This window comes from Elaeis guineensis, chromosome 2 (assembly GCF_000442705.2).
Source record: "Elaeis guineensis isolate ETL-2024a chromosome 2, EG11, whole genome shotgun sequence".
Classification (NCBI taxonomy): Eukaryota; Viridiplantae; Streptophyta; class Magnoliopsida; order Arecales; family Arecaceae; genus Elaeis; species Elaeis guineensis.
Window position 1 is genome coordinate 125600190 of NC_025994.2, and position 72089 is coordinate 125672278.

The 72089-nt window shown below is 38.4% G+C and overlaps 5 protein-coding genes across 7 annotated transcripts; 2 read left to right on the forward strand and 3 right to left on the reverse strand.

Moving 5' to 3' along the window:
* Positions 1-3982: 3982 nt before the first annotated feature.
* Positions 3983-8777, reverse strand: LOC105049690 (brassinosteroid LRR receptor kinase BRI1). Its single transcript, XM_010929461.4, has one exon. The coding sequence runs from the start codon at positions 7689-7691 to the stop codon at positions 4302-4304; it is 3390 nt and encodes a 1129-aa protein (XP_010927763.1). The 5' UTR covers positions 7692-8777; the 3' UTR covers positions 3983-4301.
* A 6909-nt stretch (positions 8778-15686) lies between these two features.
* HCS (holocarboxylase synthetase) lies at positions 15687-29977 on the reverse strand (the record flags this gene model as incomplete). The annotated part of the gene is given in 3 exon segments (NM_001304427.1): positions 15687-16443; positions 17099-17179; positions 29708-29977. Coding segments are annotated over 3 exon segments (651 nt in total). The 3' UTR covers positions 15687-16032.
* Positions 29978-36928: 6951 nt separating this feature from the next.
* LOC105049488 (uncharacterized) lies at positions 36929-41499 on the forward strand. Of its 2 annotated transcripts, none has more exons than XM_010929178.4 (3): positions 36929-37079; positions 38165-38806; positions 41036-41499. In XM_010929178.4, exons 2-3 carry the CDS (start codon positions 38244-38246, stop codon positions 41103-41105), a joined length of 633 nt encoding a protein of 210 aa, XP_010927480.1. In that variant the 5' UTR covers positions 36929-37079; positions 38165-38243; the 3' UTR covers positions 41106-41499. The 2 variants fall into 2 exon arrangements, with proteins under 2 accessions (XP_010927480.1, XP_010927562.1); XM_010929260.4 differs by having other exon boundaries at positions 36945-37079; positions 38168-38806.
* A 10526-nt stretch (positions 41500-52025) lies between these two features.
* Positions 52026-53322, forward strand: LOC105049232 (light-harvesting complex-like protein OHP2, chloroplastic). Its single transcript, XM_010928850.3, has 2 exons — positions 52026-52482; positions 53079-53322. The coding sequence occupies exons 1-2, from the start codon at positions 52094-52096 to the stop codon at positions 53191-53193; spliced, it is 504 nt and encodes a 167-aa protein (XP_010927152.1). The 5' UTR covers positions 52026-52093; the 3' UTR covers positions 53194-53322.
* A 2094-nt stretch (positions 53323-55416) lies between these two features.
* On the reverse strand, positions 55417-59989 carry LOC105049115 (putative pentatricopeptide repeat-containing protein At5g09950). 2 transcript variants are annotated; one of them, XM_073251004.1, is made up of 3 exons: positions 56193-59989; positions 56036-56101; positions 55417-55941 (listed from the first exon to the last, which is right to left on the reverse strand). In XM_073251004.1, exon 1 carries the CDS (start codon positions 59914-59916, stop codon positions 56695-56697), a length of 3222 nt encoding a protein of 1073 aa, XP_073107105.1. In that variant the 5' UTR covers positions 59917-59989; the 3' UTR covers positions 55417-55941; positions 56036-56101; positions 56193-56694. The 2 variants fall into 2 exon arrangements, with proteins under 2 accessions (XP_073107105.1, XP_073107106.1); XM_073251005.1 differs by lacking the exon at positions 55417-55941 and having other exon boundaries at positions 56092-56336; positions 56474-59989.
* Positions 59990-72089: the final 12100 nt, after the last annotated feature.

Genomic DNA, 72089 nt, shown 5'->3' on the forward strand with positions numbered 1-72089 from the left:
AAGTTCAAATAATGCGCGAAGGGTCGTTCCACAAGTACCTGCTAAACTATATATATAAGCTGCCATGACGCAAAGCTTTTTTACAGCATTGATAAGATTCGGGTTGTATCTTCCGCAAGAAAGATGAATCCACCTTCCTTCACGTGAATCTATCATCAGATCATTCACTCTCAAAGCAATCCGAATCCTATCATTCATCTAGTTGCATATATTTCAGGTAACTAATGGATGATACAATGGTGTGTAAGATGAATCCTTCTATCAAGCGAAAGACATCCACAACCCTCCAACGTATACATGTACATCAACTTTTGTCATGTTGGGTGCTCATAAGCCAAAAACAGGACATGCATCACTAGCGACACGTTCAGACACGTACGCTGCATTATATTGCACTGTTTGAGAGCAGCTTGTCATGACAGAGATATATGGCAAGAGCTTCTTCAAGGTAATTAATACAACCAATTAAATGTCCCTACCTTTCCTCATTCCATGAACTTGTTTTTTTTTTTTTTTTGTTTGGTAAAAGATTCCATGAACTTGTTAAAGATATGCCTCCGGAAACTAGCTGGCCTGAAGACTGAAGTGACAGATATGGCCATATAGAAGAGCTTACATGCTCCACACGATCTAAAAGATAACAGATGACAGATGTAGGTTACTTACCCGGGTGTTTGACTCAAATAGATATTTTCAATTGCAGATCTTTTCCAACGTTTGGATGCATCATCTTCATACCAGGATAGCTTGTCATCGTGTGAATACAAGTCGTACATACCGGCTAGCCAGTCATTTGCCTAGAACAAGGTCAGATCATCCATCTCCATCGATCCATGGTATGATACATAACCCTGATAAAATTGTAGAGCGATTTCATAATATCCAAATTTTCCTTTCGGTTATCCTGTGTCTCCTCTTCTCAACCGCATATAGTATTGCCAATTATTTTCCAGTTCATGTTAATACCGATCTTGCATTTAAGCTGTGTCGTGTAACATGATACCCATTAAACTCGATCCAAATAAACTAACTGCTAGTGCAAGTTATCAATCTAAGGGAGTGGCTCCCTTTTTCTTTTCTTTTTTCCTTCAATTTTTGTGCAGCACCACAAACATGCGAAATGCATTACATGAAAAGGATTGAATGCAAACAGCCAGGTGGAAGCAATTTTTGACTGATCTCTCTCTCTCTCTATGTATATACTGCTTCCATGAGGAAATTAAAGGGAAAGATCCAAGAACGGCTGGAAACAGTATTCTACGTGAAGACGACGCTGAAGGGAAGGGCGGGGGCAAACCCCTGCTGTCATGAGGCCCATGTGCCTCCCCCACTGGGGACGCCGAAAGCTATGGATGGGTGTATGCTAACTATAATCTTTCTGCATCTTGTGTTCATGTTCAAAGAATGCATTAGTACCCAGAGTAATAAAAATAACTAGTAGTTTATCAAGATTAGTTCCTGGTTCGTTCAACTTGCTCCTGTTTGGTCCCCACTAGCTACGCACATTATTACTTGCTGCTTGCCTCCAATTAATCTCTGCTTCCGAGACTTCGAGCCACACGACTCTTATCGTTCATTGAACGTTTTCTTAGGTTGTCTGGAGCCAAAACATGAATGCCTAAAAATGAAGATTAATATTTGACTGTTTTAAGAGATTGAGACTTGCTACTTTTAATGGTGTTTCATTTAAATGAGTTCAACTTCTTAGCATCCCATGGAATGGAACAGCATATTGATGGTGTATAAATTTAAAACCACAGCAAGCTATAATAGATTTTAAGCATTTTATTAATTTTTCTTGATCTTTGTAGGTCTAGACTCTAGAGACCAAAATTAAGGCAAGCTACATCATTTCTTCCAACAATGCCTACATCAACAAGCAGACAAAGTGTAATCTCCATAGGACCATATTATTTGTTTGCTCCCGGCCTAACGTTTACGCATGTGGCCGGGTTACCTGCATGCTTTCCCTTATTTAATTGCTACCGTGGCCCTGCAACATCAAATAGTCTTAACGACAAATTGTTCCAGAAGCAAAATGGCCCCTTCAAATGTAGTGCAAATGTCCAGCTCAAGCCTTCATGCCTTTCCGGTCTGGTATGAATGATTCCAAGCTTCTCAATTGAAAGAGAAGGCGAAGAGCCTAGCATAATAAGGAGCTCATCATGGTTATGTAGATTTGCATCATTATAATGTCTCGAGAGAAACATATGCGAGCAAAATCCTTGTGAAGAGGATCTGATGGAATCTCTATATTCTATGGTCTAAAGAAGCACTCTATATATGGCTTTTCCCAGAGCTACTTTTGGTGATGTTGCACATCAAAACATATTATTATCACCCAATGTATTATTGAGGCCATCTAGTGGGGGCACAGTAAATTGTCCCAAAATGACCTTTATGTCCCCTTTCTCAATGGACAAGGGAGGGCTCTGAGGGTCCACGACATGATGGCACTATTTTGAATAGCAGGTGGCTATTCATTATTCAGTGGCCTCCCGTGGTGCCATTTTTTTATATAACGATTCCCAAAAATGTCTCGAGAAAGTAGAAACTGTTTCAATTGCAAGCTACCAACTTTCCTGATGGTCCTCAATTATGGGACTATAGTCCCCATAACTATCAAGATTTCTATCTGTAAGACCAGCTTCAGCTAGCAATGCGTGTTCACTACCTCTAACCTGTATGTTCAATTTCTTCGCAACTTTTGTTCCTTAAAAGGGAGGAACAAAACAAAACGTTTCCATCAAAAATATATTCACAACTTTCATGGAGATAACTTTAGGCCTCGCTGCACCAACATTTGGACACCAGCAGAAGAAATTTGCCCATTCTTTGTCGAGGATTTCCCTGATGTGCCCATATCAATCTTTGGAGAGTAAATCTTGAGTGTTTCTTCTAACTGCTCTTATGCAATCCAATACATCGATCCATCGCTGTTTTGGAATCTATGCCACTTTTTTTTTTTGTGCACAAAAACCACAATGTATTGCTTAATATCCGCATGCACGCAACTACAGTACGAAAGGCAAATGGTGATTAAACAACTCCAGAGGCACTTACTTTAAGGTGATCCGCCCATTGTAATATGATGACAAGTCTCTTTGAATGCTTCTCCATTCTTTGTATAATGGACTACAGATTTGCTAAGAGGAACACAAATCTCGATTTTTTAACATCCAGTTAAATATTCAAAATGCCAGAAGGTCATGCACAACATCAAACCATGCATGAGAAGATGGAGCATGGCTTGCTTTGATTTGAAAACTGTGCATAAGCTTTGGAACCACGTTACATATAAGAAATTTGACAAGATGACAAAAATAATGAGAGAACATTTGACCCGTTCGGGTTGAATAAAGACGAGCCAGCCACGAGTGGGAGCAGACTAGCTATTCTGCATCAAATGGAAAAAAGTGTGCGTCCCCACCTGACCAAGATGATGATGCCAGGCCCTGAATGGACCTTGCCAGTTTTGCTGTTGGTTTTCCTACAAGAGTTCTGAAACGTATCATCATCCCTGATGGTTTCTGGCATTTGAATTGAAGTTGTTGGAGTTTAGACAAAAGCTAGAAGCTTGTTTTCTGATGGGAAGGACCCATGGGTGGAGTAGTCAAATGGCAAAAGGCGCGGCTTCATATATAAGGTATTGCAGCATAAGAAAAAGGCTGTGCAAATTAAGGATGGCCAGCAGAGCACTCGTTGTAAATGAAAATGCTTCAAGTGACAAAGTCTTGAGTAATGTATCATATAAATCACAAAGCTTCTAAGCAATTTCGTAGCACTACCATACCATGCATGGACTTCTTCGTCATCGGCGGTATATTGAATTGAATTGAGTTTATAAGAACGAATTATATATACCTTGCTTAACAAGAAAGGAATAAGCAACAAATGAGAGGCAATTCAGAAGCATACATATCTTAAGCACCCAATCCACATTAAGAGGTATGCTTCGGTTTTTTTACACACACAAGGAGGATTTCAGAAATTTGGTTTGGAGTCATCGCGGAGCATTCAATTATTCCTAAACATGGAATTGGAATTCGAAGAAAATTGACTTTCTATGTACAACACATGATAACTATAACCGACGTATGAGAAAGGGGCAAAAAAAAAACCGAAAACATGGGTTTTATAGTTGATATAATACATTCACCGATGACGCTACAGGAAAAATTTTTCTCATACCACTGAAATGGTGAGGATTGATGGCTGAAAAGCAGATGTGGGAGGCTTAATTGATTCCATTGCCTCCCTTCTCTGAAAAAGAATTCTGCCAATGTTATTCCTCCCCCTCTTTAATCCTTGTCCTCTTTGCCTTCCTTGAGGCTCATATCGACCACCCCAAAACTCCCATCAACCGAAGCTGGAGGAGCTGAGGTTGTGGAATCCACTGTCGATCCTGCTTGAATCTCCTTGAACATCGCCATCACTTTAAGCATCGTGGGGCGCCGTAATGGCCTGTCATCCAAGCAGGCACAAGCAATCTTAAGGTGCTCCAACAGCTCCAGCTCCAGATTGGGGTCCTCCTTCAATAGCTCTGGATCAAAGACATCGGTGATTCTCAGCTTCGTGTGCTGCTTCACCCACCCGACCAAGTTATTATCCCCAAAGTCCGATGAGTCTGTCGGCTGCCTCCCTGTGAGTAGCTCAAGCAAGACCACACCATAGCTATATACATCCCCTTTGGTGGTGCACCGGAAGCTCTGGTAGTACTCCGGTGGGACGTATCCTGGTGTGCCTGCAAGGGTGGACACGCTCAAATGAGTGTCCATTGCGCTCATAAGTCTCGCCATCCCGAAATCCGAGACCCTGGCTTCCAAGTTCTCGTCAAGAAGGACGTTGCTGGACTTCATATCCCTGTGAATTATGTGGGGGATGCAGTTGTGGTGGAGGAATGCTAGACCTCTCGCCGCCCCGACTGCAATCTTTCTCCTTGCTGCCCAATTTAGCTTGATCCCGGCCTTCTTCCGGTCGTGCAAGACATCTTCTAGACTTCCATACTTCATGTATTCATAGACCAAAAGCCGCTCTTCTCCAACCTTGCAGTAGCCCAGCAAAGGAACCAGGTTGCGGTGCTTGATCTTTCCAATGGTCTCCATCTCGGCCATGAACTCCCGGTCGCCTTGCCCACTGACATGAATCAGTTTCTTGATGGCAACAACACTGCCATCCTTAAGCTGGGCTTTGTAGACATCCCCAAATCCACCGGAGCCAATTAGGCTGTCGTCATGGAAGTCATTGGTCGCCTCGAGGAGATCGGCAAATGTAAGCTTCCGAAGAGGCTTCTCGAATGTGGCAAGGTTGATGCTCATGGCCTCCGTGCCCGTCAGCTTCCAGTTGGAGTTGGCAGTGCCGGAATGAGATCGACTATCACCGATGTAGAAATCTCGTGAGCTGTTATTGTTTTCTTTCTTCCTCTTCCTCTTCCTGGTCTCCACCGCAATAATGATCGCACCAAAAATGCAGAAGAGGGAGAAGAGTAATCCCATCGCCACACTCCCAGCAAGGGAGCCCCGCCAACCGCGAGACCTCCGGTGGTCGCTGCTTGCAGTGCCATTAGCACTCTGTCCACAAGATGGGAGGGGGAAGCCACAGAGGCCGGAATTGTTCTCATACCGGTACCGTGGGAATGTGGCCAGTTGTCCCAACTCGGGGATGGTCCCATTAAGCTTGTTATTGGAGAGATCGATCTCGGACAGCATGGAGAGGCCGGAGAAGGAAGCTGGGATCGGACCTTCGAGAGCATTATGAGAAAGATCCAAGACACCAACATAGTGCAAGCCACCCAGGTCCGATGGGATCGGACCGGAGAGCATATTGTGGCCCAGGTTCAAGATCATGAGATAGTACATGCTCCCGAGCTCCCTCGGGATGTCGCCGACCAGCTGGTTGTAAGAGAGATCGAGGAAGATCATCGAGCCATTGTTGTTGAAAGTGTACCGAGTGCTCCCCATGTAAGGCCTGGTGAAGTTGCAGAACCGCCGGCTCGGGAGCCGGTTCAGCTCCTCCGGCCGTATTCCCGCGAACTCCAGCAGGTTCCCGGACCCGCGGCACTCGCTGCTCCCGTCGTTCCTCAGGTACACATACCGTTTCCCGGTGACCAAGCCGACGGCGATGTTGCCCGACTGCCTGGAGAGGGCCGGCGGGATGGTCCCGTTGAGCTGGTTGTCGTTCAAGTCCAGCCAAATCAAGCTCTTACAGTCCCCGAGCTCCGGCGGGATGGGGCCGGAGAAAGAATTGTTCCCGAGCTTGAGGATGGCGAGATTGCCGAGCCGGCCGATCCAGGAGGGAATGGGGCCGCTCAGGTGGTTGCTGGACAGCGAGATCCAGTTCAAATCGGTGCAGTTGCTGAGGCCGGCGGGGATGGATCCCGTCAGCCCATTATTGTCGAGGATGAGGTTCTCCAGGCTCCGGATGTTGGACAGCTGTGGCGGGATCTCGCCCTCGAGCAAATTCTGCCACATGATGAGATCGCGGAGAGAAGACAGAGAGCCCAGAGTGGCGGGAATGGCTCCGCTGAGGTAATTGAAGCTGAGGTCCAGCGACACCAATTTGGAGCAGTTGCGGAGGGACTCTGGAATGCGACCGGCGAACCGGTTGTTCTGAAGGTAGAGCTCTTTCAAGCCAGTTTCATAGCTTTGGCAGAGAGCCGAGGGGATCGACCCGGAGAAGCCATTGGAGCTGAGGTCCAGAAGCTCCAGCATCGAGAGCTTCGAGACCGCGTCCGGGAGGGGCCCAGAGAAGTTGTTGAACGAGAGCTCGAGAGTCTTGAGTTTCGGCATCGAAGAGACTAGAGTCTCGAAGGGGAACTCGCCCGAGAAGTTGTTGTTGGAGAGTGAAAGGGAGGCCAAGGAAGAGCACGAAAAGAGGTCGGAGGGAAGAATACCGGTGAAGTGGTTGGCAGAGAGGTTCAGGTAGCTCAAACTCCGGCACCCGCCGAAGACTCCCACCCCTACCGCGCCGGCGAGCTCGTTCGCCGACAGGTCCAGGTGTTGAAGGCCGGAGCAGGTGCTCATCGCTGGGATCCCGCCGGTGATCCGGTTCCCGCTCAAGTCCAGCTGCCGGAGGAGGCCGAGGCTGGACAGCAACCACCGTAGGTCGGTCTCGTCGGAGATCTTGTTGTGGGAGAGGTCGAGTACCTCCAGCGAGAACCCACCAGACCCAAAAGGGTTTTTCCCGGCAGAAGGGATCCCAATGGAGTTGCCGGAGAGATTGAGGGATCTCAGCCCCGAGCAGGCAGCGGCGAGGTTTAAAACATCAGCCACCGACCCCCCGAGGCCATTACCTGCGAGGTCCAGCACGGCGAGCTGGCTGCCGCACCGGGACGCCGCCGCCGAGATATTTCCGGTGAGGTTGGCGGAGCGGAGGGAGAGACTCTCTAGACTCCCGAGGGTCACGAGATAAGAGGAAACGGAGCGCAAGTCGGTGCTGAGGGCGACGCTCTGGAGGGCGACGCCGGCGACGCGACCAGCCTTGCAGCTGACGCAGGCGAATGAGCAAGGGTTCTGGCTCGGGTCCCAGTTTTGGAGGACCTGGGGATTGGGGAGCGATCTTTTGAACGACATCAGAAGCTCCAAGTCCCCGGCATCGCTCGATGCAACCCCTGAGAATAGTAGTAACAGCAGAAGGAGAAGAGGGAGGAAGTCCATGGATGGGCCGTCGAGGTCTCGTTCTCTTTCACTCATGGCTGAGGTAAGGGTTTCTAGGGTTTGAGTTCCGTCATTAGAGAGGGGGTGGGGGGGGGGAGAACGAGGGGAGTCAAAAGGTTAGGAGGGAGGAAGAGGACTGGTTATTTATCGAGGAAGAACGGAGGAGGAGGAGGGGTGGGGGGGGGGGGTGGGGGAGGAGGGAAAGGCCTGAGGGAGCTGTGGTGGGCCCACAGGCCATGTGCCCAGCTAATTACTGCTTTTTAAATTTAATTATTTAACTATTAGGATAACCTAGAATTTTATTCTTAGTTTAGATTACCGTGGCATCCCCCCGTTGAGATCTTTGATCGGACGGCAGTGATGGAGGAGAATCTGGGAGAGATTCGCAACGTGGAGAGCTCTCTGCTCGAGGTGGAGTCACGTGGTTCCCAACCTCCCGTTTACCGTTCCCTGTACCGGAAATATCCCTAGACATTCGGATGATTATATATTTTCAGGAGGGAGATAGTGGAAAGTTGGATGGTAGTTTGGTCATTTTATGAGGGACAGGGATGGCCGCAGGATCCAGGCGTGGGGAATCTTGAGATGGTGGCTTCGTGAATACGGGAAGGGTTTGGATTCTTCGCGTGAACTCCGACTCAAAGCTTGAGGTCCAGATCTTACGGTATTTCAATGTTAGATTACAAACATGCCCCGCTCTCCTTCTTAAACTACGTACTGGGTTTTGCTACGAAGCTCGGAAGGGCATTTTAATTTTTTTTTATTTTTTATATATTTTTGACTATCCAATTAAATACGAAACATTCAAATTTTAGCCGGATAAAAATTCTTATATACGACTGGTGCGACAATTTTTTAAAATTTTAAAATTATTTAATTTTTTTTAAATATTTTTTAAGTTCCATCAAAGATGGAGGAGGAGCAAGAAGAGATGGCGGCAGGGGTGTGGCGCGGAGAAGCCATAGATGGCAAAGAGACGTTGCGAGCGCCATCGAAGGTAGAATAAGTGCAAGAGCGAAGGAGGTGGGTCGCACAGAGAAGAGAAGGGCAGAGCACCAATGGGCGGAGGACTCGTCAGGGTGGTGGGGGCACCACAAGCGAGGGAGGGGGGGCGCGATGGTGGAGCTGCGCAGGCGGAAGACCTGCGGGTGGGTGATGGAGAAGAAGAAAAAAGACAAAGGGGGAGAGGGGTGGGGGAGGGGAGGAGGGAGGAGGATCCGTTGGGGGTGGTGGGGTGTCGTGGGCAAGGGAGGGGGGCACGATGGCGGAGCCACAAAAGCAGGGGAGAACCGTCGAGCGGAGGATTTGCGGATGGGCGGTGGAGAAGCAAAAAGAAGACAGAGGGGGGAGGGGGGCTGCGGCAAAGGAAGAAAGAAGAGTTGGGTGGTTGCGGGAGCGGGGGCGGGGCATGTTGTGGCGGAGAAGACAGGAGAGGGATGGCGGGGCGCGTTGCGGTGGAGAAGAGAGGACGAGAGGGGGTGGCAGGGCGTGCTGTAGCAGAGAAGACAGGAGGGGGGGTGCGGCACAAGCGTCGATGAGGAGGGAAGACCGGTGGGGGGGTGGCACGAGCATCCGGGGGGAGGGGGAGACCGCCAGAGAGGGGAGGTGCGGCACGAGCACGAGAGGGGTTGGGAGGCAATACGAGCGCCGGTGAAGAGAGGTAAGACCGTCGAGAGGGGTGGCACAGAGCATCGGGGGGAGGTAAAGACCGTCGAGGGAGGGTTGGGGGAGGAGGTGTGCGCAGTATGAAGATGGGACGATGGAAGAAAAAAAGATATAAAATATCTAAAATATTTTTATAATAAAATATTATAAAAAAAATATTATAGCAAAAATCACTACGTATGTGGTCATCCTCGCTCTCCCCGTGGGGTTCGGATTTCCTCCGATCGAGGGCGTTTTGGGCATCTGGAATAATTCCACGATTTAAAAAAAAAAATACAGTGGATATTTATTTTATTATTACTATTTTTTCACCTTGGGTGAATCTAACCGGACAGGCGATGGCTGCTTCTGTCAAAACGCATGGAATGAGCTGTCAAATCATACGAGACCTCGGGAGTCGGTGGAGCATCGATCTCGATCGTCTATTTACTTGACGATCAGAACCGTTCAATTTTGATCTTGTCTATAATTGACGGCCGATATGGGCGATCAAACGGCCGAGGGACGCTACAAGGGTAAGAAGGGAAAGGGAAAGAGGTAGCGGGAAAAGGAGGCAAAGCGGAGGATTTTAAAAAAGCTAAAAATTATTCATAGCGTGAAAAGGACGAAGCACATAGTTAAGCATCCTGCCCCAATAAATTCCCCACGGGTTAAAAGAAGCCACTCCCCGGGTGAATTTTGAAGAAATATCCATTTATAAGAATCATAAGCGAAACCAACTTCATTTGGGGAACCGACCCGGGGCGACATAGTCGCGAACGACAAGTTATGGCCACACACCCGTGCAATAAATGCAGATGGACCACAGGATGACGTGGTAGCCCCCACTCGCTTCACAGTCCTGGCCTACACGCACCAACGTAAGAAACCCAGGAATTGGACCACCGGAGTAACTCCAAACCCGAGAAAACGGCGGAGGGTACAAAACTCAGACGGTGGGGCAATGTCGGGTGCCCAAACATTAAGTCTTTTCAATGTCTAAACGGGCACCGAGAACCTCAAGAGAGATGGATAAAGAAAGGTGGGACCCAGAGCCGGGACGGACACGTGCGGCTGTCCGCTGACCGTGACGCGGCACACGTAGAGCGGACCCCACGCGTAGTTTGACTGATCGGGCACCGCCGGGCTCCTCCAGCGCTGATCTAGACCGTCCGAAGGATGAGGGGATAGAAATTGAGTAAGGAGGGCCCACCGATCTAAGGGATCCGATGGGAGAGGCGCGCTTGGGGTGTAGTAATCTGCGGAAGGGGTCAGGAATGGCCGTTAGATCGATCGCGCATCCAACTCTTGATATATCGGCTCCTTTAACGTTACGGCGGAGTGGAGAGAGAAAGAGGGGGGGACGCACGTGAGAGACCGATAGTAGGCAATAATTGGGAGGAGAAGACAAAATAGTGGGGGGAGAGACCCACCCTTTGAATGATGATGGTGAGGTGGGTTGTCCGGCGCTGCTATTGGCATGAGAGAGAAGAGAGAGAGGAAAAGGAGTTGGGTTGGGGGAGACTGCACACTTGAGTGTTTTTTGAGGGGTTGGGACTCTCCACGCTGTTCTTATCTTGGCTCTTATAATGTACAAACGAGTGTAGATGAACAGCATACTCACGTTGGAAACTTTTCCTTTGGATGCATCCCTCGTGATTCATACCAATCATGATATAGGTTATCAGTGATGAATTGAATGAGAAAAATCACACATCGGCAATTGTATATTTTTTTTCTGAGATGATTTTTTTTTTCTTTTGCAGTATTTTGGCATTTCTAATATATTGATTGGAAAAATTTTGTCAGAAAAGATTTTAAAAATTATCTTCCTGTACAAAATATTTTTTAACTTTGTCCCTCGGATTGTCTTGTCCTGTTCCATAAATTAAAATATTTTTTTGATTTTATTTGGAAGGCTAAATTTTTTATTTTAATTTTTTTATTGGATAGAATAACTCACTTATAATGATAAGTATTACTGTGGTTATCGTGAGTATCTCGAATTGATGGTTATCGCGAGTATTCGAATCAGCATGGTGTCGCAGGCTACTTCAAGTTGCCGAGCTGTCTCTACGGCCACCAATCGTTATACAGAACTGAGATATCCGTGCAATCCATTTAGCATATGAGCCACCCCTATTGTCTCCGTCGACTTATTTTTTCGATGTGCGCGATAGCTATCCATTTCGAATGGATCAACTCAGGTGTAATTGACTCTCCCAATCTCACGAGAGTGATTAAAAGCCGAGTTATCTCGCCCACAATGATATGTCCAACGGTCCCACAATCTCAAAATCATACGATCTCACAGCTGTGCAACCAGCTATTCGACGGCCTTCTATATAAACCATCAGAACCTCGAGGATCAGATAAGTCAATCAATCTCTCTCAAAGAATTCGTTGCTATTTCATTATTTTTTGAATCTGATTTAAGCATCCGAGAGTCCTCATCGGAATCACAATCTTCGATTTGAACTTGTTTTACAGGTTACTCCAGCACCAGCAACCCTATGTGAGGCTAGGGCTGGAATCGGGTCGAGCCCTATCCCAGCCCGAGCCCGATCCGAAATAATTTTTTGAACTTTGGGCCGGGCTTAGGCCTGATTTTTTTGAAAAAATGTAGGCCCGAGCCCAGGCCCGAGAACAGCTCGAGCCCAATCGGGCCGACCCGCTCCAATCGCAAAAACGAGGCGCCAAGTCGCAAACGGTAAAGAAACCATAAGGCTACAACGTATAGGTTCCAGAGAATCCACAGCCCATGCTGATGAATGGGACTCGTAAGACTTTCAAATCATGAATGGCGTACAGGAACCCTGAGGTAGGGCTTCTTGGAGGCGGAGGTAGGGGAGGGGAGGCATCGAGGTCATCCATGAGGTCCCAGGCATTGATGACAGCGGTGGGTGAGACAGAGACGGCGACGAGCTGGGGATCGGGGTCGTCTAAGGTTTTGAGGGAGCTGTAGGTGGTGGAGATGAGGGAGAGATGGATAGACTAAAGAGGAGGAAGAGAGATGGAAATTTGAGGAGAAGAGGAGGCGGAGGAGCGGGAGGAGAAGGTGATGCCGTCGAGGAGCACCATCCAACTCACCTCCCTCGTGAGAGTGGCGATGACCTCATTGATGTCCGTCCGTGCCTGAAGATTGTAGTTCCCATGCTGTCGGAGCCCAGATAGGATCCTCGCAGTGATCACCCGTCGATGCCGCTCCCTAAGCTTCGTCCTTTCCTTTTCTTTCGACCGCGGCTGCCTCATCGCCCCTCCTTGCATCATCCCCTCCCCCTTGCCGCTGCTGCCGTCGATTCTCTCCAGGACTCATCTCCAGTTGCTCGAAGTAGTGTGGGAGCCCGGGCCTAAATTTGGGCTGAGTGGGAGAGGTCACCGAGGATGGTGATGGCCACGGACTCATTGATATCATGGGCAACGCTGAGCCCCTAATCGATGCTGATAACCTCGTAGCAGACTGGGATCTGGGAGGGACGACGAAGAACGAATGAAGATTAATTAAAGCTTGGGCTCGGACCTAAATGTTGGGCTTGTAGTCGGGCTCGAGCCCGGGCCAGACCAATGGTAGGCCCGTCCCCGGCCCGAAAATGAAATGGACTCTTTTTCTGAGCTCAAACCTGGTCTGATTTTATTCGGGCCCAGCCCAAAACCCGACCCACAAGCGGCCTGGCCCGAAGCCCATCGGACCGGTCCTAGCCCATTTCCAGCTTTACGTGAGGCTTAGTCGCTCTCTCTCTCTCATCTCGATCGATTTTAAGCAGTAATAATATATTTACCATAAACGATAGAAAAAAAGCTTATTTAGAATGAGAAGTTTAGGAGAAAAGAATAGGGTTAATCCCCTACGTATTCTCCTCTCTCACATTTGATGATTAGAGTGGTTGCGACCCAACCCACACTTTTAGTGGAAAGTGGCAATGTTTTGCAATGAGCTGCTGGGCCACTTTTTATTTAATGAAAACTAATACTTACCTTATATTCCTTCCTTCTCCATTACCTATCAGGAGGGCGACATATGTCATACAAACCATCGAGGTGTAGTTGCCTTTTTTTCTCTGAAGAAATTATTCTAAACTGGTTTTGTATTTTTGAATCCTAAATTTTTGAGATCTTGACCGCTTATATAGCTTATCCCAAAAAAACAAGAAAAAGAAGAAGAAGGAAGACAGTGTCAACCATCACAGCACAACTTAAAACACATAAGTTTATTGAATTAAATAAATATATTATAATAAATTTAGTTATTCTAAGCAAGTTATGGTATCTTGATATCCTATACATCTTTTTTATAAAGAAGCAATCAATAAATAAAACAAAAAGAAATATACTTTAATTTATTCATCTGAAATTTTTGAAACTTTGTATGTAGTTTGAAAATAACAAAAAATTCTACATATTTTTTATTAATATATAAGTTTTTATAATTTTTTAAAAATTGGTGATTCATGATTATTTTTTATTTATACTACAACCAAAGATAAGTGCATACATCAGTATGATTTAATGGATAGTATCAAATAATCTTGAACAATCAATGCACTTGCATACTGTTGTATTATATCTAATTTTTGACCGAACCGTAAATATTTTTGTTTGGGGTTAATTAAATCTCTATAACTAGAAACATAATAATTGATATTTGGAAATAAGTATTAAACTTCTAAATGAAATTTAACAAATAATAACTGAAAGATGAAATTTCAATCAAAAAGCTATTTAATTTGATTTAATGTAATAATCATTCTGAAGCTACGAGTTGCAAATTCTAATTGTAAAAACACATATCAATACAATCAAGAAAATTGTAAACAAGGATCCATGAAAGAGAAAGGCATTCTTTTTCTTTTTAGAATTTTTTTTATTATTTTTTGGATCAAAGAATTGAATTTTATCCACTAGGCAAAAGATTGTTATCTAATTTTGTATGATATGATCTTTTGCTGTCAAATTTTTGACGATAGAAGTTAGAGATGGACTTACTTTATTATTGATGATCTATTTTAGAAATAAAAAGAAAGAGAACCAATACCATGCATATATAACGTCTTCAGTTTGGTCGATTCTAATACTTAATTTAGTAGGACGAAGTTCTTTAGCATATTAGCCCTAGAAAGGACATGTTATTTATAACATTATCAGGAATCTCTCTCTTCAAGCTTGATCTAGCTCAAGCAATAAAAGTTAGCCCATCCTAATCATGAAGGGAAAAAAAAAATAAAAAATCTTGTCGAATGTAATTTCTCTCTCTCTCTCTCTCTTTTGGCGCTCACAGCCATCATTGATCCTTTTCATGTTTCATTTCCGGCTTTCACGCTGGGGAGGGACTGCCCTTGTATCATTCTCTGCAACTATAAGAGCCTCTCTATTATTCAAAGTTCTAATCAAATGAAGCAGGTCCGGCATGTTGAGCTACCAATCATGGCCTGTAGACGGTGCGGGCTGGACCTCACATCACATGGCGTTAATGGCGCAGCAGTCGCCAGTGCTAAGGTATGGGGCTGCTGTTTCTTGGTTGGTGTCTCCAAGTGAGACGAGACCTGCAGAGAAACCAAAGACAGGCACGGCATGGCCCCTGATAGGGACCGTCCAACTGTTGGCGGTCCACGCGCCTGTCTTGCTGGCCCTCTTGCCAACAGGTTTTCAATTTGGAATACGTGGCCTACCTCCTCACCCTTTCCTCCTGTGCTCCGGTCTTCCAATGAGCCAAAACACACTTGAGCAACGCCCGGTTGCCGATTTTGGATGGAGAAAATTGTTTCCGGTGTGGTCCCTTTGTTGCTCAAAACCTCTCTCACACCAACAAGTCTATTCGTTTCACACCAATTGCCGTGCTTAGTTAACATACGGGCAAGTGCGACTTTGTGTCTCGACCGCTAGATTTTTCTCACCTCTCACCATCACAGCCAAGGCTGTCGAAACTAAGAGAGAGACGTGTTGCACATCCTAATATTCATTCTTTCCTCGAATGAACCAGCTTACAAGCCTTGCCCAAACACTACTATTTGCCTGCTACGATCCCCACGTGGTTTTCTGAAAAACAAAAAAAAACAGATCGACATCCCTTTTTTGCACGCAACAGGCCCCAAGCCGAAGAGAAAAGCAAACCTGCGAGGCCACAACGACACAGTCAACAATGGCACAAGTGCTCCCAGTCTGATCCCCGTCCACACATCATTTAAAAGCCATGGTCCGAATTAAACACGAAACGTCAAATGTCGATTAAAATATGCACCTCCACCACCTTTACCGCACCCATCGACGATATGAATGTAACCAGACTCGTGCAATTTTACACGTGAGTAGCTTCAAACCTGCAGGATTCCCCTATTCTAGTACCAGAGCAAACTAGCGGTGAAATATGACCACCGAATTGTGTTATGATATGATAACAGGATTCCAACATATATTTTATTTATATAAATGTGATTCAGAGCAGAGTTCCAAAAGTGCACAGACAACTTATATTGACCACCAGACAAACATATGATTCCTAAGCAGTTCGACAAGAGAAGCGACCAAGAGTAACACCCTTGAGATTAATATACGACTACAACTTCTTAACCTACAGGACCCAACCAGAGAAACATATACTTCGCCTCTTCTTACCTTCTCCCACAGCCACCTCACACGGAGCTGCAGATTAGAGAACGCAAGGCCGGATTACCGAGGCTATTGAACTGGATACAGCGATCCAATGTTGCATGGGGACAGCCCTAGGAACAGCCGGTCATCAGTAAGATTCATGAGTAGGGCTGTCAGAATGCATATCCATGGACGAGTCATTCGAGCTGGGACAATTAGGCTCCCGGCTTTGACTGAGAGTGTTCGCTTCATGGTTCCTAGCTCCATTTCCGCTGGACAGGCAACCATTTGCATAATATCCGCTCCCCTGAGCCAGATGGTAGGGCTGAAGACTCCTGCGAACGGGGCTAGAAAGAGCATTCGAGAAAACTGAATTTTTCGACTGATCAGAGTGACTCGGCCGTGGAGCAAGTCCAATTGCACCCTGCCCAAAGAAACCCGATGGTGGTTGGGAGTTCGAGTTTGTAAAATGCATTGCAGTTTGGACATGTGGATGCTGGTGTTGGAATTGCAATCTTGGAGAAACTATTCCATCCTCTCCTCCATAATCCATCTCATTCTGCAAAAACCAACTTTAAGTTCTCTTTAAGTTGAGATGGTAACTGACCAAGAAGGCATAAAATAACATGGGGCAACTGCAAATTGTAAAAGCATATGCAGAATATATGATACAAATCAAATCATGCAACAAAAACAAAGAAGGTGCTAACTTCCATTCTTTTTAGCAGTAAGTTGCATATGCATTATTATCACTTTCAAACTCAAGATTAATTACAATGGAAATAACAGATCGTATAAATTAAATGATTGAACCTCTGAAGAGGGATGATTGAATTTAGAAATGTGGAATTCTGGCATGGCCTAAAGTGGCTGATAGAATTTGCAACAAGGCTACTGGGCTCATAATAACGATACTTGATATTCAAATAGTAGGTAACGCTGCATTTAGTTGAAGAACGTAAGATGCATCCAAGCAAAAGAAGAGAATAAAGGGAAAAAAGAGAAGTGCCATTTTGTTTGAAAACTAGACACCCATCTAAGCAAAAGGGGGGAAACAAAAACCCAAAAAAAGTTAAATAAATAAAAGCATCATATCTTTAGAACTGAATGTGGCGTGCATGCATGAATCAAAAACATGTTCTCAAAGATGAAAAACAGAAAAAATATAGCTAGATAATAATAACAAAGTCAGATAATAATCATTGTGATAAAACCTGAATATATGTAAGTATATCATCTATGTTCACCCTTGACCCTTCCTCATGTTGTCTCAAGATCCATTGGTAGATCTTCTCCTGCATAAATCCAAAACCAACAATGAGCTTGGTAAGCACAAAAGCAGACATTTTACACAAATTAACAATACAAAGCAATTTATAAGAAAGCATCAGAAGACCCAAGCTGCTCAGAATATATCACAATCACAAAATTAGAAGTCTTCTATACAGCATCCTTGCTGATTTGTTATAATCAACCAGTCCCTTGAAAAACAAAAATCATTTATTGAAAAGCGATTATGTAACCGCAAATACATCCAGCAAGTCATTTGATAGAAAAATAGGTTGGCCATAGTTTCTCTCAATCTGCTTACTCCAAACTTGACAAATTTTTTACCAAGACCATTTCCCCCCCTGACTGTGAGATAGAACAAGAAAACCATGCTAGTTGCAGCAAGATGGAGTTTGACTAGGGAACACAACTCAAGAGAAGGCCATGCCAGAAGATTGAGCAAGAATACATGATTTTTTTCTTATTTATACTTTTTTTTTGTCTATGTCCAGCATTGACTGTTCTGGCACCTCATCAATTATCAAATGAAGGGTCTGTTCTATTTTATCTGGGACCCAATTCATAGCTGAATTGGATACAACCCAATTTCTGGTCTTTTCTTTCGCTTTTGTACAGTCAACCAAGCATCAACTGATGCACTGGGGCTAACATTCCTGACACAAGCCAGTTAGCATGAGGATGGCTATACAGAATGAGAGAAAACAAGAAAGAAGAGTGCAAATAAATTTAAGAAAGAATAAATATAATAATGAAGTATAAAAATTGATAGTAGTAAAAGATAACAAAATATTTAAAAAGCTTAATAATGTATTCAGCAGATCCACCTGGAAAACATGCCTATTCATGATGGGTGATTTACACTTGGAGTCTGGCCAGGAGGAATAAAAAATCATAAATTACATAATTGCAAAGAAACCATAGCTTGATTGTAAAGGAAGCATGTATCAGAAGAGCATCCCAGCAAAATAATGATCGCATGTGAAGAGTAATCTTAATATGCTTCATATGCCTATAGAAAACAGATTACCAGCAACCTAAGCAAAATTAATTACCATGGCGAAGTCAAAAGGAGCATCAAGAGGGACCTGCATGCCCACAAAGAAGTGGACAAAGACAAATCACCTTGATTAAGGCAATCGACCATCACAACAAAGTCAGCAACCAACTAGGTGTCCAATGAATTATTAAACTAATCAACATATAGACAAGCATCAACTGAAGCTGAAAGGACGGTGAGAGCAAGTGCTCAGCTGATGAAGCTAAGAAGATAGCGGAAGATGATAGGACTAAGCATCACGAGGAGATTTTGTGATAGTGAAACAACTTGACTGACCACATGAAAGACATAAGGGAAAAAAAATTTAACATCAAACAGAGGCTCCCTATCACATGGCCTACACTTCCCATAACATTTGAGGAACATTGAAGTCACACGTGTTTGTCATTTCAAAACACAAGAATGGCAGTATTAGTGCATTTCCACTAAGAAAGCAAATAAGACTAATGAAATCAGCATTATTCATGAAAAGCTGCCAACAACAGGATTAAACCTTTAGGAGATCATCTCCAATGATAATCACATCATCAATGCAGAGAGGTAGGGCGTTACATCAATGACTGAAGCATGGATGAAAGTTCTTTCTCATTCTTACTATGCCTTCTAAAGTGAACAACCATAATGATTACCCAACTAAATTTTCTAAACCAAATTGAAGGAGCTTGATTGAGACCATAAATAGTCCATGAAGATGGCTGACATGATGAGGATTAAAAAGTTGAATAACAAAATGCTGGTGAGGAAAGGTATTCTTCACATCTAACTAACACAATGGCCATTCAGGACTACAAGAAATTGTGACTGATAATAGTATATTGTCATCCTGGTTATAGCAGCAAAACTTACTAAGCATGAACTTATGAATCACATATTGTTCGATTGAACTACTAAACCAAGTTTCAATTTAGTAATTCCACTTGCAAGAGATGAAATATTAGCAAGGGAGTCAAAATAAAATCCCACACCTCGATTAGCTAAAGAGCAGAAAAACTGCCAGACACAACCTCCTAGAACCGAGAAATCTTGGCAACCTCATAAATAAGTTATAGCTAATATTGACCATGGATAGCTGCAAGAAAGAAATGGTGGCTTGCAGCATTTCGTACTGGCATATATAAGTCATCACAATGGTTCACGATTTGAAATAGAATGCTGATACTCAAATGGAGGCACCAGCAAGGGGACATCCCCTAGTTTTAAAGATATGTCAGGTACAATAATTATAGGAAGAACCTCCATAAATGTGGTGGTGGCATGAACCATCCAAGTCTAAACATTGGTAATGGGAGCCAAGAAAGGCATAAGGAGGATAGGAAGTCATATTCTCAAAAGAATGTGAATAAGTAAGATAGTTGAATATAGGAGGAGAAAAAGCACCATAAATTCAGAGGGTAGATATTCAAAGATGTGTATAATCAACATAGATATGATTTCATAAATGCACTCATACATCTCCATAAATACCGAACTAGAATCCTAACAGAAGGATTTGGACACTTAGGCTTAACTCTATGAGTGCACATCCATTACTAGGTATGAAAAATAAAGAATGCTTGCACCAATGCTTTGCACATTAAGTTGCAAAACTAACAGTTTTAATGACACGATAGAATGTTTTCATTTGAATTATAGTTTCGAGGGACCCAAACCAAATAATAATTAGTTTTTATGTGCTTGACTAGTGCAAATTGTGATCACTGATCAATGAAACGGACTCTCAAATTAAATTCAAACTTACATTCTAACACATCAGTTGCATTGGTAGCATCCATTTTGTATCTACTTAATGCATAAAAATAGAAAGCTTCAAAACAAATGATTTTATTTGTTTCCGGACATGTTTTACTTTATGATCAACAGTGGCATTTCTCGATTTACATGAGCCAACATTAATTTTATACAAATAAGAATGGTCTCAAAGTCTACCAATTAGCAGTTTTATTAAAATGACTTCTGCAGCCACCTGAGTGCTCATCTGAGGCATGGCAGTCATGCAGTTTCCTCAATCAGTCAGGTGATGCGGGACAATCCTAAAAAGAAAATCAATCCTAATAATCAAGCTCTCTTCTGTTCATCAACAACAAATCACGTCCGGCCAGGGGCTCATTATTCCCAGGACAGACAGTATAGTTGCCTATACTCTGCTCAGGAGGCGTGATTGATTGATACGAGACTAAAGCGAGATCAATCTAAATGATACAGACGAATGCCATTCGAGAGATCAGTAAACAATTAGCAATAGAAAATTTCATAAACAGATAGCAGAAATTAAACATGCTCACGAGTAAATGCAAAAAAAGAAATAAGAATGGAACGAGAGAAAATAAAACATTAAACCCGTGAGAAAATCCAAAAAGATGATAAGAATCCGGATCGTGGTAGTTAAGAAACTACTCTGATTAGGGCTCTTAATCTTTTAACCAAACAGATCCATCGATAAAGAACTAGGTCTTTACCAACATCGGATTAAAAAAAAATCAAAGATCAACTGTTAAGGAACGAAGGTCCTTGACAGCATATGATCTGTAGAATAAGAAATCACTCCTTCTCTCAGCACGACAGATGAAAATTCTGGAGGAGACAGATCTTCTCTCGACGGAATAGGCTTGCGTGGGTAGATGGAGTCGATCAGAGTCGCAGGAACACTGAATCTTAAGTAGAAAGAATAGGATAGAAAGTGGGCCTCACACCCTCTCCTTGTGGGGCAATTTTGGGTCTCACACCCTCTCCCTCTCGGAGCGATTGACACAAATATTTGTGGAGTTTGTAAAATCATTCATTGTCTTTTTCATGAAAGATACAAGGATTTATATAGGACTCTAAGGGTCCTATTTGTTTAGGAATCTCTTATCTTTACAAGGAAGAAATCAACCCTCCACAAAAAAGTAAAGCATTATAATCTACCATAGGAAAGAAATCAGCCTTCAACAAAATAAGTAAGTGCCAAGAACTCTTAAGGAATTCTAAGGAAGAAATGAAACTCCATGTGGGTGCTTAATGCTTGACACAACTTGGCATGAGCACGGCACATGCTGGCATGCATATTTCTTCTCTTGGCATGTGAAGAGTGGTGGCTCCAAAGGTGACGTGGACAAATCCAAGTATGGCCCTATGGACCCAAAGCCAAATGCATTAAAATTTATTGACCGAAAATAAATAACTGAAGTAGAATCAATTTAATGAGGCTTCTTCGATCCAAATCGAACTTAAATTATGTTGTCGATTTTTGATGGCTCTGGTGTCCGCACCAATTCTTCCGGGGTGAAAAAAACTCGACCCTGTCGAGTGTGGGTCGATTCCGCTCTGGTGACGCTCAAGTAGATCGGGATCAATGCGTTGCAGCTCTTCTCGAGTGATCCAGATATCTTCAGACTCCGATCGACCTCGCCATCTGACCAGATACCGCTGATAGCCTCGACTCCGGGTGGAAAGGATCTGCTCATCCAAAATTTTCTCAATCTGATCGTGTTTTGCTGACATTTTGGCTGGTGGACACTCAGGGATAGGTTCGCTCTCAATAGTTAGTTCAGGCTCAAATGGCTCACTAAGTATCCGGGTTGGTTTTTTATAGGCGATAAGATCTGTAATGTTAAAAGTAGAGCTAATTCCAAAATCAGAAGGTAAGTCCACAACATACGCATTTGATCCGATTTTCTTTATGATCTTAAACGGACCTGCTCCTCGAGCATGTAACTTCTTCACGGTTCCGGGGGAAAACCGTTCAGGCCTCAATCGAACCATCACATAGTCTCCCTCTGCAAACTCTTGAACACGTCAATGAGAATCTGCATTCTGTTTATAAACTTTATTACTCATACTAATTTTTTTACTGATCTCTTTATGAGACTCTTGACATGCTGTGCAAATGACTCTGCAGATTCGAAAATCCTAGCATGCATAGGTAGTGGGATGAGGTCTATTGGTTTTCTAGATTGATATCCATGAAAACTCCGCACGTCATGCACACTCTTGGGCACCGGCTACTCAACTATTGCTCTAATCTTTTTAGGATCAGCAGATACACCATTAGGGATAACAACAAAACCTAAAAAGATGATATGGTCTGTCATAAAAGCGCACTTCTTAGGATTAGCATACAAGCTTTCTGTTTTAAGAACTTGACACACTCTTTGGAGGTGATCTAAATGGTCTTCCCTAGTTCGACTATAGATCAAAATGTCATCAAAATATACGACTACAAATACTCCTATAAATGGTCGTAGTACTTGGATCATCAACCTCATGAAGGTACTAGGGGCATTAGATAATCCAAATGACATCATCATCCACTCATATAAACCATTTTTTGTCTTGAAAGTAGTTTTCCACTCATCTCCCGGTCTAATCCTTACTTGATGGTAACCACTCTTAAGATCGATCTTAGAAAAGATAGTGGATCCGGCCATCATATCTAACATGTCATCTAACCTAGGAATAGAAAAGCGGTACTTAATGGTGATCTTATTAATGACACGGCTATCTATGCACATCCTCCATGTACCATCCTTCTTTGGAGTCAGTAGTGCAGGAACCGCGCAAGGACTCAAACTCTCCCTCATAAATCCTTTTTTTATCAGCTCTCCAACTTGTCTTTGTAGCTCGGCATGCTCATTAGGGTTCAACCTATAGTGGGGCAAGTTGGATAGGGTAGATCCAGAAACTAAATCAACGGCATGTTGAATGTTTCTCATAGGCGGTAAATAATCTGGAAGATCCTCAGGAAAGACATCATGAAACTCAGTAAGAAGGCTAGCTACTTCCTTAAGATAATCCACCTTAGAATCCTCACGAACTTCTCTAGCAACAAGCATCCAAACTGGTGATCCTTCACTCATGATCATCTCTAATTCTTTAGCACCTATCAGATTGAGGTTTTTCTTCTTAAGATTTTCTTTTGGTCCATCGCCTATCTTTCTATTAGTAGCCTTAGGTGGGGAAGGATTAATCGTGATCTTCTTACCCTGATGAGTAAAGCTACAGGAGTTGGTACGGCCATAAATCGTAACATCATTGTCGAATAGCCAAAGCCGACCTAATATGATACTTCCGACTTCCATGGGTAAGACATCGCACCACACATGATCCTGAAATGAATAAAGTTGGATGGGCACACGGCATCTAAATTTGATGGGAATAGAGGAGGAATCAATCCAAGACACACGGTATGGACTGGGATGATCTACAGGAGTTAATCCTAATCGCTTAACCGTGTCGGTGGAGATGACGTTGATACAACTACCGCTATCAATGATCACCTTACAAATTTTATCGCCAAATTTTATGAAGGTATGGAAAATAGAGGTCCTACGCCAGTCTTCACTTTCCTTAGTTTGGGCTAGGACATACCTAACGACTCCAAGCCTAAGGTCTGACTCAGGTGTGGCATAACCTAGGATGTCCTCAGTACTCTCAAATTGCTCGGTTAAATCTAGATCAGCTTCATAAACTTCCTCTTCGATATTTTCTAGAGTTTCTCCTTCTAATTCTTCTACGAATAATGATCGGTTGGGGCATTGTGCAGCAAAGTGACCGTAACCATGGCACTTGAAGCAATGAGATCGAGAAATACTTCCTTTTGATAACTCTCCTATAGCTCCTTTTTCTTTATCTTCTTTTCTCCCAATAGGATTTGTAAGTGGAGGTTCGTTACTAGGAGTTTGATTAATATTAGGTCTCGATCCAGAAGGGGTTACTCGGTTGGATTCAGGACGACGAGGAGTCGAATATCTAGAAAATCTTTCAAAATCTAAGACAAGTTGATAAGCTTGTTCCAACGTGGTTACCTCTCGCAGAAAGAGCTCACGCTGAATATCCTCTCGTAATCCAGCTCTAAATCTAGATAAGGTAACAACTCTATCTTCGGCTACTCCACATCTCATGAGGATTCATCAAATCTCGTGATATACTCGGTGACTGATCTATTCCCTTGAGTAAGCCTCTGCCATTGATCTAAAAGTCTTTGTTGGTAAGAGGTGGGGAGGTACTTCTCTCTGAGTTTTTCTTTCATCTCATCTCAGGTTTCTATCGGATCTTGTCTTCTCTGATTGAGAAGACGCTCAACACTTTCTCAATAAAGTTGGGCTTGCCTCACCAATTTCATCCTAGCAAACCTAACTCTCCTTGCTTCAGACATTTCGTACCATCCAAAATAATGGTCCATACCTGATTTTCAATCTAGGTACTCTCTCGGATCTAGACAACCATCAAAACTTGGAGCTTCAACTTTCACATTCCTAAGAATATGCTCATCTTGATCGAACTGGTTGTGGTGCGGACGTGCCCCTATAGGTCGATCAAGTTCTAGATTCCTACCTCTTTGTCCTATAGGTAGTCGGGGAGACTCAGGTTCAGGTTGTTTCTGCCTAGCTTCTTCTAATATCACTATTCTCTCATCCATGACTTTCATAAAATTTTTCATGTCATCAAACTTTTCAGTCAGAGCATTAATGATGGCTGCTATATTGGGATCCATATTGGTATTGGGTGGGGAAGTAGAATGTTGGTACCAAGTACCTGATCTAGTGGTCATGCAACTCTAAGATGCAGAAATAAGGTGCAATAAAAACTAAAATGCTTGAAAGTAAAGTACGAAATTTAGAGTGCGAAAATTTAAATTGCGAAAATTAAAATTGCTGAATTTAAACTAAAGCCCTAATCAACCTGCTCTGATACCAAATTGATGCGGGACAATCCTAAAAAAAAAATCAATCCTAATAATCAAGCTCTCTTCTGTTCATCAACAACAAATCACGTCCGGCCAGGGGCTCATTATTCCCAGGACAGACAGTATAGTTGCCTATACTCTGCTCAGGAGGCGTGATAGATTGATACGAGACTAAAGCGAGATCAATCTAAATGATACAGACGAATGCCATTCGAGAGATCAGTAAACAATTAGCAATAGAAAATTTCATAAACAGATAGCAGAAATTAAACATGCTCACGAGTAAATGCAAAAAAAGAAATAAGAATAGAACGAGAGAAAATAAAACATTAAACCCATGAGAAAATCCAAGAAGATGATAAGAATCCGGATCGTGGTAGTTAAGAAACTACTCTGATTAGGGCTCTTAATCTTTTAACCAAACAGATCCATCGATAAAGAACTAGGTCTTTACCAATATCGGATTAAAAAAAAAAATCAAAGATCAACTGTTAAGGAACGAAGGTCCTTGACAGCATATGATCTGTAGAATAAGAAATCACTCCTCTCAGCACGACAGATAAAAATTCTGAAGGAGACAGATCTTCTCTCGATGGAATAAGCTTGCGTGGGTAGATGGTGGAGTCGATCAGAGTCGCAGGAATACTGAATCTTAAGTAGAAGGAATAGGATAGAAAGTGGACCTCACACCCTCCCCTTATGGGGTGATTTTGGGTCTCACACCCTCTCCCTCTCGGAGCGATTGACACAAGTATTTGTGGAGTTTGTAAAATCATTCATTGTCTTTTTCATGAAAGATACAAGAATTTATATAGGACTCTAAGGGTCCTATTTGTTTAGAAATCTCTTATCTTTACAAGGAAGAAATCAACCCTCCACAAAAAAGTAAAGCATTATAATCTATCATAGGAAAGAAATCAGCCTTCAACAAAATAAGTAAGTAGCCAAGAACTCTTAAGGAATTCTAAGGAAGAAATGGAACTCCATGTGGGTGCTTGATGCTTGACACAACTTGGCATGAGCACGGCACATGCTGGCATGCATATTTCTTCTCTTGGCATGTGGAGAGTGGTGGCTCCAAAGGTGACGTGGACAAATCCAAGTATGGCCCTATGGACCCAAAGCCAAATGCATTAAAATTTATTGACTGAAAATAAATAACTGAAGTAGAATCAATTTAATGAGGCTTCTTCGATCCAAATCGAACTTAAATTATGTTATCGATTTTTGATGGCTCTGATGTCCGCACCATCAGGCAGATTGGAAAAAAAGAAAAAAAACTTTCTCAGCATCCCTTGAAGTTGAATAGCACAAGAGCAAGCAGAAGTTCTCTTTCCATTTTTGCCCCATTTGTGAATGGGGGACTCTAAATGCCCACCTCATAACAAGGCACCCAACACCTCCAAGGGTCCTATCCACCACCTTGAATCATCAAAAATATCAACCTTATATTAAAATAATCTCTCCCCCAATCTACATCTACATTTTTATGCATGTCCAAGATACATGATTGATTACATTTCAGGTCCCAGTCACTTCTTCTCCTATCTCTACTCTTCTTCCTCCTCAAACCACCAGTCTAGCCGGATTTCTCTTAAAAGAGGTCAATTTCTTTATTTAATACGTCTGTTCCATGGTTCAACTTATCTTATTTTTAGTTCTCTTCTGATTTTATCTCATAAATATAATGCATTTGGAGGCACCACCTAGGGTCCCAAGGTGCCCTTCTCTTTTCTTATTCTTTGAATCCTTATTTGTTCAACAAAAGGCTTCTTGCACCTTTCTTCCATCTGATCCCCTCATCCACCAGACATTGTGGCGCAAAGCCAACCTAGAAATCCACAACAAATTTAAAAATGTACTACTACATACCTCACTATGGTCAGCCAAAAGTAATTGGATGAAAGTATTTGCCAGGAACCATTACTTAGTCACAAAATAGATCCATGGTGTTGTGTAAATAGATTGGATCTAGAGATAGCAAAGAAGAGAGAGAGGAAAAGATTTATTCAGTTCAGCCTCCAGCTTACATACATAGGTGGAGATAATCGAGAAAGTTTCACTAATGATGAAGAAGTACAAGCACAAGAGAAGAAAACCCCAATATAAAAGCCCCCAAAAATTTATGTAGTTCAGCCTACAGCCTACATACATAGGTGGAGACAATTGAGAAAGTTTCACTAATGATGGAGAAAGTACAAGCAGAAGAAGAGAAAACCCCAATATAACAGCCCCCAAACCTGTTAAGATCTCGAAAAGCCCCAATACACAAAAGATGTAATCCCAAAAACCCTAGGATAGGAGAATCCTATTTGTGTACGGACATCTGAAAAGAAAAAAAAAAAGGGTTGCAACCTCTGCCCCACTCTGGGTTTCAGTCCTCAAGCCAAGGACCCACGTGGAGAGGCCTTTTCAGCATTATGACAATTGAGATCAGAAGTTTCTAATAATTAAATTGGAAATCATTAAACTGGAAGATAACACACATACAGTGTCTAAAGATGCTATGTCTTTGGTAAAGGTATTTCCAATCAACCGCAAATTCAAAAGCCTACAGGCATGTAGGGATGCCCCTGGACCATGTGGAACTAAGCTTCTGTTTTTAAGGAAGTGATTGCACTTGTTTTGTATGATATTCCTTTAGTTCTTCCAACATATATCAACAGCATATCTTGACTTATCAAACTCAAACTTCTAGTTAAGCTATTGTTAATATGGTTGGTTCCATCAAGAATTAAAGTGCATAATATGCAAGCTTGCAGGCATAAAATCTTTCTAATCTTGTAGATGTGAATTCAGTTGCAAATTCATGGTCAGTCTAAACAAGAATTTCATTATCAACTGAAGTACTGTCAGAAAATAAAATTTTCTTGCTAGACACCCACTGAATAACAGATGTGAGATGCACAAGCTGTTGCACATCCAATCAATATGAAAAAAAGACATCGACAATGATATCAACCTAACTCAGTCTTAATGAACACATGTGATAATGAAGTGTGTTCCCACGTTTTGTCTACCACCTCCAAACCATCTACCCAAGAAAAGCCATCCCAAGATGCTTATCTCATGGTAAGGAGCCCAACACATCCAACGGTGCCTATCCATCACCTTGAATCATAAAACATATCATCCTTATATTAAATAATCTCTCACCCACTCTTTATGTGCATTTTTACATGCATGTCCGAGTTAAATGATTGATTACATTTCAGGTCCCAGCCTCTTCTTCTCTTATCTCTACTCTTCTTCCTCCTCAAACTCCCAATATAGCCAAATTTCTCTTAAACAAGGTGAATTTCTTTATTTAATACATCTGTTCCATGGTTCAACTTATCTTATTTTCAATTCTCTTCTGATTTTATCTCATAAATATAATGCATGTGGAGGCACCACCTAGGGTCCCAAGGTGCCCTTCTCTTTTCTTATTCTTGGAATCCTTATTTGTTCAACAAAAGGCTTCTTGCACCTTTCTTCCATCTGATCCCTTCATCCACCAGACATTGTAGCACAAAGCCAACCTAGACATCCGCAACAGGTTTAAAAATGGACTACTACAACCTCACCTCACCATGGTCAGCCAAAAGTGATTGGATGAAAGTATTTGCCTCCGGCACAAAGGAGACCCATGATGTTGTGTAAATAGGTTAGATCCAGAGATAGCAAAGCAGAGAGAGAGGGAGACGGAGGAGAAAAGATTTATGTGGTTCAGCCTACGGCCAACATCCATAGGGGGAGACAATCGAGAAAACCTCACTAATGATGGAGAAAGTATCAAGAGAATAAGAGAAAACCCCAATATAAAAGCCCTCAAATCTCTCAAGCTCTCAAAAAGCCCCAATACACAAAAGATGTAGTCCCCAAAACCCTAGGATAGGTGAATCCTATTTGTGTATGAACACCTCGAAAAATTTGGTTCAGGGCCTCTTCTCCCACTGTGGGTTTTTCCCTTGGGCCAAGAACCCAATGGGAGAGGCCCTTTTAGCAGTCTATCCTCTAAATACAAAGCACCATGACACAAGCACTGGCACAAACAAGAATGAAGTATCCTACTCTAATGTTTTTTGTTGGGGGGGGGGGGGTGTGGGGGTGGACTAAGCACTGAAAAATGTCTATATGTAATCTGCGTCCAACCAGTTTACTGATTTCATCAGAATTCTGTAGATCCCCTCGTCTTGTACCTTTGACCAAGAAGAATCTTTCGGTTCCACTATGAGGTTAAATTTATCATAAGTGCCACACAGATTACAGAAAAAATTTGACTCCAGAGGTCTTTACAATTTCATTGATATTCTAGCCCACCACAAACAATATGCACTAAAAATTTTGGATCAAGTAAAAGAACTACTAAGAAGAGGAAGAAACCAACCGAAGATCTCCAGAAACTACTCGCTCGCTCACGTAAGAACAGAACGAAATAGAGGCAGATCGTTCAATCATTCGAGAAAAATGAGAGAAAGCTTAATTTGGCAATATCATGGAATTTAAAAAAATCACAAAACAAACTCAAAACAAACATATACATTAAAGAAAAGAAATTGCACTCCGTCAAAGACAAAAACCATGAACAAGCGACTGAAACAACCAAAAAGTATTCAAGAAGAAGAAGAGGAAGAAAAGAAAGAAGAAATTTCACAAAGATTCCATCCAAGAAGAGCCAACACAAGTTCTATGAATCAACCTTTCAATCAGATAAAGGAAAAACAGGAGTTATCAATCCATCAAAAAAAGAACCACGAAACGAACGATTAATCGGTCGATGAGAAGCGGGGGGGGGGGGGGGGGGGGAGAGAGAGAGAGAGAGAGGCGAACCAGCGAATGGCGCTCGCCGGCCTGGAAGGAGACTTTCTGTTGGTTCATGGCCTGGGTGTACAGCTGGGAGAGCGAGTTAGCCGCGCTGCAGAAGGTGGAGTAGAGCGTCCGATCCACCTCGTCGAGGCGCGTCGCGTCCGATTTCCTCTTCCTCGCCATGGGTTCGATGAGAAGAACGATCAACGGCGAAACCCTAAAAACGGAGGAGACGGGGAGGAGGAATTGGGAAAACAATACAAGCTCCTCTCTCTCTCCCCCCGCTCCCCCCCTCTAAATCCCTAATCCGCTTCGGAAACGCGGAAGCCCAAAGAAAGTCGGAGAGAGAGAGAGAGAGGGAGTGAAAGGCGAGCGGGGGGTGTTTTATTTTTTGTCTGGTGGCGACGTTGGCTTGCCGATACGAAAAGGAAACGCTATCGTGCTCGCTCTCCTTCCGCCGTGCTTTGAGTTGTGTTTGAATATTGATCCAACGGTTGGTGTCCCCAAAAGAAAAATCAAACATCCTTTCGCACATACAAACCCGAACCCCCTTCCGCGAACGAAAATCATATGGGCAGTCGGGATAAAAAATCACATGCGGCGTACCACGTATTTTTTAATATTAATTTTAAAATTTAAAATTTTTTATTAATAAAATTATTAATTTTATAATTAAAATATTTTTTATTTTTAATATAAAATAATATATACTATACGATCATACGATACACACTGAATATATATAACTAAATGATATATATTGTAAGTTTTTTTGATACACATCCAATAATGATTCAACGTACATCTATAGTTAAATTAATATATAATTTACTAAACTTAATATTTATCAGTCACAACTAGTTGATGCACATCTAATATTCTAATACATATATTTAGATAAAATAATATATTATTTTTAAAATATAATATTTATCAATACACAGTATATAAGCAAATAATATACATTAGATAACTTATTGATTCATACTGTAACCTTTTTTGATACACATCCAGCAATAACTTAATATTTTAAGGCTCTTTCTTCTCTTCCAATTCTCTGATCTTTTCTAAGATCTTTGCATCTAAAAATTTATAAAAACTATGTATTATTTCATCTACAGATGTGTATTAGAACGTCGGATGAATATTTTGCTAGGTGTATATCAACTAATCATATATTACGTGTTAGTGAATACTAAGTTCGGTAAACTATGTATCAATTTATCTGTATATGCGTATTAGATCGTTATTGAGTATGTACCAAATAAGCTTTTAATATGTATCAATAAATCATTTAGGATATATCATTTGCTGATATGCTATGTATTGATGAATACTATATTTTAAAAATTATGCATCGTTTTATCTAAAAAGATGTATTGAGACATTAGATAAATATTTTATTAGATATATAATAATTAATTATATATTTTATACTGATGAAATTAAATTTAATAAATTATATATTAATTTAAGTATAAATATGTATTAAATCATTGTTGAATGTGTATCAAAAAAAAATTTATAGTATACATCATCTCGTTATATATTTAATGTATATCATATAGTTATATAATATACATCACTATATACTACAAATAAAAAAATATTTTAATTATTAAATTAATAATTTTATTAATAAAAAATTAATTTTTAGATTCATATTTTAAACTTAATGTTGAGGGACACGTGCCATATTGCAAAGCCCGCCCATGGTGTCCGCCCCGTATGATTTTTGTTTCCCTTCCGCACCGCTCCACCTTCACACCTTCGCTTCCTCGAAGAAGGCGCGCCATCACACGTGTACACGGCGTAGAATGTCTTTTACAAGAGTTGTCGATCAGCCGTTTGATCTTTGCGATGCATGGAAGCTATGGTATCTCGCATGGAACTTATACGAAGGCAATTGTATGGAATGGGTACTCCACGTGCCACATGAGCTGCCTGGGCGGACTTGATGGGGTTACCTGTTCATTGAAGGGGTGGATTTACGGAGGCTACATTCCATCCATTATTTTAGACCCATCTCATCCCACCCGGCCTAGAGAAGGTCTTCATATAAATCAAGCCGTTGATCATGGAATTGGGGTTTAGTATGGAGATCCAAGGGGTTATACTATCAAAAACAAGATTCTATAGTAAAATTTAGGATTGTAGCATCAATTTGCTAATGCTGAACGGTTTTTTAAGGATGCTAGTTTCTTTTTTTTTTTTTTTTGCTTTTTTTGATCACCCTGGTCAGAGGTTCATGCACAAGTAGGCTAAAGAAAATCTAAAAAATTTAAAAAACTATATAGAATCGCATATAATTATTCTTCTAGGTATAGCTTATTGTATATTTATTTCCCAAAAATTACTATTTGATATATATGCTTCTCAAATCATCTAGTTTTTGCGTGGATGGTTTTGCCCTGGGATCTTTTTGATTAATAATATTGATAAATACTCAAATATAAAATAACTATATCAATCTTTTTACATTAATATCTTAAAAAATTTTATAAAAATATAATATATTAAATTTTTCAAAGGTATTAATGTAAAAGGGTAGTGTCAAATGATACTCAAAATGATTATTCATTGATGGCATAAATAAAGTCCAAATCTAACAACAAAGGCATTCATACAAAAATATAATAATTTAAAAGGTACATATATAAACAATGATTTTTGGAGGATAAATACACAATAAACTATATTCTAAGGATATATATGCAAAAATTCAAAAATATAATTGATCATCTAAATTTATAATTTATAAAACAAATTTGTAATTTAAAAAGAAGGGAAAATGCCTAGTGGATTAGTTGGTAAAGTCACTGGGCTTGGCACCAATGGCTTTGGTTCATTTTTCTCATTGATTTTTAGTTGGATTTCCTTCCCTTTTATTTATCACTACTAAATAATAACAAAAATAAATTATAAAACATAAGACAATTCTAGAACATTTTCAATAGATCAATGGAGGATAATTTGATGAATCACTATTTTAATGGAAATTGGGAATAATTTGAGACTTTTCCAATAATTTAGAAGATATTTATATAGTGGTGATTGGTTGAGCTAAAAAGCTATATGGATTGAGAAATTCTTGCTACTCAATAATATCTGGTATTGCTTAAGGTGCGTTCGAGGATGAGCCTCTTTCTTTGAAAGGTGGTTTGGGAATGGCTTCCGATCAGAACTATTTTGAAGGAGAGGGGTATGGATATTGAGCTGTTGCCCTTGTTGCGGAGCAGAGGAGGAAACGATGGAGCACACCCTTTTTTATGCCATTGACTAAACAAGTGTGGTTGTTAGCGAGTCAGTATCATCAGATTATTCCAATTGAAGATCCGACCGAGGTGTTCCTTGATCTTTTGAGGCGAAGAGTAGGGGTGATGAGTCTAGATATGCTGCCATCTAGGTAGTCTACATCCCCTAGCACATCTGGTTGGCTAGGAAATGGTGTAGTCTTCGAGACCAAGAGATGTCCAGTGATGTACATCTTGTAGAGAGCCCCAATCTTGGTGTTGAAACTGATTGATGTGACTTTTAGACCTCCAAAGATCTGAAAAATTTACTATGTTCTTGTAGCAACTCGATAGATTTTCATAGTCTGGAAACCTCTACCTCTAAGGTCAATTTTGATGGGAGTTTCACAGACATAAGTGGCGATGCTGGATTTGTGATTCGAGGGCCTAATTTCAGGTTGGTGGCGATAGGAGGCTGTCATCTTTTTGAGCCCATGGTTCTTAAGGCAGAGTTGAGTGCAACTTGGACATGGGCCATATACGCTTTTGGGAGCAAACTACATGATTATTGAGGGAGACTCGACTATGGTGGTGGCATGGTCATGGGGTTGTATGCAAAGAGCCGTTGACTATCCTCCACTACGAGACATCTCGATCTTATTTTCTGAATGCACAGAACTTATAGTTAGACATGCTTTCTGAGAAACAAATATTGCAACTGATTGGATTACAACATATGGTACAGCACACACTAGGAACTTTTTATGGACTTCTGAGGAGGGCCTCAACCCTTTAGAGATATTTTACTACTTGATTTTTTTGGATATATTCACACTAGATATGTATAATAATCCATTTCGATCAAAAGAAAAAAAAATGATGCCTCATATACTATTTTACATGCTATACAGTGAGAGGTGCATCCAATTTTATTTGTCCTATAACATATTTGTTAGTGCCTCTAGCAGATAGACAGTTTTATCCTTGGAGGCAATCAAATTTAAATTGATGTTTTTGCTTCACATATGAATGGATCTCCGATTGTTTTATTGTTTGAGCTTTCAAGATAGCAGCACTTCTTGAATTTAGAAGATTGATGGTATATATTACCCTTTAATATATGCTCTATTATATTATGTTGCATAATTAGTTTAATTATAAATTCATAAATATGTGTAATTTGATCAGGAAGAAAAAAATGATTTCTTGTAATCTGCTCAACTTGGGTCTTTCCAAAAAATACAGAAAATAGGAGAATTTGAAAGTTGAATTTTAGATCCCTTTTTCATTAGCTATGAAACAAAATTGATTGAAATACATCTATTTCTATTTGTGATGCTTGCCTTTACAAAATTCGAGTCTATTTTCTATTTTAATTGGATAATAATACACAGCTTCATTAAAATGGGCATGACTAAAGAAAGTGATTGTAAAAAATTAAACTTCTACGAGAAATAGATATCAGCTTCTACCTTTAGGTATTTTATCCACATCTTCCCAAATTAAAAGATATCAATTGATATATTTTCTAATAAGAAATTTTTTATTTTGTCTAGCTTATTTGGAGACTCAAATATCATGATATGTCTTCAACCGGTGCATGAATTAAACCCTCTAAGGGTTCAGTTCAAACATCATAGATCTTAAAAGAGACTTCGACTGAATGACACATAGGAAGTCATGATATTCAAAACTTCAGGCATGCAATTAGGCTTACTATGTGGCGACTCTTGCTCTCAGATCATTTTCAAACCTACCAAAAATAACCAAAGTGATTTAAGATAGGTCTGTTGATCCTCTTTAATCAATATGTAAACTATAGTTATGGACCAAACTATCTTACTCCTCTTTAACATACATTTTAATTGTTTTTAGCCACAGGGAAGTAAGATGCACGAAAACTCATTCACCAAAGAGAAATTAAAAGGAATAGCAATAGGAGGTGTAAATACATGGCACTTTAATTAGGTTGCAAGCAGCATATGGTGACTTTTGGAGAGTTCTTGAAAATAACCATCCATTCGGGGTGAATGGTTTGGTTTTTGGTTGGGATAATGTACAAGCACATGAATATGCTAAATTATATGATCCAACTTGTTGTTTCCCTTGACTCAATATTATAACTTATCTTTCTTATATAATTGATCCACTTTGGCCTACTAATTTTTGATGTTTCATCACCTTCTTCAATCATGCATGAAATTATATGCCCTTGAAATATTTGTTTCTCAATTTACCTTTGACCTATATTTGAAAGATTCATTACTTCTTTGGTTTTATATAAGAAAAAATTCACTACTTGCGCTATATGGTTGCCTACATTATTTCACTCTACCATCATTTTTTTGCCCTTTTGAGATCCCAAATCACTGCATGCGCTAATTTGCCAAAGGCAATATTTAAATCAACTAGATGCACCATGCACAAATTGAATCTAAAGATAATACATTTGATCATTAAGTTATTACTCACTGGTGCTTGGCTAATTAGAAGTAAACCATTAATCACGAACCTTGATTGTCATATTTAATTGCTAAGAGCTAAAACAACATTAAACATCCTACTTTGCTAGGGGCATTCAGTAACAGGAGAAGCACTAACATGGACCATAGGATAAATTGAGAATATAGTGATCTACATATTGTTGTATCTTGAGAAATTCTTTATCCGCTGCCATCGGTAGAGAAAAAATGCACTACTTCACTTGATTGGACCACATAGCATAATTAATAATGAGAAAGATATTTAATGCAGTTTAAATTTTTTCTCAATTTTTTTTGACTAAAATATTCTTTTTCTCCTTTTACTCTATTTTACTCATACTTGGTCAGGATGTCATAGATAATAACAGAACATCATAATAATCAATAGAATGTCATAAAAAATAATAGAATATCATAATAATAGTATAACATTCTATTGCATTCTATAAATAATCATCGAAAAGTAATATTACTGATATAGCATATCACACCAAGCATAAAAAATCATAATATTATCTGAAATATCATAGGATCCACAAGAAATCATATAAGACATGAAAAAGTAAAAATATTCTTTTTTTTTTTAATTCTATAACATCTTGAATGAATAATATATATAACTTCTTATATTTTTATATGATATCTTGTTTGTTATTATGACTTTTTGTATCTTGGAGTGAATGGATATTTTTATTAAAAAAAAGTTGAAAGAAAAAGTTGAGTTGTATTAAATGTCCGTTCCATTATTAATTGCATTATATGATCCAATCGTATGATGCAGTTTGCTTTTTTTTTGCTGGGGGGTGATGAACAAAGAATTCCTTCTAGTATCTTGTGCATGATAATTACTGGCACTCCAAGATCAAGCCCATCAAGTGCCGTATTCGAAGTAGAGCTCCATCCCGGAGGCATTCCTCCAAGTAGTCGAAAAAATAAAAAAGAAAAAAAGAAAACATAGCATCCATCAGCTTGGTTTAACAGCGCAAAAGCAGAATTTCTAAACAAATTGTTTCTATGTTTTACATATAACCTCTTTTAGAAATTAGAACATTATCTAAAAACCTTTGATGATTTGCATACGGAATATGTGAGAGTAAGTACGGCAGCGAGTTACATGTAAATTTGTTCTTAGCCAATCTCTTCAAAATGGTTTGCCCAGATTATCATTTGCATTTTTGCATATAAACTCTTTTTGGACATTTATATTACTGAATCAAAGATCCTGCAATAATTTACGCACTCACAGGTAATATCGAGTACGCAAGGGGGTTTATATCTGAATCTTGTTCCACCAAAAATGCCGATCAAGAGTAGTGCGTTTACACATCACACACTGTTGATTAAAGAGCACCGCCAAATGCTGTGACAACCCGTAACGTCCGGTAGTAAAGGGGTTTATATGCAAGATTTGTTTGAGTAATAAATCGCGGCACGCAAGTTGCCGACAAAATGTATACTTTTTTACACATAACCCCCCATAGATGCACGTGACCCAATTCCTCGCCGACCCGAAGCGCGCTTTAAAGCGACTCTTCGTTTCTAACCTTCGCTTTTCCTTTCCGTTCCTGAGTGCTGGATGCTGAGATCTCGAATCAGCGAAGGCCGCGATTTCTTCTGCGAATAGATCGTCGCCGCCGAATCTTCGTGGCCAATCTCGTGGGATCCGGCGATATCTTTCAGGTATGATGCCTTCCGATTTTTCTCATTTTTTTCGAGGAATTATTGGCAAAATTTTGGAGTAAATAAGGGCCAGCAGAAGCCCCAGATCGGCGTTTTAACTGACAGAGAGGGAACGGGATTAGGGTTTCCGACGAGTATCACAGATCAGCTGAATGTGCTTTGGTTCTACGTTGCGATCTCCGATTTTTTTTTTTTAAATTTAAAAACGGTCAGTTCTTTTTTTGGACATGTCTGCACGAAATAGAAATCAAATTGTATCAGTTTACATCAAAAAGGTTTCTTCTTTTCCCCTTTTGGTCGAAGCGGTGATCGCATTTGATCTTTTGCTTTGATCCGCGGACTTTAATTGTACTAATGAGTCGAAGATTTATGACATGCCTTGAAAAATTATTATGTTTATTTTAAGAGTGAAGCCGCCAATCTCTTACCGATTCTCCATTAGATAAACCAATTTCTATGGCTTAAATACTCAGATGTCCTTTCATTAACAAAGGTTCCCCTTTGCTCCGGGGAAAAGATTAACTTTTTCCATTTTTGATGACATTTGTTTGATAAATTTTTCTACATGCATTCTATTCATTGGCATGCCCATGTATACCTGGAAAGAACTCTTTTCTTTTGATGATGTGCCACAACTGAAGGTTTTGATGTCGAGCAACGTTTACAGAACTTGAATAGTAGATTTGAAGGATTTGAATTCACATGAAGATTTTAAACATCTTCCAATGTAATGCATCAAACAGAAAATAATTAGAAGGAACGCGATCAGGGATATCCAAATTACTGACCAAAATTTTAAAGTTTGGGTCCTTAATTTCATGCTGTGTTTGTCCCTATCGAAAGGGAGCATCTTATCAACTGGTTCTGTAGTCTCAAAATCATTTCCTATCTGTGATGAATTGGTTATCAGCATCAACTTGTTGACAATCTCACTTCTTACAATTACAGTGATATATTAAACATTCTGAGGAATAAATAGTTGAAAATTGTTTAGATGGGGAGCCTGATCTTCGCAACTGTATATATTATATAAAAGATCAATAGCAGCATAATTTAAATTGTTTTGTGTGTGAACTTTCATGCAGTAGAAATTATTGATGGATAAAAGGAGTTGCCACTTGGCGGGCTAGAAGAAAATTTATGTGGTCTGGGTGAGCAGTGGAAATGCTATTGGCTGTGGAAGGAGGAGGATTCTTTTCTTCTTCAGCATCAGGATATAGCAAAGGCCTTGCCCTTCTGCTCCTTGGCCGGAGAAATGAAGAAAGGCCTATGAGAGTTTCACCGTGGAATCAGTATCAATTGGTTGAGCAGGAAGTTGAGACAGAATTTCAACTGGCTTCCAGGAAAAACCAATCTTCCTGTGGGTGTGCCTCCTTCATCTGCTTTGGTTGTGTGCCTGCAGGAATTGATGGTCCATCTCCCCCTAAAGTGGGTCCTGCCCATCAGCCTGAAGTTTTGTCAGATTCTTCTTCTTCTTTATCTTCTTCTCATAAGGGCAAGCTAGCAATTAATGATGGTATTAATGGTAATGTAAGAAATGCTTATCTCAAGAGTAATCTGAAAAGGCCCTTCGCAGACCGTTCTGCAGTGGTTTCTGAGGTTGATGATGCACGTGAATCTGTGGAAGAGATGCCAAACAATACATCTTGCTGTATTGAAAGGAGGAAAGTGCAGTGGACTGATGCATGTGGAAAAGAGCTTGCTGAGATAAGGGAGTTTGAAGTTAGGTATGTTCGCCACCTAAATATTAGTAGACAATTTTAAATGGGAACTTCAAATATTTCACGCTGCTTGAAACTTGTTTATGCATTATATATTGATTGGAGGAGACAATTCATGTATGATTTGTTCATATCATTTGTCTTTTTGTTAACTTTACTAAATGAATTATTTTTCTAATCTTTTTAGACACTTCTGTCGTATAGTCTACAAAATGTAAACAATTGAAACCTGATCCATAATTGTATTATATTCTTAGGGCATGTTTGGTTGGCAGAGTTAGACTCTAGAATGGGAATGGGAGGCTCTCATTCCAGCCATTTGGTTGGGGAGAGTCCCATTCTAATTCCTATTTTATGAGGAAATGGGAATGCCCCAATCTCCCGAAACCCAATCCCTACTTTCCCCTAGCATTCAACCTATTCTGATTATGATTTCGGTCATGAAAACACATCGGGGGATTTGTCCATTTCGATTCTGATTCCTATTGCGAACCAAATGTGCCCTAATGTGTATTTGACTATTTGTCATGCTTTTATTTGTGGAAGCTGTGTTTGATCCCATGTTGACAAAGTCTAAAGTTGTGATCATATACATATGCATAACTTTATGATATATATGAATAATTTTATGTGCCTATATATGTAATATGCATGTTTACATATGATATTCTAGTTTTCATGCATGCTTGGATGCACTGATTTGATATGTACCAACACACAGTTATTTGTTCTTACAAATGTTAGTATATACATATGAATCTATACATATCCATAATTAGTACATTTATGTCCATGTATATGTATATTTTTTTATGCTATATGAATTTACAGTATGAAGGAATGATTTGATAAATGCAGTAGGAATGAAGGGGGGCAGAGGTAGGCTGAAAATTACATGTAATAAAGTAATAAGGACGTGATATCTCAGCATATTTGGAAAAAAGTGATCCAAAACCGAGCGGAATGGAGGAAAAGGATTCATGTAGCCGACAAGGCTTAGTTGAGTTGTTTATATCCATATATGGGTTATGTATATATGTTTGTTTGCTTTTATATGTTTGTGCATTATAAACCCAGATGTTTCAGTGGATGTCAATCGTTCAGGTAGCAACTTTGAACATCACTAGGCAAAGAGATCGTGGACATCCATAAGCGGAAAAGACACAACAAGAGGGGATAAAAAATTTGGGAATCTAGATATCTAGTGATAATCTGATCGTGTAAGGTGAGATTCAGCAGTCTTACTACATGGGTTTGGTATATCGATAATGTTTCCAAGAGTGATATTTATGACATTCTGAACAGAAATGTTGAGTGGTAACATGAAATAATGTCTGATGGTGAGTGTTACCAATTGCCTTTTTCAGCAATAATGCCAGAATCCCATACGTTCAGGCTTTGCCAATCAGATGGAGTGTTGGTAATGGTTTACCACTGACACATGAAAAGTGCAAGCAAAGTTCTGGCACTACTTCATATGCTGTGGATCTTTTGACAAGGGGTTATATGAAGCATGTCTTAGGTATGATCTATGAGGTGCCATATATCTGTAGACGTCTTCTACTATATGATTTAGCTGTTCAAATGTTGGGAAATTGCATTCTTAACTCTAATATTGTCACCCTCATTCTGTTTTCATTCTACGAATTATGGTGACACCGACATGGGGAACCGGTGGAATGGTTTGCATATGCAACTGAGAGCATGATTGGTCCCTTTTAAAGACGCATGGGTATTGGATCATGTTAAAAGCAGAGAGGACAATAAAGAATTGGACCAATTGGTAGAATAATTGGAAGTTTGCATAAGGTTCAGTATGTGGTCCAGGATAGGAAAGATTATAAAATTCTAATATGGGCCGCTGCCGGTACATGATGGATTGGTACATGTCCATATAGGAGTTTTTTCCTGATTCTACTCCAATACATGCTTGGTTCCAACACCTTGTCACCTGGAGCTGTTGCTCATTATCTGTCAGTGTAGGGTTCTGGGGTGTTCTGAGCACGGTGGGAAGCATTCAGGCATTGGCTTCTTACAATTTTCAAAGTGTTTATAGGGAAACATTCCCATAGTCATGCAGCAATTAGGATACACAGGTGACAAGGTTTATTATTTCTATGTTAGCTTGCTTGACATACTATAGGTCATTAATCTATGTATATAGACGCATCTGTTCTGACTGCTAAATTAAATCTTATTCTTATGCTGCTAATATGAAATTTTAAAATTCCACAGTGATGATGGCTTATCAGATGAGGAATGTGAACATGAAGGTATTAGAAGATGTGAGTGTGTGATTCAGTAAGTTTTATGTTCTGTTAAACTGGATCCATGGACAGAAGCAGGCAGGCATGGTTCTCTTCTCTGGCAACTAAACAAGCGCTATGCAATCAGGCAGATGCTTGCAAGGTTCTACTACTTTCCCCAGCAAAGTTGCCTATTCCTGCCTTTATCAACTACAGAGATATTCTTTGAACTGATTGCTTGGGGGAAGGACATGACAACATGTGGCAACAATCATGAGATTATTCACTCATTTTTTTGTTTTCTTTTGTTGCAGCCCATGTTTGAGATTTCCTGCATCTGTTTTCAGGATTTCAATTTTGTCATTCTGGGTATATTTATCTCCTTGTATCTTGTTCTTCTGTAGCTTTAATCTTTTCTACATAGTGTTTTATTTGCTCGCTTGTTTTACCATATGTTAGTCTGTTGACCATTTTTTTCGTCACCATGGATGTCATTGATCTGCTGCTGTTTTTACACTAGTGTTTGCTTCCCCATGATTGTTTGATTCAGAGATTGCCGGCAAAATTTTTCAGTCTAACTTTGATGAGAAAGTCAAGAATTAAAGAGGTCAAAGAATTCATCAGTTACAATCAGTGAATACAGATTATAGGACATTAGTTAGAGAATTCCTCGCGAACAGCTTTATATTAAATTAAGAACTTGTATTTTTCGTAAAGTCTTCATAAGGATACGAGTGAATAAGTTGGATTGAGGTATAATGCTTGAAATTTGTCAGTTTAGATGAAATGGATAGCAGAAGATGCTGGAAACAAATGCAGGTTGTGTTACTCTTACTAGCCAATGCTTGCGGTGACTAGTGGTTTCTTGAGTGAGAAAAGCGCACAAGATTACTATATCTAGAAAAATTATGATTGTTTTTGGAAGGGCCATCAGCAACTTTATCCAATTACTAGCCCTTCAATTTAAGAGGAGCAAAATAAAGTTCACCTGAGGTTGCTTACATGTAATTCAAAGGCATCTCAGTATGCAACGTTCTTACCTACCATTGCGAGATGGGAAGGGTAGATGCACACAGCTTTATCCTCATGTTTGGAGAGATTTATATCCATGTTTTGAACCTGTGATCTTTATGCTACAATGTTGTGACCCTACGATTGTGCGAAGGTTTAGATGTAATTGTAGCTGGACGGACGCATGGTTCCCACTTTGTGAAAGAATGGTAGTGTTCCCATCACAATATTCTTTTTAGGAAAATCTCATCATAATATTTCCAGTTCTGCTCTGCGGCTGACGTTTGTCATGGCCCCACATCTCATGTAGCCAAGCAAAACAATCCTCCCTGCTCCTCGACATTGCTACGTCATTCACAAGAAGCACATTCATCATACGAGAGATCTCAGTAAGCGTATTTATGGAGAAAAAAATTTGAGTTGGAAAACATATTTTTCGAGAGAGGTGTTCTCAGCTAGTTAATAATGTAGTTCTTCACTTTCAGGTGATGAGGAGGTGAATGGCAGCATATTTTCATCTCATAGGTCACCGGAGTACATTCCTGAAGCTACTTTGGGTTCCCAGGATAGGTGAATTGGCCACAAAGAGGAAACAAAATCCAACCCGATCTTGTTTCTGCCAGATTCAGATTAGCATGGACCAAGTCTCGGTTTGGTAGGGGGCAGAAGATTCTTTGATGGATGATCAGACAATACGTTTATTTGGATAGTTTCAGTTCAATTCCGGACCATGTTTGAAGGTTATAGAGATCTATAGTAACTTCAATAACTTGTCTTTGGTTCCGTACAAGCAGAAGGATATTCCCTAATATGGGATATCCTTTCGAACTCTTGGGTGCCAAATATTTTAGAATAGAAGCTTATATCATGGCAGGGGATATCCCTCGACACAGTATAAAGTCTACTCCACCAAAATTGGTGGAATAGATTAATATCGTACAATCGGCTGGTCTATCAGAGTCCTTTTTTTAATTAATATAAAAAAAAATTATTTATATAAATAATTTAATTTTTAACTTATTTATTAGATTGTTATAAAAATGATAAAATATCATTTTGAATGGTATTTTATCATCGCCACGTCACTCCCCATTTTCCACGTAGACGATGCAAAAAAATAAAAAATAAAAAATGTCAAATGATACGGTGTTTTTTAAAAATGCCATTCCAAATGGCGTTTTTAAAAATGCCATTCCAAATGACGTTTTTAAAAATATCATATTATTTGACGTTTTTAATATTTTGTCTCAAAAAAAAAGAAAAAATGGTAAAAAATAAAAAAATAATAAATTTATAAAAAAATAAAAATTTTAATTTGATAAAAATAAAAATTATCATTTCAAATTAGTATCCCCATTTCAAATTATCCTTTTAAAAATATATCTGAAAAAAATTGATGTAAAAAAAAATTAAAAAGATCACAAAAAAATTGAAAAAAAATAAAAATTATAATTCTAAATTTTAAAAAAATAAAAATTTTAATTTTAATTCAAATAAAAATCATCATTTCAAATTACAATCTCCTTTTCAAATTATATTTTTTAAAAAATTATAAAAAAATGAAAAAAAAAAATAAAAATTATAATTTTAAATAAATTTTAAATAATAAAAATTTTAATTCAAATAAAAAAGATAATTTTAAATTATTTTATCCATTTAAAATTAATTTTTTTAAAAAATATCTCAAATTTTTTTTAAAAAATTAAAAAAATAAAAAATGAGAAAAAATGAGAAAAAAAATTATAATTTTAAATTTTAAAAAATAAAAATTTTAATTTTAATTCAAATAAAAATCATCATTGCAAATTATTTTCCCCATTTCAAATTAATTTTTTTTAAAAATATGTCAAAAAAATAAAAAATTAAAAAAAAGTGCCATAAAAAACAAAATATTTAAAAAATAAAAAATAAAAAATATAATTTTTAATTTAAAAAATAAATTTTTTAATTTTAATTAAAATAAAAAATATCATTTCAAATTACTTTCTCTATTTCAAATTATTTTTTTTAAAAAATATTCCAAACAAAAAAGTAAAAAATAAGAGAAAAATGAGAAAAAAATAAAAATTTAAATATTAATTCAAATAAAAAACATAAATTCAAATTATTTTTCCTATTTAAAATTAATTTTTTTAAAAAATATCTTAAAAAATCTAAAAAAATAAAAAAAATAAAAAATGATAAAAAAATGATAAAAAAATAAAAAAAATAAAAATTATAATTTTAAATTTAAAAAATAAAAATTTTAATTTTAATTCAAATAAGAAACATCATTTCAAATTACTTTCTCCATTTCAAATTAATTAATTTTTTTCCCATACCGCACCGTACGTAGCTGTTGGTGTTCGTACTAGATCGAGATGTACCAGTGCGGTCTGATTCATCTCATAATTAAATTATCTGATATATTATTATTATTTATGTTATAATTTTTATAATCTTTTTAGCATAACTTTTTCTCTCCTAATGTTTTGAGACACATTAGAGTATGTGTAACCATATCTACAAAGCATAATATTCGATCACTTGAAATTAAATAATATAAAATAAAATTAATAATTAATAATATTAAATGAAATAAAAATATCAGACATATAAAAAATAGTACAATAAAAGTTTCAAAAATACTAAGTACAAATCTAAAAAAGACTAAGTCCCACAAGGACGTCGTAGTGCCTGTGGTCGCTTGGACCTTCTCAAGAAGGTCCTCAACAGCTGCTCCTGCTCCTGCTGTGATGGCTCCTCCCCTATATCAGTGGAGGAAATCTGTTAGTCATGCTGCTCAGGAATAACTGATGCTGTCGGATCATTTATGGACTGAGCGACCCGCTCAACCCTCTCATCTGGATACACGGATGGGCCTGAAAAGAAAGTATCATACTCATGTGGCCAACTGGTACCCGATGATGTCATCTGGAGGATGTAGGAAGAAGAAGGCACTGCCATCTGTGGATCAAAAGATGGTGGCATCTGTGCAGCATCTAGTGATGACATCTACGGAATATGCAGTGATGGCATATGTGGAACATATGGTGACGGCGTATATCTCATATCTGACACATCGGCTGCTCCATACCAAGGCGCACAGCTATATGGATCAACATCAATCGCCACCAATATTTCAGAACTTGTTCTCTCTATCTCACGCAGTATCCGAATCCGTTCGTCCTCATCAGTCGTAGATAAAGCACGACGAGCGTCCAACACAAGATTCGACATAGAATCAGTCTACAAAATAAAAAATAAAATAGTCAATATACTGTAAAATATAAAATAAAAGTATAACATAAATAATATAAATTAATTTTCATAGTCTTACCAAAAGACGCACAGCAAAACTCTCGCTTTCGTATCCGAAAACTGCATACCGAGGCTGTCTAATGACTCGCACTGTAATGCTAAAAAATCAAGCCATAGTCATCGATATATGAATGGCCTCTCAAAATGGGATCACCATGAACAATGTGATCTCGATGTGCATCCCAAATATTGATGTACTCTGCATGTCTGATACGTCAGTCAATACGAGCTCTCCCTCGTCGATCAATACGATGAAATCTCTGGCTGGTATCAAACTGCTCTGGGATGCCCTGAATTTGATCAAACTGCCGCAGGACACGATCAGAAAGATGCCACGCTACCACATCAAAACAAATAAGTGGCACCCTAGCAGTTCATATGTCATGTCCAACTGTACATATCTGCGGTAATATAGCCAATATCTCATCTGTATATAGCTCCCATAAAAACTGATAGAGTTAAAATAAAAAAAATTAGTAAGCTAAAATTTTAATAGATTATGAATACTGTAAAATGATATTTGTAAAAAATTTAAAATTTATCCGTCTATATGTATCAACTAATGTATCCAACTGGCACCTATAAACCCGTGCCACTCTCGTCGATACGTGATGAATGTTGAATGCAACGTTCCATCGTTTTACAATCTACTCATGTTAAATAAATTTTATCGAATTTAAAATAGTAAGTTTCAAATAAAAAAAATAATATTTTTATACCTATATTTCAATGGTCCGTCTAGTCTGAATGGAACATCAGGATCATGCTGCTCTGATGGCATCTCGAGCAACTGTCATCGTAATGGACTGATAGTCGGCATACTCTCCCATATCTAAATCTGCAAATTTTAAAAAAATCATACATGATATACCCAATGTTTGAAATATAATTGAATATTAAAAATAAATTTTTTTAATTCACATATATGTAATAATACAAGATAACCATCAATCTTGCTCTGATCAGCATAAGAACTCCGACACATAACTCTATACAGACAAGCTAGTACTGCACTGCCCCAACTGAGTCTACGAGCGAAGTCTAAATCCTCTAATAATGATAAAAATATCAACTTCATCTTATTCGATGAAGTATCCGGTAACAGGACACCACCTAACAATCGCAACACCTGACCTCTAACATACTGCTGCACCATCTCTTCTGGTGCATCATCCATAATATGAAAATATCGATAACGATCATCCAAACACTCAATCTTGAGTCATGAATGATCGAAAAAGTGTGCGTCAAGCTCAAACCCTAGCAATCGCAAGCACAAAGCCTACCACTCTGGAATGGTAAGCGTGGGATCAATTCTGATAACTGGATCGTCATCAACTGGTAGTCCAGTAAGGATGCTGACATCCTATAAAGTGATGGTCGTCTCACCAAATGGAAGATGAAATGTGTGTGTCTCTGGACGTCATCTTTCATGCAAAGCAGTAATAAGATTAACGTCCATCCGTATACGATTAATCCGATATACTCCATAAAATCTAAAATATCGTAAATAATCCAGCACTCTATGTGGGATGTTCTCTGTCCTCCAGAAGTCAGCATCGGATCGTCGTAGACGAAAGTGTCTGGGCTCCTGTAATAAAATATAATAATTAGATAATGTATATGACTTTTTTAAAAAAAATTAAATAGTAAATAGGATTGGAATGCTTACGCCGCCATCTAAAATAGTCTGTGATCGATGGTATTCCTGCAATGTAAGAATACTGCTGTCTCGAGGATCGAGATGCCGCAGATCGTAAGCCATAATACGCTAATGAATCTAAAATAATGATATTATCACAAGTGTATTAAAAAATAAAAAATATGATAGTCATTCATTTTATGAGAAATATATTTTAAACAATATTGTCATACAATACAACTTAAACATAAAATTCAGTTCATCTCAGGATATTAAACACGTATATTCAAATACAATCTCACAGAAATACATAAAACAATAACAAAAATACATCTTCGGAGCCTTTAATTTCTTTCACTGCTTGAAGTTGAAGTGTGTTGAAGTATTCTAGGATAGCGGCAACGGTCATGACCCTATTCCTTACAAATGCCACAGTGGTTCTTACTTCTTATTTGCCTATCATCCATCTCATTTCGTAGTTTTGTTGACTTTGGTCTACCTTTCTGCTTGGATCTCAAACGATGATGATCAAGAATACATTTGAACATATATGTATGCATCCAATAATCTTCATGTGGTAATGGATTAAAGTCACTGCTCCAAGCATTCATATATTCTGTAATTATATATGCATCATCCACAAAACCATTAAAATGTACAGCAATTTCTTGACACACAGGTAAAACGTGTGAACATGGATATTTGTACATGCTTCACTTACCAGCTTCAAGCCTCTTCATTCACTGTTCCGATTCTACCCATGATAAAGTTGAACATGTAAACTTGATGAGTGCTTCTTTCTTGCCATACTGCTCTTTTCAGCTGCGTATTTTTAAAATGAGTGTTGAAATTACTGCAGATATATCTTAAGTAGTATTGGTGATAGACACGTGATGGACTCCATCCAATAGACTCATCTGCGATAGCATTTAATATACCTGGATGTCTGTCAGAAATTAAGCATATTCCATTTCTATCTTTGAAGATATGTGTTTTGAGCTGGAAAAAAAACTAACTCCAACTTGCAGTCGTCTTCTCATCCACAATTGCATATGCTAATAGAAATATCTCATTCTCTGCATCAATTCCTGTTGCAATTAACATCTTACCTTTAAACTTTTCATACAAGTGCGTGCCATCAATGCTAATTACAGGACGGCAGTGCATAAAATCTTGGATAGATGGTTTGAAAGCCTAGAAAATATAATTTAAAACTCGGACATTGGAATTCACAGTTTGAAAAAAATTTCATGAAACAACTGTATCGAGATTTGCATGTTGAAGTGCAGCTATATAATAGGATAATTTAGCATAAGGCGGTTCCTATTCTCCATAAATATCAACCAATGCCTTCTGCTTCCCATTCTCCGCATATCATTCGAATAATGTAATTACCTATAGAATTAAATACAATTTTCAAACTGTTCAAACTGGATAATCAATTGATCAATATATATATTTTACGGTATCCATACAAAAATATATAATCAAATATATATTTTATACGGATATCATAAAATATCCTATATTGATCAACTGGTAGGTCTACATTTTTATGAAATGCAATATATTTTAAAATTTTTAAATTATGATCGAATCGAATTTTAAAATAAATCTGAATCTAATGAGATAAAAATAAAAAATAAAAAATAAAAATAATGAGATAAAAATAAAAATTAAAAAGATCGAAATAGAAGGGTGCTGTAGGGCCGCACGGGCCTGCCATCGGAGGGCCGCCGTTGGGCCCTGAGGGCGGCGGGCCCCCACAGGGCCGGCCACCGGGGCCCTTCGCCATCCGCTGTCGGGGCCCCCCGCCGGGGTCGCCGTTCCAGGGCCCGCTGTCGCGGCCCGTCGCCGGGGCCCGCCGCCGCGAATCGAAACAGAAGGGCGCCACAAGGCCGCATGGGCCCACCGTCGGGGGGCCACCGTGGGCCCGCCGCTGGGGGGCTGCCATCGGGGCCCATCATCGGGGGGCTGCAGTAGGGGCCCGCCGCAGCCCATCATCGGGGGGGCTGCCGCCAGTCCTCTGTCACCGGCGGCCAAAAAAAAAGAGGGAGAGAGAGAGGAAGAGGGAGAGAAGAGGGAGAGAGAGAGAGGAAGAGGGAGAGAAGAGAGGGCCGGCCAAGGGAAGGGGAGGGCCGGGGCCCACCGTGGGGGGCCGCCGTCGGGGCGCGCGGGCCCGCCGCCGGCTGTCTGTCGCCAGCGGCCAAGGAAAAAGAGGGAGAGAGAGAGAGGAAGAGGGAGAGAAGAGGGGGCTGGCTAAGGGAAGGGAAGGGCCGGGGCCCGCCACGAGGGGCCGCCGTCGGAGCGTGCAGGCCCGCTGTGGGGGGCCACCGTCGGCCGTCTGTCACCGGCACCAAGGAAAAAGAGGAAGAGAGAGAGGAAGAGGGAGAGAAGAGGGGGCCGGCCAAGGGAAGGGGAGGGCCGGGGCCTGCCGCGGGGGGCCACCGTCGGGGAGTGCGGGCCCATCGCCGGTCGTTTGTCGCCGATGGCCAAGGAAAAAGAGGGAGAGAGAGAGAGGAAGAGGGAAAGGAGGGGGCTGGCCAAGGGAAGGGGAGGGCCGGGGCTCATCGCGGGGGGCCGCCGTTGGCCTTCTGTCACCGGCGGTCAAAGAAAAAGAGGGAGAGAGAGAGGAAGAGGGAGAGAGAGAAAGAGGAGGGAGCTCACCACCATCGGAAACTCGCCGCCGTGCCGTCGGAGAGGAGAAATGTCGGAGAAATGTCAGAGAAGAGGGAGAGAGGGTTTTTTTTTGGATTTTATGCTTCAAAAATACCAAAGAGAATGGCATTTTCAAAAACGTCATTTCCTTTGGCATTTTCTTTTATTTTTTTATGATTTTTTTAATTTTTTTAGTTATTTTTATCTAATTTTTTAATAAATAAAATTAATTTAAAATGAGGATAGTAATTTGAAATGATAATTTTTTATTTGAATTAAAGTTAATTTTTTTAATTAATAATTATAATTTTTATTTTTTTATCATTTTTTATTTTGAATTATAATTATAATTTTTATTTTTTAATTTAAAATTATAATTTTTATTTTTGAATTAGAATTAGAATTTTTTTTTCAATTCAATTTTTTTTCTTTTTTCATTTTTTATGATGTTTTTTATTTTTTACACCAATTTTTTTCTTTTTTCAGATATTTTTTTAAAAAAATAATTTGAAATGGAGAAAGTAATTTGAAATGATATTTTTTATTTAAATTAAAATTAATTTTTTTATTTTTAAAAAAAAATTAATTTATAATTTTTATTTTTTTCCCTTTTTTCACTTTTTTATGGCATTTTTTACTTTTATTTTTCTTGAATTCAAATTAAAATTTTAATTTTTTATAATTTAAAATTATAATTTTTATTTTTTTCTATTTTTATCATTTTTTATTTTTATGAAATTTTTTTAATATATTTTTTTATTTGTTTGTAATATTTTTTAAATAAATTAATTTGAAATGGAGAAAGTAATTTGCAATGATGTCTTTTATTTTAATTAAAATTAAAAATTTTATTTTTTTAAATTAAATTTTTTATTTTTTTCTATTTTTTTAAATTTTTGATTTTTTTATGGCTCTTTTTTTAAATTTTTTATTTTTTTGAACATCTTTTTTTTTAAAAATTAATTAAAAATGAAGAAAGTAATTTGAAATGATATTTTTTATTTGAATTAAAATTAAAATTTTTATTTTTTTAAAATTTAAATTATAATTTTTATTTTTTTCTCATTTCTTTTCATTTTTTATGGTATTTTTATTTTTTAAATTTTTTTAGATTTTTTAAGATTTTTTTTAAATTTATTTTTAAATAGAGAAAATAATTTAAAATTATCTTTTTTTTTGAATTATAATGTAAATTTTATTTTTTAAAATTTATTCAAAATTATAATTTTTAATTTTTTCTCATTTTTTTTTTATGATATTTTTTTTAAAAAGTTAATTTGAAAAGGAGATTGTAATTTGAAATGATGATTTTTATTTGAATTAAAATTAAAATTTCTATTTTCTTAAAATTTGAAATTATAATTTCTATTTCTTTTCAATTCTTTTTTTATGGTATTTTTAATTTTTTTTACAATAATTTTTTTCAGATATTTTTTTTTAAAAAGATAATTTGAAATGGGGATGTTAATTTGAAATGATAATTTTTATTTTTATCAAAATTAAAATTTTTATTTTTTTATAAATTTAAAATTTTTTATTTTTATTTTTCTCTATTTTTTATCATTTTTTCTTTTTTTTTGGAGAAAAAATTAAAAATGCCAAATAATATGGCGTTTTTAAAAACACCATATCATTTGACATTTTTTATTTTATTTTTTTTGACATCGTCTACGTGGAAAATGGGGGATGATACGGCGATAATAAAACACCATTCAAAATGACGTTTTATCGTTTTTGCGTCAATCTGATAAATAAGTTAAAAACTAAATTATTTATGTAAATAATTTTTTTTACATTTATTAGAAAAAATATTCTGATCTATCATCCCATTAATTACCATTTTGCTCTTTTCCACTATAAAAATATTCGAAAAAGTGAGAGGATAATTTGTTTTTGAAACTAAAATCCAAGCTATCATGACATTTAATACGTATCAGACGCAGCTTATTCTATCCCCTTCTTCTCAACGCTTATTCCTCAATCAAAAATACGCCTATTCTACATAATAATATCCTGAAATTTAATGCGTATTAAATATAGCTTATTCTTTACACTTACCCTTAATGAAACATCAAAAAACGAACATGTTCCGCGTAATAGTTCAATGGCCATCTCCCAACTAAACACTACTTGAGTCAATCTGGCCCGAATGGAGGGAATCTCCAGTCACAATATTTTTTGAGCTTGTTATTATTAAACTAAATAGCAAAGCAGTTAGCAGACTTACCAAAAAAAAAAATTGCAGTTGGCAAGACCTGAATCGGACACCTTAACCCAATTCTCAGAGCCTCCTTGGAAAACTTGGCCGCATCTTATCCACACCCACCGGATTTAAACTCTTTTTTCTTTTCTTTTCTTTTCTTTTCTTTCCTCCGTTCGTTTTCCACCACTGTTGTTCCCAAAGAAACGCGAGAACAAGAACCAGAGGAAGCAGAGATGTCTGTAGCTCCTTCCATCCCTTCCATAAAGATCAAGATCCCTCCTCCTTCTCATCCATGTAGGTTCTCTTTAAAACCATCCACCATTATTAGGAGTTCTAAAGCTGAGGGCCCTCTGAGGAGACCTGCAGCTCCTTCTCTATCCACTCCTCCTCCTCCCTCTCCCCCTCTTTCTCCTCCTCCATCCCTCTCTCCCACTCCTCCTCCATCCGACTCTCCTCCCAAGCCAGCGGAATCGGCCGTGCCGACGAAGGATGTGGTGACTTTAGAGTACCAGAGGCGGGTGGCCAAGGAGCTGCAGGAGTATTTTAAGCAGAAGAAGCTCGAGGAGGCAGATCAGGGCCCCTTCTTTGGCTTCATGGGCAAAAACGAGATCATAAATGGCAGGTAATTGGGTGGCTTTGATTTGAAACCAAATATATTACGCAGAAGGAAAAAGGACTACTTTTTATAAATTTAGTATTTGCCTTTGGGTGCGCTTTCTATTCTGTCAGAACACTGGGATCCGATGGATGGCAGGTTATCTTTATGTAAATAATCAAATTGCTTTACTTTCCTATTTTTTATGTAAAAAATACATATTTGATTATTTATCTGTACGTAATCTGATCTTGCAGCAATTCACTGATGATTAGATGGGTAAGTTTTTGCTTTTCAAATATCCATTTAGACCCATCTACTGTCTGCTCAGAATTCAAGAATTTGTTGATGGAATGGTGAGTCCTGCGAAACATAAATTGGAGAAGATTGGATTTATATGATAGCCCTTTAGTGTCTTTTATCTGAACTTGGCTTTTATTGCTTATTTCCGTTTTTGTTCTTTAATAAAGCCCAACCACTCTACAATTATTAAGGAAAAGAAGGAGATGCTAAATATCGTCATCCAGTGTTCATAATTGGTCGTCGAACTGCCTTGAAATTTTCCTCTGAATTCTAACAAGGAGAGATTTGCATATTTGAATATCTGTTTGATGATTGCCCAGGTGGGCGATGTTTGGGTTTGCAGTTGGGTTGCTAACAGAGTATGCGACAGGCTCAGATTTTGTTCAACAGCTAAAGATCCTTCTCTCCAATTTTGGGATTGTGGACCTGGAATGATACTTATCAGCATCTGATTATGCATAAGTTGAATCAGTCCCATTCAATGTTGCTTCCTTGAATTGCCTAGGGTATCATATATTGAATTTTTACTGTTCAGTTGAATTATAAGAACGTGAAGTTTCATTACTCTTTCTTTGTTCATGGAAAGGATGCTTGTTTGTATCTAACTAGCTTCATAACAATATCTAAATTTACAAAAGTGAAGTTTTTTATGCTTGCAATTGTCACAGGAAAGCTACAAATACATTCTCCCGAAGATCACATGGCATTTATAAATTATTATCAGATAGTTTTCTGTTTTATTACCTTCATTGAAAAGCAAAGATCACATGGTGGATTGAAATACAGAAGGTTAAGGATATTGAAGTTGTAATTTTCTGAGCATGATACCAAGAAAAAAGGGGCAGCCGATTACTTATAATTTTGTCATGTTGCTGCATAGCTAACACCATTGTAATTAACAAGTTCCTGAGAAGAATCTTTATGTTACAATTGTATCCAAAAAATTTCAGACAGGTGGAATGGAGTCCTTATTCTTTGTTGATGGAGTTCATGGACTCAGTGAAGGACCCGGTGCATTGCAAATAACAGAGCAACCAAACATGGCAGGGGTTGCTTTGTGCTCGTTCTTTTTCCCATTATATTAGATCATGATGATGAACTGAAGTTAGCAAAAGAAGTAAACTGTGCAATGCTTTCTAAGAAGCATGTCTTGTATTGTTCATATATATGTGCTTTTAATAAAGCAGATGGTAGCAAGGATAATCTTAAACTTGTTGGTCTGGGCATTGTTTCTAGAGGAGATTCAAATGTTGATAACTGGGATGAGTATCTGTGCGTATGTCAGCCAAAACAAATGTTAATGAAGACGGTATGCTGAAATGTGTTTGTTTAATCCAGAGGAGATCGTACCGACGATGAACTTGTAAAAAAAATCAACCACACCCGGTTTGTGCACGTTACCTGGATGCAAAGAGCAGTAAACTTTCTTAGCTGCTCTGTTGTTGCCTTTGGAACTGAAACTCCATAAACTACAGAACCTTTTGCTAACCTTCATATCTATTAGATTTAGAGCTGAAGTATAGTTTTACAGTTACTGGGGAGTTCATTAATGTCATAACAAAATGCAATGGTACAAATGCTACTAGAACCTTTTTGTTGACTTCAAGGATGAGTGCAGAACGTTTTATTAACTAGCCTTAGGTTTAAGAATTGACACATGGTTTTAATAAATGGGGTTCATCTATAGGGGAACAAAAATGTAATGGTATAAATACTACTAAAGCAATAAACTTTTTTTTACGTGCAACTGGAAGGAATGCGGCAGTATAATTTCATTTAACCAGATACATTTTGCACGAATAGGTTCAAATCACACGCTGGTGTATGGGCATCCCTGTAACCAAATAAAACTGCGTAACGCTTGTTTGTTTAGATGATCTACAATAAAAAAATCCCTATATAATTCAACTTTGAATTCCATTTGCAGCATTGATGAACTTAAGTATTAGTAGGAAATAAAGGGCATTTTCTCTGTGTAGTTCCTGTTCCTGCTACAAAGAATAATTTTTGCGATAAGTTCAGGGACTCTGTTCAATTTGATCAATTGAAGCAGCTCAGTTATCTGCTATAAGATAAAAAGATGAGCCTCCTATCTTAGCCTTACAAAGGTCATATTTAAGCAACTCTCTCAACCACTATATAACCAGATCCTGTTGCATTCAGAGAGGAAATCCTGGTTCATGGAAGATGCAGAGTCCATTTCACTTCGAAACATGTTCTCGCTGCTTATGTGAACCCATTTGAGAATGATTGTTATTATATGCTCATATAAGAGTATGCTCTTTTAGAAATTCTCTAATAAATATAAAATTTATTATTTATTATATTATTTAGGTTAAATATTAAAAAAATAATTATAATAAGAAAACTTTATAATAATAGTTTCAATAGTAAAATAATTTGATAATTGAAAGCACTATACAATGTCTTTTGTTTTTATTTCATGATACCGAAAGCACTCTCTCAATTTGATTACCAAACATTTGTTGAAATTCCACACCACTTCAGAAAAATAGTTGCCAAATAGTAAACAGCTCTTTATTAAAAGCTCTTTTAATGAAAACTCTACTGCCCAAAACTCTATCGAAAAAAAATTATTACCCACAATGCTAAACAGGACCATATCATCATGTGTCCTATCTTACATTATCAGTCTCTTAGTAAAACAAGCTGTTGTCACGTAAGTTGGTTTGAAAAAGAAAATTCCAACTATCTAATGATGACGAATATTCCTAATGATAAAATTGTGCATGCACAATTGTTTCCACCGATCATAAATCAAGATAGCAAATCATAGGAAAAGCCAATCTGATCTGAATTAAGCACTGTCAAAAAGAGAGATAAAATTATGTTTGCTCTAGGTGACAAAAGACCTCGCCTTGATGGAGCGGCACTTGGTTGTTGGTATCATTGTTGTCATAAGCATGAAAAATCTATACATATTTCAGCCAAAAAAATAGCATGCAGTAGATACCAGTTAGAAAATTTATTAGGCCAAGTACAGGGAGAGAAGATACTTAGAGTATAACAGATTTGACTTCATAATTTGAGTAGAGGATGATGAAGTTCCAATCCAGGAGTAAAATACCAAACCAAAGAAAAGGATCTCTTGCTATTGACAGAAATCCAAACTCATTGCATAATTTGTTAGCAACCTAACAGCCAAATCGCATCCTGTCCCAGCTGCATAAAGAAAAGAAATTTCATATATAAATCATTTATACCTTGCATCTATTGTGCCTATAAATAGGAAGTTAGAATAAGTGCAAGTTGCTACATTTTCCTGTGTTAGTTCTGCATGAGATCATCCTCATTTAGACCACATGTTATCATTCCTTGCTCACTGCATAAAATGATTTCTTTCACAGATGAAATGAGCCTGAGCTCAGGATAATAAACCATCACATGACATGCACATTATTCAGAAAGTGTACCAGAATCATTTAATTGAATGTGTCATCCGAAGACATTTGTTCCATGCATGAGGGCTGGCATTCGGCATCTATAGCTGCGAATTTATCTGTTTGAACTCTCTATTTTAAGCAGGTTTCTTTGTCTTGACCACTATCTTTATAGTCCTGTAGAAGAAATCTTTTTTGAGAAAACCGAAGAAATCTTTCAAATTTTTATTATTGCAACTATTGCCAATGTGATGCACGATCGTTCCATTTTTAAGACATGGTAAAATTAATTGGAAATTAATGGGGCACTTAACCGGCAGCCATCTTCCGCTGCTTAACATTTGATTTCAGACAGTCTTGCTCTTTCTTGGCCTTGCGACAATCAGATGTGGCTGCTTAATATTTCCTCAAGCAGCTTAATGCACCCTAAAAACTCACTTTTCCATTTGAGCATCCACATTACTTTTCAGATCTATTTGGAAGACCAGGCAAAAGAACTCCTAGGAGCTTGTACTTAAGAGAATAGTAGGTCCTGTCACCAGTAATCCCCGCATGAACATTTCCCATCCACAAAATGATGAAATCTATTAGAATCACGTAGAATTATTTCTCGTCCAGCAATCTTAGAAATATATCTAAATGCTGAGTGGCAATCCCCACAAACCCGAAGGTTCTTCATGATACGTATGGGTGTTCCTGAAGAGCGGGTAAGAACAAACGCCACAGCAAGTTTCTCACTATGATGGCTTAACAACTCTTCTTTGTTCTCCATGTCAAGATCATATAAAGCGAATTCTGTCTGAGGAACATAACCTGCATCTCTCATCTTTTGATTCAGAACACGTAGTTTGGCATAGATTTCTTCTGTGTTTGGGTGTGATCTGTCTCCAGCTACAAAAACATGAACTCCATCCCTAAAGGTGACCCAGCTGCAACCAGCTTCTTTCTTCACTGTCACCCTTTGCATAGCAGCGCGTGCTTTTGCTACATCTTCCCATCTCCCTTTGGATGCATAGAAATTAGAAGTAAGTACATAATTAACTGGATTTTGAGGTTCTAATTCCACTAGCATTTTTGATGCTAGTTTTGCTAACTCTGTCTTTGTATCATCTTTTGATTGACGACAAGCAACTAAAACTGTCCTCCATATCAGAACATTGGGACTCATTGGCATTCCTTTCACGAACTCTTCCACCTTATCAAGCTTACCTGCTCGTCCCAAAAGATCGATCATACAAGAATAGTGCTCCATCCGTGGTACTAAACCATAGTCACCCATAGATTCGAAGTATTTTAAACCTTCCTCCACTAACCCAGCATGACTACAGGCGGATAAAACCCCAACATAGGTGACATGATCCGGTCGTTGATTCCTGCATTGCATTTCTTTGAAGACCTCCAGAGCCTCCTCACCAAGCCCATGTCGGGCATAAGCTGAAATCATTGAATTCCATGAAAATTCATTTCTCAAACTCATGAACCTGAAGACCCTCGAGGCATAGTCTACTCTTCCACACTTGGAATACATATCAACAAGTGCACTCTCCACTACAACATCAGATACCAAATAACACCTAACTCCAAAGGCATGAATTTCCAACCCACGCTCTAGTGCTGCTACAGAGGCACATGCACTCAGAACTGTTGCCAACGTGAAGCAGTCCATCTGCTGGCCACTATGAATCATGAACCAAACAAAGTCCATGGCCTTTTGCAGAAGTCCATTTTGAACATATCCTGCAACCATAGAATTCCATGATACGTCATCCCTCCTATCAGACATTTTAAAAAAGAGACGCTCACAGTCATCGATCTCTCCAGACTTAGCATAACAAGACAGAAGGGCATTTTCCACAGCACTGTCCTCTGACACTCCATGTTTCAGGACTAGAGCATGAACTTGCCTACCTAACTCAAGAACTGAAAGTGGAGATAGAACGGCAAAAATATTCATGAATGTCACTCTGTTTGGTTTCCATCCATTTCGCATCATATCTAAGAAGACCCCTATAGATTCCTGTAGAGATGCCTCAGAACTGGCTAATGCCCCAATCATGGAATTCCATGAAATCTGATCATAGTCAGGCATATAACTAAAAACTCTCCAGCACTCAGACAAAGCACCGCATTCTCCATACATAGCAAGAAGTGAATTTGAAACAGAAACATCCAAATCAAATCCAAGTTTGATGCCATCACAATGCAGTTGCACACCTGCACTTAAAACTCGCAGGCTTGCACATGAACTCAAAGCACTGATTATTGCATAATTCGATGGCATAATACCATTACGTAGCATCATTAGGAAGCTCATCAGAGCCTTTTCAAAATAACCATTCTGATCAAGGCCAGAGATCATTGTATTCCATGAGACCTGATCTTTCATTGTCATGAGCTTGAAGACTCTACAAGCTTCATCAATGGCACCACATTTTGCATACATGTTAAGTAAGCCATTCCCAATCGCAACCTTAGAGTCCATAAGACCAGCTCTAACCACAAGTCCATGAACCTCCCTCCCCTTTCTTCTCCCTTCTTCCAGTACTGAAAACTCAGCAAGTGCACTCATCAGAACCACATAAGAGTCATAATTTATCATGACCAAATTCCTTGTTTCTCTGAAAACGTCCACTGCTTCTTGTCCAAGATTCTGCTTTACTAGGCCCACCATCAACCCATTCATAGATACAGCATTCTTCTCATCCATTTGTAGAAAGATCTTTTTAGCTCTATCAAGCAACCCGAATCGAGCAAATGCGCTAACCAGAGCACTACCCACGTAGAGATCACTCAAAAACCCGGACTTGGACACTCTTGCAAGCATTTGCTCAAGAAGGCACATACCACATGAGGAAGAGTATGTCATGGATATCAAGCTGCCATAGGTATACTCATTGGGTTTGGAATCAAACCCAGAACTTCCCATTTGCATATCTGAAAAGAGCTTAAAGGCAGCCATCGCATCCCCTTTATTAGAGTGCACGGAAATGATGCAGTTCCACGTTATGGAATTCTTGATTGGTATACTATCAAACACTTGCTGAGCATAGAATGCATAACCCAAACAACAACTTCCATACATGGACATCAGCGCATTGCACACCACAGTATCCAATGAGTGCTGGGTTTTAGAAAGCAGCCCATGAATCTGGGTTCCAAGACTTAGGCGATCGGGACCAAAATCCTGGCATGCCCGGAGAGCACTTCCAAAGGTGAACTGAGTGGGCTCAAAACCATTTAAAATCATCAACCGGAATATATAGCAAGCCTCGTCGGGAAGCCCATGCCGCGTGTGCCCAGCAATCAGGCAAGTCCAAGAAACCGCATTCTTTTCCGGCATATCATCAAATACTTGATAAGCGCATGCCAGATTGCCTGCTTTAGCATAGAGGTTGATCAGATTGTTGGACAAAAACAAATCCCCGACGAACCCCTTCTTAATTAGCTCAAGGTGGAGGCTTGCGACATCGTGAGGGTTACGAGAACCCTTGTAACGGCACACGAGGTCGTGGTAAGCGGAATCAAGCTCCCGATTGGATTCTTGAGATGAGATTTCCGCGGCAACATGGTTAGGGGATTGGCCGCGAGATCTTCGGTGCTCTGCTAACAGTTTCTCTAGTGGAATCGGGGTTGAGAGTCGGGATTTAGGGATTCTTGGCTCTTTGGGAAGGAGACGAGGAGAAGAGGAGAAATTGGAGTTTGAAGAGGTGTGAAGGTGGAATCTGGTGGGAACAAATTGCGGGAAGCGGCGACTCATGATACAGAGAGCTGTGAGTGTGAGAAGCTTGGCTTGGCGGGCATTTGGCTTCCATTTTTTTTTTTTTTTTTTTTTTAAGGCTCTGAGGACGTAAAGAGAAATCCTAAGATAGGCGATGTGATTATTTTTTTTTTTAATTATATTATTTATTTTAAAATTCATTAATAATTTGTCCTTTCAAAATTTTTTTTCTTTCATCAATATATTATTAATAAGCCATTAATAACCAGACCTGTTTGGCATAGAAGTTTATAGGCCCGGCGTTTGACCAAGCACTCGGGCTTGAAAAAATATCCATGGGTTGGCCCAAAAGGCTAACAGAGCAATGAAAAGTTGGCCTACGGGCCGGCCCAATTGCACTCCTAGCCATGACCAAGCACCGGTATCCGCCGGCGGAGAGAAAAGGTGGGTGGTTTGGGGGGCGGGGTCGTTGATCTGGGCCTTACTGCCCCATAACATTTTTTATAATAGAGAAATCGGCATCATTTTTTCCAACTAAAATCTACCTAGATTTTGCTATACCTAAAAATGAAGAATATTATCTTCATCCATCTATTAGTGAGGAATTCCTTTTTATGGCACAAATAGATTGGCTTGTGACTTGTGAGTTGGGATCTTCACAAATCACGTTCCTATAGGATCCAAACTACCCTTCAAATCCATGATGTGCTAGCACTAAATAGAAACGATTTTTCTTTTAGGACTTCGTCAACTGTGTCAAAGAAAGATTCAACAGCGGGAAATTAAGGAGAAGTGTTGTAATAATAATAGAAAAAGTAAACATTTTCTAATTTTTGAGCTGAGATGCTCGAGTCCATGTTTAGTCATCGCAACTTTCCTTGAATGTACCAACTTTCAAGCCGCATTGTCTTCACAAGTTACCGTAACATTCCGCTTCGTTGTACATTTCCGCCTTCTCTATTTGTAGGTTTCCGTTCTTAGTTATTGACTCTTGAGTCAGTCAAGCTCTTCTTGTTATGATCCAAAGGTTTTACAGGCTAAACCGATCTCCCTCGTTTTTTTATTCATTTGAGCTTATTTCTTTGTAGGTGGCGAACCTCAAGAAACGCGTTCATGTTTAAATACCGACTCGTATGGTATACGTTGGACGGCATGGACTTGGACTTTACGCTAAAGTCTACGGAATATGAACAAAACGGTCAAAACCGGTGGGCCGTCAACTCAATTTTATAAGTACACTATCTGCCTCGACCGGAGGATGCGTAGCGTGTAGGAGTGATGTTGTCAGATGCGACGTGTTCATGATACATGACAACCATGCATGTTTGATCATCTTCCCTTTGCCTATAAGTATCCATGCACATACGTTGGCCTCTCCATCAAACTCATACTTAACGATTAAATACACCTCTTCGTCATTTGCCAAGGTTTGGCTTCTTTGATCACCCACCATCTTCTATTGGTTCTATTACTGCCCCCTTAAGAAGATCATATCAGATGGCCAGCTCCATTAAGCCACGAACTCTAATTCTGGCCTACGTCTTTGTTGCGGTCCTCCTGCATCCGTTAATGTGTCAGGGAACGTTGGCCATGTCTGTTACGGAAGCTAGGACCATTGATGGTGAGTATATTTGGTCATTTTGGAGACAAAAGTTTCTTTATACCATGTGTTTGCATTTAGCTTAATGGCTCATTTCATTTGTCACCCTTCTTGCGCAGGCAAGACAATTGATCAAGGGATAGCTTATGTGCTCATGCTTGTAGCCCTCCTCGTAACCTATCTTGTACATTGATGCCCATCATCCTCATGCCTCATGAAGAATATTCTGATCGACGTCTGTATATTTTCCAACTATTGTTGCTCTTTTTCTTCTCCCGTGAATGGTAGGAGAAGTTTTTTACTATTGTATTCCTCGCATATCTAATAAAAGATTCAGTGACAAGGTATATTGTGGATGTTTTTTCTCAAAAAGCAACATAAAGCAAAAAAATATATACATACATATATATATATATATATATATATATATATATATATATATATATATATATATATATATATATATATATATATATATATATATATATATATATATCTCGTAGACATGGATTAGAAAGATGATGCAGGACTGATGCATCTGAATGAACAAACTGAAAGATGTACAATGAGCTACACCGTGCAGTCTGCTGCACTGGTTTGAGCATCATTTAGACGTGCTTGTTAGCATAACCAGCCTAAATATTTCATTGATTTGAGGTCTGGACCGGGGCAGAATACCAGTGTAAACCACTACGCTATATGTGCAAAGAGCTTCCTGCCGCTGGCTGTGCCAAAAAGCACGGTTGAACGGGCACGTACATGATGTTTTTAATTATGCCTGCAAGTAAAAGGAGACTAAATGTAAAAGAAATCAGCTTTATTCATCTAATCTCTACCAAGGATTTACTAAAGGCAAAGCATCAAGTGCGTGTTTATGGTTCTCATCATGCGTGCAAGCAGGCCCAAGTTGTGCAGAATTGAATCTAGGAAGCCTTAATTCATGGCTGGATAGATTTGGGCAAGATTTGATCTTGGTCCTGCATTTCTAACAGCCTTATAGTGAAGATAATTTTTTTCCTCCGGCTGGCTGCATGAAATCTGAAAATTCCTTATTTGTTTATTGAAAAAAAATTACGGCAGGCTTCCACCTCTCTAACAGCGTTAGTTGAGATACAGGGAACAGAAAGAGGTACAAATTTTCAATTTGGACCCCACTTAGACTATTTTATATTCCCCCCTGAATTAGATAATTTTCAACTCCTAACAGCAGATGAAGACTTTGTCAAATATTTTGGATGGTGAATTAATTCCTATGTCCTACAAGCTAGTTCCATATACCGGTGGGCATAGGCACCTGAATCACATTCGGCCGGCTGAAATTTGCTTCGTGATGGTTCTTGGAAACTCTATTTGGATGCTGTATCCTTACACAAATGAGGTGATAATTACATCATCTTTCGTGCATGTATGTATTTACCAATGCCCCAACCCCACCTAGGATAGTTATATTGGACGTGATTGACGAGGGCCATACCTTACATAAAGCTTTAGTCTAATGACAACTAGTGAAAGATGAGAGCTCATTAAGTTGGTAAGTTAATTTGTGGTTGTATCGGAGATCTTCCTTTCTCTTATCTTTCATTTCTTTTTCTTTGTTGCATGGATGAACAATCCTGTGCATATCTCACAAAGTCACACCATCTGCTTTTAGTTTGCTATAGAGAGGCCAAACAAGCAGGCCACAGCAGATTGGCTCTCCAAAAACAATGTTATAACTAATAATCGCATGCTTTGGGGCTCTGTTATTCCCGATCCTCTACATATTTAGTTCTGTCTATTGTAAAGCACATTGTCTTCACCTGTTTTCTGAATGGTAAAACCTACGTTCATGCCTTCATATTAAAAAAAAATTCTCTAATTCACATCAAATATTACAACTAATTAAGTTCTTATATTCGATCTGTTGTAATGCTAAGAAAAAAGCAACAACATGGAACCCTGAAACTAGACGCACTAATTGTCCAAGTACCTCCTCTTCTCCTGCAAGGTGGGACTTCCTTCCCCTATTTCAGAAAGAAGTAGTCTAGAAAGTTGCTGCAATTGAGTCTATAATATTGACATTTTGGCCGCACCTGATAGGTACTTTTATGAGCCAACTACAGCCAACTAAACTTTGTTAAGTCCAGTTCCATTAATCTGTTTCATGTGCAACCAAACAATAGCACAGACCTTGCACCAACCATCCCACCTGCCTTGGTTTTTAATAACCTATAGTCAAAAATTCAAGGATTGGCATCCCCTACTTCTTTTCTTTTATTTTCTTTTCTTTTTTTTTTGATGAAAAATGGATGCATTAAATTACATTAAATATGAATAAATATATTCATGAGAATGAAAAAATGAAATATTAAAAAATTGAACAAAAAGATCAGCCGTAGAACCCCAAAATATTAATCTTATGTAGTCAGCCACATAAGATGCCATGTATTGTTAGCTTCAATGATATATAATTTGCATTTACTTCAATAGTGGCAACATGAAATCTTATGTGGAGATAAAAACTTCAGTCGCAACTTAAATGGCCCTTGCGCTAGTTTTGTTTTGGTCATATGACAACCAGTTGATTTAATTATGCCACGAAATGGTATATGTCTGCACCCCATGTATGTCGGTATATAACTGAAGCATGTCTTATACTCTGCTGTACCCGAATCTTTTTTTTTTTTTTTTTAAATTCTTAATTTTTGGATGAAACTAACAAGAGTTCTAAACTATTAATCCATCTTAAATATTTAATAATTGGCATAATGCTTTGATTAGTGAATTTATAGTTTCTGTTTGACAAAGTCATGGACGGCACATGATTAAATCCCTTAATTGTGCTGACGATGGCTGTTGTTAGGTTGGACGTGAATCATGACGCTTCCACAGAATTATTTGAAGGATTTTTTGTCTGGTAGGAAAATTATTTGAAGAAGCGATGCAATGCCTGTTTTCATACGTGATGTCCGGCCAGGGACACCGTGTTTCTAATTCGCATGCAGTTTAATTGATTTGATATAGACAATTAAACATCTTATAACGACACTATCAATCCAAAAGTGCTGGAACCGTGTACCACAAGCTTATTTGTTTAAAAGGAGAATATTATGTCCAAAACCCAATCCACACTCTTCTTCCAAAACCGTGTATTCAAAAATCATTATTTTAAAAATTAATTTTTAAAACATCTTTCTGTTTAATTGATTTTGCGATCTAATTCCAATTTCAATTGTCAATGAAATGCATTGAAAAATATGATTATTTCACTATCTATTTCAATTTATTCTGATTTCAATTTTGATCGTAAAACAATTGCAACATAGATATATAGAAGCAAACTTCTGGTCAAGGTTCGACGCTCCAATATAACGGCTACCTCTTGGAAGCACCTTAAAAATTCTGTAACCCACCATCATGAATAGCATGCCAAACATTGGATCCATCTCTAATAGAGAATTGTTTATCAATTGTCAACCGTATGATGCACGTTCAAAGTCCAGTACACACCACGGAAAAGATACGAATTATTTGATCAACACGGATAAGATGTATAAAACTAAAATTAAGATTAATCTTGTGGCACGGAAAGAAAAAGGCCAACATGGACCAGCCGTCCACCTTGGATGGCCGCTTAAGACTTGCTCACAGCTGGTTTTGGGGCTGAATTGATGCCCTATAAATAATACCTCATCTTGATCTATCTGCTCACATCCAAACGCAAATACTGAGCTCTCCTCTTCTTTCCAAGCTATTTGCGAACTATTTCTCTATCGTATTCTTGCTGCTTTTGAGATAATGGGTTCGATGAAGGTCCAGGCTCTCCTCCTCGCCTACGTCCTTCTCGCGATGCTTTTGCATCCTTGCCTTTGCCAAGGCATGGAAGCCTCAGCAACAGCAAATGCCAGGATAATTGACCGTGAGTGATTCTTTTTTATTTCATTTATTTTATTTTAACCAGTGAAGAACTCTCTCTCTCTATTCACAAACATTTCTATATTAGCTTAAAATCTTGAAATGTGTAAATGGTGGATTGAGTTTAACTGATTTTTTTAATAGTTTTTTGAAAAAAAAAAAAAAACACTATCAGATAATATTAAAATATTATTTTAATATTAATAAAAAATAGTGCAGTTGATTAGATGGTATCTTATGTAACTAATCATATTGATAATATATCATAAGATTTCATAATCAGCCTTCCTTCTTAATTTTTAAATATTTTATTTTCTAATTTTTATAAATATATTTATGCTAGCATGATGTAATTTTTTTTTTTTTAAAAAAAAAGAGCAGCATCACTCAGAATTATCTATATAAAGTACATGAGATAAACTTCTCAAGTTTTAGACACATAATATGCTTTCAATGTTATGGATCTTCGCTTTCTTTAACATTGGAGTAACACTGCTAACTTCTCTGATGCAGGCAAGGCAATTGATCAAGGGATTGCTTACGTGCTGATGTTTGTGGCCCTCCTTGTTACTTACATTATTCATTGATCTGGACTTAATCCATCAATAGACGTGGTTTCCTTTTTTCTGTAATAAGAACCATGCAGCTCTCTTACAATTTGCAGCCAATGGTTGCAGCCCTAGTTACTTGTGCTCCATTTAGCAATTGTAAAAATATGAGATTAAGCATGATAACAATTAAATGAAAGATCATCATTGGGTCATTGACCAATTCTGCCTTGTATCCTCTCTATAAGTTCACTATCCGTTCTCTCAAAAGAAAAATTGTTATATTCCTAGATGTTGCTTAATCATCTCAAATTATAGAGCCGGTCGGCAGTCTGTTTTAAAATCATGAGTATCAGAACTCGGTGAGCTTCGGCCCCTTTGCTTTCGTGTTAATTTGGACCTAAATTGCCTTATGAGCCGAAGTCATTTTGGACCTTTTCTTTCTTAAACGAGGAATTCTTTGTGCACCGCTGGCGGCGTAGAAAATTCAATATGAATTACACCGTCTTGTTCAATTGATCTACGTAGTTATCATTTTTCAATGCGCATTTAATACTTATAGATCAATTTTTTTTCATTTAAAAATTTTATATGATGAAAATATCTTTATTTTTTTTAAAAAAATTATGACATCCTGGGACATAATATAGCCCAGGATGTCATAATATGGTAAATATCATAATATGAGAGGAGTAGTTTTGTCCAACCAGTTTCTAACACGTATTTAATGCCTGCAGGTTATTTTCAAATGACGAAAATGTTCTAATTTTTTAGAAAGATTATGACATTCTGTGCATATTATGGATACAGGATGTCATAATATGGACATAAAATATCATAAATTTTTCAAAAAATAAAAATATTTTCATCATACAAAAATTTTAAACGAAAAAATCGATTTGCAGGTATTAAATGCGTGTTGAAAAGTTATGATTATGTAGACCAATCAGATGAGATGATGTACTCTACATCGAATTTTCTACATAGCCTGTAGTGCTCAAAAATTTTGCTTCTTAAATTAGCGCAGATGGGAACTCTCTTTAATTTCACTAGAAGTCAATGACACTATTGTTGTGGCTCTCCTGGCCTGAACGGGGCAACCAGATAGCCCATCAATTTGTTTCATTAGCAATCCAAGAGCCACATCTTGTCTTGGCTGGTAGGACCTCAAGCCTTGAGGGAGGGGGCCATTTGAGCTTCAAGTTGAGAATAAGGACGGCAATTTGCTCCAGTCCATCGGAAACAGATTTGACTCGACTCCAATAGGACGAGCTTTACCCAAGTTACAGGGATGTGGATAATGATAAAATCTGCATGAAACCTAATTTGAAAATATATATTTTTTCATGAACTTTTTTTTCCAGATAAAAAATAGAAATGTATATAAAAAAATATTTTTTTTATTTTATCCGACTTGATTCATCTAATCTGCCTTATCTTACTCTACCTACTTCATTTCGATAAGTATAGGATGGATATAGGTAATGACTTATCCCTCCTGATCTGATCTATTGTCATCTCTAATTGGAAAGAGGATAAGTTTCTAAAAGCTTACACGGTGCTGATATGGTTCCACCAACCCTACACGGTAAGACCAATCCTGTGGGCCTTGGCACTATGTTTAGGTTTTTGTTGCCGGCCTATCAGAATTTGCCAACCGCATGCTAGTACCCACCGGCAAGCTATGTCTTTTGAGCCTTCATTGTGACTGTATTTGATAACCCCCAAATAGTCATGGTCTCATAATTGGCAGATGCTCCAAGGTGTCTTTATTGGGATTTTGCTAGGTTTCCATGATACAGACTTCTAATTCCCTAAACTTTTAGGGCCTGTTTAAATTCTTGGATTTAATGACATAAAGCTCCATATGAGTATTGGTATTGAAGAGAGGCTCTGAGAGGTAGAACGTTGGAAGAGATCAAAATAATTACACTGCATGTTGGCAGATCCCCAGACACAGTCATTGAGGCGAGATCAGAACAGTTCTCCAGCATATGGGTTGAAGAAAATGTCATGTAATTGTATAAGAAAAAAGAGAAAATGTCATGTAAATTTATACACATGCTAATATATTAGTCATGCAAGATTTTTGCGGTTCTCATTCAAAAACAAATCATACCATGGTAACAAGCCAAATTGATTGGGAAGCACTTAGAGAGTTAAAATTTAAAAAAACAATTGAGTACATTTCATTTTATTTAAATTTAGGAGCTCCTATTTAGATTGAACATTTACACAAAGTGAAAAGTTTAAGATGAATACCGACAATCTCTTACTTGGTTGGTTAGCAGCCATTTTCATTTGGTAGAGGTTAAAGATTCGAATTTTGATGATGTGTCCCTGCCGTTGTTTTGTGTAGTTGGTTAATAAGGAAATAAGGATGATTGGTGTGAAGCTTATATCAAATTAATGGCTAAATGGTGAGGACATTTTTAATATCTTTAGAGAATAAGGAGGATCCCATCTAATTAAATATTGTTTATCTTTAATTTTTGTTGGGGTAAACTAACCGACCCTCGACTTTGGTCACTACGACTCCGACAATGTATCGACTGAACAGATAGTATCGATTCTTCATCGACTGATCGAGCTAATTACGCCGACCTACTGTCAACTAATCAACTAAGCTCGATTGACCAACTAGTATTCAACTACCACCGATTGACAGCGAATGACTTAGACCGTTGGCATGCGTCAGCATGACAGAACTAATAGCCGACGGTCGCTCATAGATTCTGCCGACATAAAGTCAGTTATACCGACGTATGGTCAGCAATCTGCTCAACATACCATAATCGTCACAAACGATTATCGACTATGTTGCAACTATTAAGGAGAAGTAACGCCCCACTAATTTTATATTTATGACTCGATAATTTAGCGTCATAAAAAGTGAGACCACGTGCTCGACGGTTACATCAGAATCACCTATAAAAAAGAGAGATAAGTGAACAGTACAGATAAGCTAACTTTGGATCAAAGCTCTGCTACTTCATACAATCAAAATTACTATTCACCAACTTTCTCTAATTTAAGTATCGGAGAATCTCCGCCAAACACCAATCCGATCTGTGTGGATGCTGTTTTGCAGGTGCTCGATACCGGCGACAGACGATGGAGAGTTAGCTGCAATAATTTTTTATTATTGTCTGATCCCTTTATTTTTAGTTTAGAAGAGTAAAGTAGGAAATATCAAGTGCAGACAAAGTAAATCTCTACCGTGGCCTTTGAGATTGGTGCATGGCTTTATCATCAGTTTCCAATGCAAAGCCTGCCTTGAAGTTTTTTTTTTTTTGGCAAATTGGATAAATTAAATCAATGTAGAGTAAAAAATATTCATAAAAATAAAAAAAATAAGATATTTAAAAATTAGAGAACTGAAATAAATCTCCAACTACACTTTCAACTTAAAAACAATTATTCATTTGAATTTCAAATAAAAATTACCATCAATGTGAATAAGTAACTATTCATTTTGACTAGAATGATCCTTATATCTTTATATACCTATATCCTTGAAAATACTGCAGTATTATATTATCATATTATATATAATATTTTTTTACAATAAAATAGTATTACATTATATTAGTGTAGTATTACTTTAAAATAATGCATTGTTGCTTTATTGTATTATATAAGTACAGTATTTTTTTATAATAAAATAATATTACATTATATTAATATAATAATTTTTTATAATAACGTAGAGTTGCTTTATTGTATTATACTAATGCAGTATTTCTTCACAATAAAGTAGTATTACATTATTATAGTGTAGTATTCTTTTATTGTAATATTACTCTACAACAATACAGTGTTACTTTATAGTAGTACCAAATAATTTTATAATAATATAATATTATTTTATAATAATATAATATTATTTTATAACTAAAAGTGTAATTGGATCATTTTATTCTCATTTGGATGGTTATTTTTAAGTTATGTTTTAAATAAGTAACTGATTTTATTTAAAATTCAATGAATAATTATTTTTAAGTTTAAATTTAAATAAATAATTTTTTAAAATTTATTTTTTAAAAATTATAAAAAAAATTTAAAAAAAAATAGATGCAACGATGGTTATTCACCACCGGTCGTCGTTGGACATGCTTTCCAAAACCATGGATATAATAAAAGCAAGATGAGAAATTGAAAGAAATGCATTAGTAGGTCAAGCACGCGCCACTATGCCACCTTGCACCCATCAATGCATGCCGTTGTACGTCTAGGTCAGCAACCTACCCTGCTTTTAGTACGACCAGCGTTTGTCCCCGGATCAATTGTGTACCTCTCAGGTTCCACGACCAGGACAACGGCGACCTTCGAATACCCCGCGTCACTGCCCCATTGGTTGACAATGATCCATTGTCCAAGTCAACGGCCGTAGCGGTTTGTAGACACCTTTGCTTCCTCTTATCATTACTTGTAGAGAGCCCATTGTTATGATGCTCCGGCAGACCTTCCAACAGTTCCCGGCATTGCATTTGGCAGAGCCAGTGGAACAGTTTAAGCTCATGAGCAGCCGCGAGTTAGTGGAATACAACAACTATATATATATACATGTGGAAGGACTGAAGTAGTCAGTCCCGTACCCTTCTTCTAACACTATATATTTTAGTCATATTCTCCATTCGGAGACTGAAGGATGAGTTCCATGAAGGTGCCGGTTTTTCCTCTTGCCTATTTTCTCATGTCAACACTCTTGCATCCATGCCTTTGCCATGATCGGATGGCAACCTTGAACGCTCCAAAGATTGATGGTAATTATGCTTGCTGTATGTTATATATCCTTTTTCTAAGCAAAAAGAAAAATTGTAAGTTTAGGTTCTCATGTGGTACTTCTTTGATGCAGCTAAGGTGGTGGATCAAGGGGTTGCCTATGGGCTTATGCTCCTCGCCCTCATTGTTACATATCTCATCCATTGATATCTGGCTTGGATCTTCATGAAAATAACCCGGAGAAAATATAGTATAATTGAGACTATGAATGCTTATTATAGAGATGCTTTGGACGGGATTGCCTCAAAAATGATGCTTCGAGTTATATTTTGCCGGCCTTTGGCATCTAATATGTTAGATGAGTATCCTTCCCTTTTTTTTTTTTTTTTATGAGAAAATAAAGTTGTATAATTATCAGAGTTAAAATAAATTCTCTCTCTCTCTCGTGCATACACATGTATTGGATGCAAGCCAGTACTTGCATGAATAGAATTGGATGGATTCAACTTTTACAGCTGCTTTGGATTTTAACTAGCCTAGCCACAATTTTAGCCTAATATTGGCAAAGTTGCGCATGTGCAAAAGAGTCCAAACATGATGTGGCCGCATACCTAAACAACTTATAATAGGCACATGCTACATGGGAACGCTAACCATATAATTTGTTTTGATACGATGATTTGCACCTAAAATTTTGTCGGTGATCATCAAATTATTCTTGTTGGTATGCCACCACACAAACACATATATATATACACATGCACCATCTATCCTTCCTTTTGTTCCTTAATAAAGGTTGTCATAATCCAGGTCTGTGGTCTGGTTAATTGGACAATTAAATACGAAAACTGAAGCACATGGAAGCCAAAGAGACAATATGAGGTTTTTGATTACAGATTAAATTGCATGAACACCATCAATTATGTGCAATAGATTATCATTCTATCCATAAAATGTCATTGAAAAAAACAAAGCAGGTATCATCAATGTCACGTGACCTTCATTTCTATTTCCATTTAACTTTTTGCCCAACTACGTTTATGGAATCTTATCTTGTACCACATATTTCTACATTCATCATTAAATAAATACTGGAATAACCCATTATAAGAAAAAATTATTAGTAGGACTAGATCCACCAACTCAGCAGTAAAGAAAGAAAAGAGAAAAAAAAGAAGATGACATCGATGTTGTTTTCTGATTGAACCAGTGTAACTAATAAGTTCTCATTTGTGAGAGGTATTACAGCAAGCAAAAAAATAGGGCACACACAGACTCGTACAATGACACAGAATAGAAAAAAAAAGAAAAAATGGAAACAGAATTTATGTGGTTCGACTATAAAGCCTACGTCCATGGATAAAATACGAGAAAAAAAACTTCACTATGATGAAAAGAGAGATACAATCACTCAGAACTCTTCAGATTCTAGCCGCAGTCTGATT

Coding starts and splice junctions, on each gene's coding strand:
- LOC105049690 (XM_010929461.4), bottom strand. CDS start 7,691: ATGAGTGAAAGAGAACGAGACCTCGACGGCCCATCCATGGACTTCCTC.
- LOC105049488 (XM_010929178.4), top strand. CDS start 38,244: ATGCTATTGGCTGTGGAAGGAGGAGGATTCTTTTCTTCTTCAGCATCA. Junction 38,807..41,035: donor ATAAGGGAGTTTGAAGTTAG/GTATGTTCGCCA, acceptor AAAATTCCACAG/TGATGATGGCTTATCAGATG.
- LOC105049232 (XM_010928850.3), top strand. CDS start 52,094: ATGTCTGTAGCTCCTTCCATCCCTTCCATAAAGATCAAGATCCCTCCT. Junction 52,483..53,078: donor AACGAGATCATAAATGGCAG/GTAATTGGGTGG, acceptor ATGATTGCCCAG/GTGGGCGATGTTTGGGTTTG.
- LOC105049115 (XM_073251004.1), bottom strand. CDS start 59,916: ATGAGTCGCCGCTTCCCGCAATTTGTTCCCACCAGATTCCACCTTCAC.